Here is a 72,089-nt window from a genome sequence, read left to right on the forward strand (position 1 = left end):
ATTTAGCTAACTCCAAAAACTTATCATCCAAAACATCACATATCCAATGATATCTCACATCAATGTGTTTGGACCTATTATGAAAAGTCGTATTCTTACCAAGATGAATAGTGTTTTAACTATCAACAAATAACACATATTTGTCTTAAACAAAACCAAGTTCCTGCAAAAATTTCTTCAACCATAGTAACGCTTTGCATGCTTCGGTAATTGCAATGAACTCAACCTTTATAGTAGACAATGCCACACACTTTTACAATCTGGACTGCCAAGCCACAACTCCCCCTACAAATTTAATCACGAAGCCCAAAGTGGACTTTCTGGAATCAATGTCTCTAGTTATATTAGAATCAGAGTACCCCACTAGAGTATGCTTATCTCCTCCAAAATAAAGCCTCACAGAAGTAGTACCGCGAAGATAACTTAAAATACATTCTATAGCATTCCAATGCTCACTACCTGAATTTGAAAAAAATCTACTAATTGTACCAATAACATGTGTTATATTTGGTCTTGTACACACAATTGCATACATCAAACTACCCACAACAGACGCATAAGGAACATGTTTCATATCAAACACTTCATCTTCACTTGAAGGACTTTGATTAGAACTCAACTTGAAATGAGTAGCGAGATGAGTTCTTACCGCCTTGGAACTTTCCATTTTGAAACTTTGCAGCACTCTTTCGATATAATATTCTTGTGACATCCAAAGTTTCTTCTCTTTTCTGTCACGCATGATTCTAATGCCAAGAACCTGTTTAGCTACTCTTATGTCTTTCATGGAAAATGACTCTCTCAATTGCTTCTTTAACCTATTAATGTTAGAAATACTTTTCCCTACAATAAGCATATCATCAACATATAATATCAGGATAATGAAGTCATTGTTAGAAAATTTTCTAACAAAGACGCAATGATTTGATGTAGTTTTCTGGTATCCTTGATCACGCATAACAGACTCAAACTTCTCGTACCACTGTCTTGGAGCTTGCTTCAATCCATATAAACTCTTTCTCAATCTACACATATGTGTTCTTTACCTTTAACTTGAAAACCATCAGGTTGTTTCATGTAGATCTCTTCCTCCAAATCACCATGAAGGAAAGTCATTTTCACATTTGTTTGCTCAACCTCTAAATCAAGAGTAGCAATCAAACTCAACACGATTCTAATTGATGACATCTTTACGACATGCGAGAAAATATTGTAACACCCCATTTTTCTAAAAACTATTTATATTAATTAATTATAATTTTATGTGTGTATCTAATTATTATTTATGTGATAATTGAGATGTGTTAGGGCAACAAAAATGAGTGACCTTTAGGTAGAGAGTGTGACGAATAATTAAAGGTTGATAGATTTATTTAAAATTATTTAATTTATTAAATAATGTTTTTGTGTTATTATTTAAATGAAATAATAAAATAAAAGAAAATAATGAGTTTGGGGGTGGAAAGTGTGAATTCTGGAGAATTAAAATAAATAATGTAAGTTAGTAATAAGTTGGGCCGTAGTGGAATATTAGAAAGATAGAAATTATATTTTTAATTTATGAGGAGAGAAGTGAGGTGAAACTTTTGGAATTGGAGAAAAAGAGACAAGAGAAGAGAAAAGTAAGAAAAACCTAAGGAGAGCTCTAGAGAAGAGAAGTCACAACCAAAAGCTTGAATTTTTCTAGAATTATAAGGTAAGGGTGTGAATTTGATTCAATAATAGGGATATGAATGGAAGGGTAGAGGAAAGTTTAATTCTTTTTGGATTGATGAATGTTGATATTTGTTGAATGAAATTTATGTTCTAAAGTGTTCATGTATGTTCACCATTAATGATGATTGAAGTTTTTAGAGATTGATATAGTATATAGATCCATGATTATATGAATATAATTAATATGTGTATACTTATGACTGAATTTAAAACCATAAAATATTTTTGGTGATGATTTCATGGATGTTTTTGGGGTAAGAGAACATGAAAATTGTGCTGGAAATTTCATAAAACAACAACTTTTTGGTAACGCCTTTATGCACGATTTTGATCATAACTTTCAACTCGTAAATCATTTTGGGATGGGGTTTGAAGCGTTTGTATGTGAGGGAAAAGGTTCTTAGTCCTTGTTTTAATGATGTCAAACATTTTAGTAGCTCATACTGTGTACTTTGAATGGTGTCACCACATCATAGAGTGCATTCATTCTTTAACATGCTCAAAGTATCAATTCAATGTGTCTATGCATATAGAATCATATCATATATGTTAATATTGCACTTGATCATTGTTGGTACCTTAGGTCCATAAGAGAATGATTTGGATTGACCAAAATACATCTTAAAAATTCATTTTTGACCATTTAAAATCTTTGAGTCGACTCATTCTTTGGAGCGGTAGACTCATTCATGAATGTCATTTTCTTTGTAACTCACGGGTCTGAACAGGTCGAGCCCTAGTGTGAGCAGGTCGACTCATTCATACATGTCATTTTCTTTGTAACTCACGGGTCTGATCAGATCGAGTCATAGGTCGACTCATTTATGGAGAAAAAAACAAGATGAGTCGACTCATCGCCCTGTTGCGGTCGACTCATAACCTGTTTTATTTGAATTGTGTTGTTGCGGGTCTGAACAGGTCGAGTCCCCAGTGTGAACAGGTCGAGTGGTCGTTCATTTCACTCATTTTTCTACTGTGTATTTTTGCTAAAAGTTATGCTGTGTTTTTCACTTGGTCCATACATCATATATATATATATATATATATATATATATATATATATATATATATATATATATATATATATATATATATATATATATATATATATTGAGTCTCATTTTCATCTCATGAACAAGAAAAGTGAAAGATATACACTTGAAGGTAGCGGAAATATACCCGAACGTATCACACGCTCAAACATACAACAGAGTCGCCATCGAACTTTATTTATCCCCAAGGGGAAGGGAAAACATCGATAAAACCCGGGGGAAAGAGATATACTGGGTAAGGAAGTCGATTATGCAAGGGGAAGGTATTAGCACCCTAAACATCCATGGTACTCCATGGGAACAATTTTGATTGTTCTCGCTCGAATAGGTGTGATATCTAAGATTACTCGCAAAAGAATAAAGGGAAAGGAAGGGAAATAGATAAAGAGCTCGGTAAGGATTGGGGCCCTCATGCCTACGTATCCTCATAATGCAATGAGGAATTCAGAGCTTCGTAGTTCAAGGAACTAGAGGCAAGAGGTGGAAAGAAGTGTTATCAAAGCATGGTCTGAACCAAAGAATACTGTTGTTTGAACTCCAAAAAGGGGTGATGACGTGAACCCAAGAGTAAAACTGGTATGAACCAACAAGTGAGGGGTTAAGACATGGTATCACTGTATTGGAACAACCAAAAAGAAAGGGTTGCCTAAACACGGCTGCAAAGCATGTAAGGAGATGTTTGTCCATGTTACAAGGTCTGACAAGACAAACAAATCGGCTCTTGGTTCACAAAAAAAGGGGTACAAGATGGAGCACAAAGATATAGTGTATTTGTCTCAAAGAATAGGTATATCACATGGAGTGAATGGAGGTAGAGTATGAAGGTATCATGGAAATGAATGGAGTGAAGTAACCAAAGTCACAGAATAGAGTATCTGGTGATAAGTGACTGAAAAGGTTTATTTTGAAACCAAAGGTCAAGGTATATTGGAATCCATAGGAAAAATGGAATTTGTACCATAGAGGGAAAGGTGGCATGAACCACAAGTGAGGGGTCTAAGACATGGTATCACTATATGGTTGGCCGAAAAAGAAGGAATTAAATATCTGGCAATAAGCCAAACAACTCTAGGTACAAAAGCGGACTATTCATTAAGCGTCCTAAAAGGGTGTGTATGGAATTCCAAAGAAATTGTGTATTTTTGATGTCAAAGGGATAATATGTCACTGGGTGAACGATTGATGATCGAAGGTAGATAACGAATTGTGAAAGATATGAATGGTGTCTTAAGGCGAAGGAGAAATAATTAGAAGTATGCTTGCCAAGGATTCGCATCCTCGTGCCTACGTATTCTCATTGTGTAATGAGAAAATCAGAGCAATCGTAGTTCGGAACTACGAAAAGAAAGGAAAGGAATAAAATGGTGTTTGTCCAAGCACCAAGGACTGAAATGATTATAATTGGAATGATTGAGAATTGAATAGAATGGAGAGATACTTGATAGTTACTGGATGATGAGAATCACACTAACTTTCAAGTGGAGGTAGAAGAGTCTTTGTAGTTGTTTCTAACATGATGATGAAGACCTTATCAATCGTTCGATTCGAATTTCACTAAAGTCTATGAATGGAGGTGAATACGATGAGAGTTGGGTCATACGTCCCATACCCAAAGATACTCAGAATGGGGGTAGGAATACTTCAGTCTCACTCCTTCTCCATTACTTAAGGATCGTATCGTACAACTTGATTCATGATCGATAAGTTGTTGATTGTAGTCCTTGCTTTTGTTGTTTTTGCTTTGTGAATATAGACTTGTTAATCATATGGTTAAAATTGTGCTAAAGTTTATGAATAGATGTGAATACGATGAGCATTGGATCATACGTCTCATACCCAAAGATATTCAGAATGGGGGTAGAAATACTCCAGTCCCACTCCTTCTCTATTGCTTAAGGCTCATGTCACACTCTTCTAACTTTTATTTAACAAGAGTTAAAGTTTCCACCTTCGATGTGCTTGAATAATCCGCTACTCGGTATGATTGAGGATGCCTTGATTGAATATCTTGTCTTGAGGCCTTAAGCTCCACAACTTGGACGAAAAGTCTTATTAAGTGACCAAGGGTCTTTTGGTCACTCAATTTAGACCGTGGGATTATACAAGTTCAAAGGATTTAATTAATCAAAACTGTTTTTGATCAATTTAAATCGGAGGGCTTGAAATGATTTGGAATTTTAGGTTAAAACCTAATCTAATGGTTAGAAATTAATCAAGCCAATCTAAAGGTACATGTTAAAGGTCATGGCTTGATTAAAAACTATGTCAAAATCTATTCCTAAGAGAACATGCAATTATATTAAATACATGGGATTATTTAATTAAAAGCTAAGAACGTCAAAAATTAGGATTAATATGCATCAACCATAATCTTCAATTTGTCACCAATGAAATTAAAGGAAAATCTAATAAGACTAAATTTAATTAAAGTCTAAAAATCTATCCTAACATGAGTTATACATTTGATGTGTATTTTAAAATAGGTAACTAATGTATATATTTTCTAAATTATACTACTGATAGTATATATATTCTACTAAACTGACTAATATATTTTTTAACTAAGTAACCTAATAGTACATATCTTCTAAGTTAAGTGACCAATGTTCTAAGTAAACCACTAATGTGTACATTTCCTAAACTAAAGCTATGATGATAGTTTCTAAGCTATGATAATAGTTTCTATTGGATGCATATATTTCCTAAACTAAAGCTATCATAATAGTTTCTAAGCTATGATAATAGTTTCTACTGGATGCATATATTTCCTAAACTAAAGCTATTATCTTATACTTTCTAAGCTAAGTTAAGATATTAATTCTAAAAGCTATTGATATTATCCTATTTAAAAACTGTATGCACCCATCCAACTAAAGCTAATGCATATGCCAAACTAAAGCTAAAGTATTATCAAAACCAAAACTACTGTATATGCTAGAAATAATGAATTACAAAATAGAAGCCTAATGTACTAAAACAGAAAATTAGTGAAAAAACATAAAGGTTACAGTGTGCATCTTGGTACTGTTATGATCTTTATTAGGTCCCTTTTATCCACAAGTCCATGATTGACTTCACTATATCCCACATGTTGGTAATGCCACATTTAGATGTAGAAAGAGTCTTATGGTGGACTAAGGACAATCTATACCCCTCATACTCCCTCAAGGTCAATATCCCTAAAATGAATGGGAATAACTACAATGAATGGGCTCAAACCGTTCGATTGGTATTGGATAGCAAAGGAAAAATTGATTTCTTAACAGGAGCAGTAGTTGAACCGGCAACAGGAGACCCTCGTTACAAATAATGGAAGTCGGAAAACTCCTTGATTATTGCGTGGTTGGTAAGCTCTATGGAAACTGGAATAGGTAAGTCTTACATGTTTTTACCTTCTGCAAAGGATGTTTGGGAAGCTGTTAAGGAAACATACTCTGATATTCAAAACTCCTCTCAAATTTTTGGTTTAAAATCAAAGTTATGGCATGCGAAACAAGGTGACAGGAGTGTAACTGCTTATTACAATGAACTGTTAACACTGTGGCAAGAGTTAGATCTCTGTTATGATGACAAGTGGAGGTGTACAGAAGATAGTGTTTTGTTTCTCAAGAGCCAAGAAAATGATCGAGAATTCATGTTTCTCGCTGGGCTCAATAAAGACCTTGATGAGGTAAGAGGTAGAGTTTTAGGAAAAGTACCATTGCCAACTCTTCGTGAATTTTTTGCAGAAATAAGAAGGGAAGAGGCACGACAAGGAATTATGATGGGTAAGACACAACGAAATTCTGAATCTGAAGACTCAGCTCTGCCTACTAGGAACCTTGACGAGGGAAGAAGGTCAGACAAAGTTCCTTGGTGTGATCACTGCAAGCGCGAATGGCATACACGTGAAACTTGTTGGAAGCTCAAAGACAAACCTCCTAACTGGAAGAAGAAAAGTGGTCGTGCATTTCAGGCTAGTAATTCTGATCAAGGGCAGCAATCTCTTCCGTCTCAGTTCCCATTCACTACGGAGCAACTAGACAGACTGTACAAACTCCTTGAGTCTCCAACCCCTTCTTGCTCTATAGCAACAAAAGGTAATTCTGCATTTCTTAGTGTCAGTCCCAGTCATACTTGGATAGTAGATTCAGGAGCCTCCGATCATATGACAGGTGAATCTACTTTGTTCTCTTCATATAGTCCATGTGCAGGTAATCAAAAAATAAAAATTGCAGATGGCTCTTTTTCAGCCATTGCAGGTAAAGGGTCAGTTGTGTTGTCTCAAATGTTAACTCTTAAAAATGTCCTTCATGTTCCAAATTTATCTTGTAATTTAATATCCGTGAGCAAATTAGCCCAAGATATAAATTGTCAAACTAATTTTTTCCAATCTCACTGTGTCTTTCAGGATTTGAACTCGGGGAAGATGATTGGCAGTGCTAAGGAGAGTGGAAGACTCTACTACCTTGAAATTGGATCTGCATCACAACTATCTTCAAAAACAATAAGTTCCTGCTTTGAGTCTTTTTCCGTTTTGAATAATAAAGATGACAACATTATGGTATGGCATTTAAGATTATGTCATCCTAGTTTTCGTTACTTAAAACACTTGTTTCCTAAGATATTTCACAATAAAAACTTTTCTTCGTTTAAATGTGAAGCATGTGAATTTGCAAAACATCATCGTTCCCAGTTTTCAATACAACCTTATAAACCATCAAAGCCTTTTTCTATTATAGACAGTGATGTTTGGGGCCCTAACCGTACAAGTACACTCTCTCTCAAAAAATGGTTTATCACATTTATAGACGACCATACAAGAGTATGTTGGGTGTACTTGTTAAAGGGAAATCCAGATGTTTGTCAGGCTGTAAAGAATTTTGTTTTAATGGTGCAGAACCAATTTCAAACAAATATCAAAATCTTTAGAAGTGATAATGGCAAAGAATATTTTAACACTATCCTGGGTGGTTTTTTTCTAAAAAATGGGATTGTTCATCAAAGTTCATGTCCTAATACTCCTCAACAAAATGAAGTGGCCAAAAGGAAAAATAGACATTTACTAGAGGTTGCTAGAGCTCTACTTTTTTCAAATAAAGTACCAAATTATTTGTGGGGCGAAGCTGTTTTAACAGCTGCGTATTTAATTAACAGAATGCCCTCCAAAATTCTCAATTTTCAAGCTCCTATTAACTTCTTCAAAGAATGTTTTCCTAGTACTCGTGTTTTAACTGATTTGACTTTAAAAATCTTTGGTTGCACAGCCTTTGTTCATGAACATAAAAATGTTGGAAAACTTGAGCCACGTGCTATAAAATGTGTCTTTGTTGGATACTCCCCAACCCAAAAAGGATATAAATGTTTTGATCCAAAAAATAAGAAAATGTTTGTCACTATGGATGTTACATTCTTTGAAAATAAACCTTTTTTTTATGACACTCATCTTTAAGGGGGGGAGATACACGAAGACTCGTTTCAAATTGAGGACATGAGTTTTTTAAATAACTTATCTTTACCAATATCACAAAATTCTAAGTTTTTTACACCTGCACCAACAGAAAATGGCCGCGATTCTTTATCTGATCCTACTCCTGTCATGAGTAAGGAACCTTGTGAATCCGAGCCTACATTTTCTCTTGTAGAAAATAATGAGAATCCTGAAAACGATGATAATGATGATCTAATTGAAATGCCAAAAAATAATGAGTCACTTCAACAAAACAAATTTGAATTAGGAAACGGGACTTGGAAAGGAAAGGTTTTTGTGAAAAAGCACCATAAAGGAAAGGACAAGTCCACATCTCAACACTGCTAGGAATCTGAACCAGGGAATGATCAATTTCCTAACAAAAGAAAAGGTAAGTCTATCTCTGTTTCTGAGAGTCGTATTTTGTATCCTGATATAGATGATCCTGTTGCCATTAGAAAACCTGTCAGATCTTGCACTAAACATCCCATGTCCAATTTTATATCATATTCAAATTTGTCTTCATCTATGTCTGCCTTCACTTCAAAATTGTCTAGTGTAGAAATTCCAAAAAGTGTACAGGTTGCTCTAGAAATTCCAAAGTGGAGGGAAGTTGTACTTGAGGAGATGAAAGCTCTAGAAAAGAACAAAACTTGGAGTGTTACGCCACTACCAAATGGCAAGAAGACAGTTGGATGCAAATGGGTGTTTACTGTGAAGTATAATTCAGATGGGTCAATTGAAAGGTACATGGCTCGCTTGGTGACTAAAGGCTTTACTCAGACCTATGGTATAGATTACTCAGAGACATTTGCTCCTGTTGCAAAATTGAACACTGTCAGAATTCTTTTGTCTCTTGCTGCTAACCTGGATTGACCTTTGCACCAGTTAGATGTTAAGAATGCCTTTCTTAATGGCGATCTAGAAGAAGAAATATATATGGACATTCCTCCTGGCTTTGAAAACAAATTTGGATCAAATGTATGCAAACTAAATAAGTCTTTGTATGGATTAAAGCAGTCCCCTGGAGCTTGGTTTGAAAAATTCACTCAGTCCATGAAGAAACAAGGGTACATCCAAGGACAGGCTGACCACACCTTGTTCACAAAATTCTCCCACGATGGGAAAGTTGCTGTCCTGATTGTTTATGTTGATGATATTGTCCTTACTGGAGACGATACAGTGGAAATGGCAAGAGTAAAAGAGAAATTGGCAGTAGACTTTGAAATCAAGGATCTGGGATTCATGAGATATTTTCTAGGTATGGAGGTTGCTCAGTCAAAAAATGGTATTGTGGTTTCACAGTTGAAATACATTATAGACTTGTTGAAAGAAACAGGAATGAGTGGATGTCGTCCTGCAGATACCCCTATGGATCCTAATGCGAAACTTTGGGGAGAAGGTAATGTTTCTGTTGATACTGGGAGATATCAGAGATTGGTTGGGAAATTGATTTATTTGTCACACACCCGACCTGATATTGCTTTCTCAGTTAGTGTAGTGAGTTAGTTTATGCATTCTCCTTTCGAGGAACATCTTGAGGCAGTATATAGGATACTGAGATATTTGAAGGGAAATCCTGGAAAAGGATTATTTTTTAAGAAGACTAGTGAAAAAATGTGTCTATCTTCACCGATGCCGATTGGGCAGGTTCAGTCACAGATAGAAGATCAACATCTGGATATTGTACCTATGTTTGGGGTAATCTTGTGACATGGAGGAGCAAGAAACAAGGAGTTGTAGCAAGGAGTAGTGCAGAGGCCGAGTTTAGAGCTATGTCTCAAGGTATTTGTGAAGGATTATGGATCCTTAGAGTCCTAGAAGAACTTAAGATGAAAATTGAGCTTCCATTGAAATTGTACTCTGACAGTAAAGCTGCTATTAGCATAGCTCATAATCCAGTTCAACATGACAGAACCAAGCATATCGAGATTGATCGACACTTCATAAAGAAGAAGTTAGATACGGGAATCATATGTCTACCCTTTGTGACTTCAAGTCAACAAACTGCGGATATCCTGACCAAAAGCTTGGCAAGGCCTACTTTTGAGTATTTGATAGACAAGTTGGCATGATAGATATCTATGCACCAACTTGAGGGGGGTGTTGGAAAATATATTATTTCCGATTTTATTATTGTCTTTAATACTACCTTTATTTTTCTTTATTCTCAATTAAGGATAAAATAAATTGTAATTATTGTATCTTCACTATATAAACCATCTAAGGCTGATGAATAAAAGAAAACAGTTTTTACCAATTTTTTCTAATAATCTTTATTAGGTCCCCTTTATCCACAAGTCCATGATATACTTCAATATACCCCACATGTTGGTAGTGCCACATTTAGATGTAGAAAGAGTCTTATGGTGGACTAAGGACAATCTATACCAAACCAACAATTCAACTCGCCTAAGATCAAAAAGATCAACTCAATGACAATTCAAAATTCAATATGGTAAACGATTATTCAATTCCTCTTCATTTCTTCTTCATCCTCTTTCTTTTATTCCATTGATTTTCTTGTTGTTGTTGATTCTTTTGCCATTTTTCAATGCTTGAATCCCGGAGAACTGTGAGGTGAAGTGTGGTGAGGGTTTATGCTCAAGTTGATTGAAGTTTCAATGTGAAGCTTCAACAACCATGAATTTAAGCTCTAGTGAGGGAAGTTGAAGAGTGGAGAATGGAGAGTGGAAAATTGAGAAAAAGTGAAGAATGAGTAGAATAAAAAAGTGAAGAAGAAGAAGCCCTTTTGTGAGTGAATGATGAATGCTTATATAGAAATAGGTGAGGGATGATTAGAGGTTGAAAATTGATTAGAAATTAGTTGGGGCTGTTTTGGGCATGTCATACCCAAAATTTGCCCATTAATATTTTAAGACATTTTTCAGGGCATTCCAACTCATTTTTATGACACTGATCTTAAAGGAACAAAGGCCCAGCCCACGAATGGCCCAATCCAGAAAATGGCCCAAACTGGCCTGTTCGCTACACGTTCGCTACACACTCGCCTAGCGAACGTTCGCTACACGTTCGCTACACGCACGCCTAGCGAACGTTCGCTACACGTTCGCTACACGCTCGCCTAGCGAAGCTGACAGACAATAGAAAATTTCGGGCTTCATTCTGAGCCCATTAGGTCATCAAAGGAGTATTATAAATACCCCAACTCCAGAACGAAGAGGGGAAGAAAAACCCGAGACGGAGACGGCCGGAAACCCTGACCTAGCAACCCCGGAGAGTAGCCCAGAGAAGTCGGAGTGAAGAAACCCTGACGGCCGCTCATCCGCACCGAAGTTACCGCCGCCCAACTCAACCCGATACCAAAAGTGACTTGCCAATTCAGCATTACCACTCCATTGCAAACAGGTTTGTGTATCATTATTGTTTTATGCTTCCAATTTGTAAATCTCTAAATACATAATGATTGAATTTTTGGATATGTAATTAGACTTTGCATGTGAATTCCAGTACGCCTGGATATCCTGAGTGTTTGACCATATTATTTCTGTAATTGAATGCAATAAGGCATGCAACATGCCGAGATCATACTGTTCTGAAATTCAAAACTCGCAGCCGCTCGCTAGCACATCGCTAAGCGAGCATGTAGCGAGCATTCGCTAGGACCTCGCTAGGCGAGGCAGAGGCGAACGGGACAGCCATTGATATTTGTTATGTCCTATGCGTAACCTGATCTATTCTATGTTAATTATGCACTGTTTTGCCTGACATTCATGCTGCTGTGTTTTCTTTTGCGGTGTAATCCTCGATTGCACCCTGATTGGTATTCTAACCCGTTTGCTGAATTTTGTAAAGGTTCACATATCCCAGGAAAAGAGTGTTGTTTAGGCCTTCCACTTTATTTGTGGGATACCCTTATGAAGATCCACCCTAAATTGCTTAATTAATTTTAATGTATTAATTTTAATGTATTGATTTTAATATGGAGATTCATCCTAATCACCTAATCGACTTTAAAATATGACCTTTAAACATGTGATTTTGGGACCTCTCTTTGCTGTCCTACGGTATTACGGTATAACGGTCATGTCCCGCGAATGCAGGGATACACTTAGCAATGGCCCTTCGATTAAATCATCATAAAATAAATCATAGTCCCTCGGGTGTTGCCTTCGAATATATGATTTCGTCCCTCGATGACCCTTCGATGTAGCCTCCGGTTAAATGATGATCGTCCCTTCGAATGCTAAGGTATCCTTACAACTGTTGCCTTCAATGACCAATCGATGACCCTACGATGACCCTTTCACATCCAGAGGATAAAACTACTTACTTCTCAATAGTAAGGACATTCTTACCCTCATAAGGATAGGAAATGCCCGGAAAGACCTCGGATAGGTATAACTCTTAATTGCTTATTCACAATTTAAAATTACTTTTCACACCTTACACCTTTCAAAACCTCTATTAGAAAATCACCACTTGGCATACATTCGCACGAGAATCATTGCCGAGTTATATTTTTCTAAACTATTTTCAAAACTAAACGAGATAACCACTTTGTATACATTCATTCAAGAATCATTACAAAGTTAAATTCTCCTTTTCAAAACATTTCCTACACATTTCTCAACCACTTTTTCAAACTAGAAAAACATAAATGATTGAGCAATTAAGAGCCCATGGATAACCATGGATACAAAGGGTGCTAACACCTTCCCTTTGTATAATGTACCTCCCGAACCTAAGAATCTAAATTAAGATCTTTCCTGTTCTTTTCCACCTTTCCTTATTGGATAAAAGAAAAGTCGGTGGCGACTCTTGCTGACCGCGACATTGCGATTAAAAAACACAAAAAGTCAGTTCACCGTATGACAGAACTGGCGACTCTGCTGGGGACTTACAAAGAGAGGTCACCTTAAAAATCATTTATGTTTTAAACTGTTCCTTCTTTTGAGGGTATTTTATGCTTGAGTGAAAGATCCTACACCCGGATCTAGTGTACCTTAGGTAAGTAGCAATAGATCATCGCGACTATCCGGCGTATACTGGAATGGTTAAAATGATGGCTACGGTTAATGTGACACTTTGGATGTCCTGATGTTCCTCATGTTTACTTGAGGAAAAATTTGGCATTCGCGTGGTGTCATCAAAGCATTAACCAGACCTTTAGAACCCTAATTGACTCATCCTAGCCATTAGAAAGTAGTGAGATAACTGGCTTCGGTTCCGAATGGGGGTTGGTTGATACTCGATACTACACTCTTTGAGATTGGACTTTAGGGAAGCTTTGGTCAACCACTTGGTGTTGCACTGAAGTGGACTTAAAGAAAGGTCGATGATTTGAGATCCTTCTAGAACCCGATTACTATTCTAGGACAGGTTGAACCAACCAAACTTTAGTGGGGAGGGTACTTACCTATGGAACTCATGCAAGCCTTAAAACTTAGGAATGATGGTTGTGTGACTTGCTTGTGCTTGTTATTTACTTAACGTCATAACATCATAACATCATGGCATTGAACTAACCATTTCGAGGACTTAGGGATTTAACTTTGCTCTATTTTGTAAAAAAAAAAATAAAAAAAAAAAAGTTTCCTTTTTTGGTAGTTTATGCAAAGTTAAATTCCAAAAGTCCTTGAAAACATTTCATACATTGCATAGCATAACATTGCACAACAGGTGTTCTAAAGGGATCAATGTTCTCACGGTTTTCATGCAAACAGAAAAATGGACCTCGAACAAACTGTCAAGGATCTCCATACTCAGAATGCTCAACTCCAGGAGATGGTCTCGAACTTATCCAAGGGGCAGGAAGAACTGAAGGCTCTTTTGCTCGAGAAGAAAAAAGACAAGAAATCTGTGAGGCACATTAACCCGGGAAGAAGGCAGTTTACGAAGATCAATATGACTTTAGCACAAGCACTGCAGGGTATGCTAAAAGCAAATTTAATTACCCTCAGAGATCCTCCTGCAAAACCCAACACTACTTCTCCTAGTTATAATCCCGACGCCAGGTGTGCGTATCACTCCGATAGCCCCGGGCATAATACGAACGATTGTTGGTCGTTGAAGAATAAAATTTAGGATATGATCGACGCCGGAGAATTTGAATTGGATCCGCCTGAGACTCCTGAGGTCATCACTGCTCCTCTGCCTAATCATGACAAAACTCTTAATGCTATAGAGGATGCTGACAGTGATTGCGACCTGGATAGCTGGGTCTACCCAACAATTGGTGACGGACTCAATAATTGGAAGGCTGAAGACACTATCCCAATTTCCTTTAGTCGAGAGTAATTGTTATTGCTATTTTAGTATTTCAAAGCATTGTGTCTATACCCGGGGCATAATAGCTAATTTTTCAAGGGTTTGTCATTTTCATAAGCATATTCATATTCAATAAATCAATGGACTTTTTGCATTCAAATATTGCGCTCTTTATCTTTCCTGTCATTTTCCAAACAAGCTATGTTTTCTTACACACACTCACGTAACGAATTGCAGATCCATACCCACTCTGGATCCTGTTGATAATAGTTCTACTACTGTTCATTATGACTTTGAAAATCCGATCTACCAAGCCGAGGATGGAAGTGTGGAAGATTGTGAAGTACCTGGAGAACTTGCCAGACTGTTACTGCAGGAAGAGAGGACTATACAGCCGCACGAGGAGTCAGTTGAGATTGTAAATCTGGGTACCGAAGTAGACAAGAAAGAAGTCAAAATAGGAGCAGGCTTGGAAAACAGTGTCAAAAGAAGGTTGATTCAGATGTTACATGACTATGTAGAGATTTTTGCTTGGTCTTATGACGACATGCCAGGACTGGATACTGATATAGTAGTACATCGGCTGCCAACGAGGGAAGATTGTCGTCCTGTTAAGCAAAAGGTTCGTCGCATGCGTCCTGAAATGTCTGAGAAAATCAAAGCCGAGGTTATGAAACAATTTGATGCAGGTTTTCTGGCTGTCACTTCTTATCCTCAATGGGTTGCTAATGTGGTACCAGTGCCGAAGAAGGATGGCAAGGTGCGAATGTGTGTAGACTACAGAGATTTGAATAAAGCGAGTCCCAAAGACGACTTCCCACTTCCGCACATTGATGTTCTGGTAGATAACACCGCTCAACACAAGGTATTCTCATTCATGGATGGATTCTCAGGTTATAACCAGATTAAGATGGCGCCTGAGGACATGGAGAAAACTACGTTTGTAACACAATGGGGCACGTTCTGTTATAAAGTAATTCCATTTGGTTTAAAGAATGCAGGGGCAACGTATCAGCGTGCTATGGTGGTTTTGTTCCATGATATGATCCATCATGAAATGGAAGTGTATGTGGATGACATGATAGCCAGATCTCATACTGAGGGAGAGCATCTCGATCATTTATACAAACTGTTCGAGAGGTTGAAGAAATACAAGTTGAGGTTGAACCCGAACAAATGCACCTTTGGAGTAAGATCCGGCAAACTCTTGGGCTTTATTGTCAGTGGTAAAGGGATTGAGCTTGACCCGACCAAGGTGAGAGCTATTCAAGAAATGCCAGTTCCCCGTACAGATAAAGAGGTCAGAGGTTTCTTGGGACGTTTGAATTATATTGCCCGGTTTATCTCCCACTTGACTGCTACCTGCAAACCCCTCTTCAAACTACTGAGGAAAAATCAAGAGATGGTATGGAATGACGAATGCCAAGAAGCTTTTGACAAAATCAAGAAGTATCTCCGAGAACCTCCAATTCGGATACCACCAGTTGAAGAAAGACCTCTCATCATGTATTTGACCGTGTTAGAAAATTCAATGAGGTGTGTGTTGGGGCAACATGACGAGTCTGGTCGAAAAGGGCATGCCATATATTGCCTTAGCAAAAGGTACCGACTGTGAAACAAGATACTCACAGCTCGAGAAAGCTTGTTGTGCTTTGGCTTGGGCTGCTCGCCGACTAAGACAGTATATGTCGAATCATACCACTTTATTGACTTCTAAGATGGATTCTATCAAATATCTATTTGAGAAACCTGCTGTCTCCTGAAAGAGTTATCACTGACAATGGTACTAATTTGAACAACAAGATGATTACTGAACTCTGCACGCAGTTCAGAATAAAACACCATAACTCTTCTCCGTACCGGCCAAAGATGAGCGGCGCCGTGGAGGCTGCTAATAAGAATATCAAGAAGATCATACAAAAGATGACAGTAACGTACAAAGACTGGCATGAGATGTTACCATTTGCTCTTCATGGCTATCGCACTTCAGTGCGCACTTCGACAGGGGCAACTCCGTTCTCTTTAGTCTATGGAATGGAAGCCATCTTACCAGTGGAAGTTCAGATTCCCTCTCTAAGAATCATGAAAGAGGCGGGCTTAGATGAAGATGAACGGATTCAGACTCGACTCGATCAGATAAATTTGATTGAAGAGACTCGCGGCTGTTTGTCATAGGCAGATATATCAGAAGCGCGTGATCCAGGCATTTAACAAAAAGGTCAAGAGACAGGTATATCAAATTGGCGACTTGGTGATCAAGCGTATCATTCTACCACAAGGTGATCCCAGAGGTAAATGGACTCCCACATACGAAGGGCCATTTATGGTTAAGAAGATATTCTCTGGTGGAGCCATGATACTTGCTACAATGGATGGCGAAGATTTCCCGCATCCTGTGAACCCTGACATAGTAAAAAAATACTACGCATAAGAGAGACCCGCTAGGTCGACGTACCTAGGCAAAAGTAAGGGCATCCCGGCGAACCAAAAGGGTTCGGGCAAAAATTAGGGATAAACATATAAAAACATACACCCGGCAAGTCGAAAACCTGAAAAGGCGGCTTGGGCAAAAAAGGATATCCTGATGGACTGAAAACCTGAAAAGGCGGTCCAGGCAAAAATTAGGGATTAAAGCGTAAGACTATGTCCCGTTCTCAGTCAGCTTCAACCAAGTTCCAAGGATTGAACAAGCCACTTCTATCCGACAATAGGAGATGAGATGCTTGAAGACATAATGACAGTAGTGGAATTAGAATCAATAGGTCTTTTCCTGCATAGCTTTTTCTTTGTTTTCTCGGCAATTTCCTCTTACTAGGATTTCTGTCTCCTTGTACACGATTTGCCTGTTTACAGACCCTCTTTCAAAATCAATACAATTTCATTTCCAAAAAGATGCTTTTGTTTTACCTTTTCTGTTTTGTTTGCGTAAACGTCCATTGATTTACTTTGAATTGATTTATGCATTTGAATATGATCAATGTTTACCAAAAATGCATGCCTAGAATGGTAATAGCAATTACTACACGACTTCAGGATCAAGGAGAAGGTCCAACCATGCTTCCCAATGAATCCGTTGCTAATTCGATTCCCCGGCAACGCCAGTTATTCCCCAGAAGAAATTGGCATCACTAGACTGGTCATCTCTTCTACCCCCAGCCAGGCTCTGTTGAATATCTCTGCCATCAGATAAAAGTCAAATACCCCTAGCTAAGGAAGGGTCACCAAAACGAATATCTCCGACCAGAAGACTGAGATTTATTTCCCCAGTAGAGTCCCCTGGAAGAACGTTTCAGACACATAGTGCATTCATTAAATCATTTCACATCACATACCTACATACAATTTTCATTCCGCATCATATACATTACATCATTTCATAACATACACATGTATACAATGTTCTCATTTATTCCAGACGCATAATTCACTCATTACATCATTTCACAGCACATGCATGCATACAACATTTGCATCTCATGCATCATGACATGGCATGAAGCTAACTTTATTTTTCAGGTTAATTATCCTCTTGATACAATCGAAACAAAGATCCATTCAGACGGACAGCTTTATCAATTACATTCAGGATTCAATTACATCTTTCAGATATACTCCATGTCAACATTCATTCTGACATCCTCCTAACGATGGCATCTCTAAGCCCATCCCAGACATTTATCGCAAATACAGCATACACAAATACTATCAGATATAGCCTAGCAGACGGTTCATTCTGATTCAGCCCAACATATAACTCCTTCCACTCAGATACGATCTAACGGACGATCCATTCTGATCTTCAACTACTCCAACACGGTCTAATGTACGACCCAGTTGGACCTTCACTTCTCAGGTACTGCCTAGCATACGGTCCATCCTGATTCATCTCAACATATGACTCCTTCAACTCAGATACGATCTAGCGTACGATCCATTATGACCTTCAATAACTCAAATACAGTCTAATGTACGACCAAGTTAGACCTTCAAGTCCTCAGAGGCCACTCAGATACAGTCTAATGTACGACCAAGTTAGACCTTCAAGTCCTCAGAGGCCACTCAGATACAGTCTAATGTACGACCAAGTTAGACCTTCAAGTCCTCAGAGGCCACTCAAATACAGTCTAATGTACGACCAAGTTAGACCTTCAAGTCCTCAGATTCTGCTCAAATACAGTCTAATGTACGACCAAGTTAGACCTTCAAGTCCTCAAATTCTGCTCAAAAACAGTCTAATGTACGACCAAGTTAGACCTTCAAGTCCTCAGACTCTGCTCAGATACGGTTTAATGTACGACCCAGTTAGACCTTCATCTGCTCAGATGCTGCTCAGATACGGTTTAATGTACGACCCAGTTAGACCTTCATCTACTCAGATGCTACCTCGTGACAGGTACATTTCTGAATTGTAGTCTAGTGTACGACTACCCCTTTTATAAGCAGATTCAGCCTAATGGACGGCTCACTCTGCTCAGATATGGTTTAATGTACGACCCAGTTAGACCTTCATCTCCTCAGATGCTACCTCGTGACAGGTACATTTCTGAATTGTAGTCTAGTGTACGACTACCCCTTTTATAAGCAGATTCAGCCTAATGGACGGCTCACTCTGCTCAGATATGGTTTAATGTACGACCCAGTTAGACCTTCATCTCCTCAGATGCTACCTAGTGTATGGTACAGCTCTGAAGTGTAGTCTAGCATATGACTACCCCCTTTCATCATCAGACACAGCCTAATGGACGGCTCATTCTGCTCAGATACGGTTTAATGTACGACCCAGTTAGACCTTCATCTGCTCAGATGCTACCTAGTGTACGGTATATTTCTGAATTGTAGTCTAGCATATGACTACCCCCTTTTATAATCAGATTCAGCCTAATGGCTGGCTCATTCTGCTCAGATACGGTTTAATGTACGACCCAGTTAGACCTTCATCTGCTCAGATGCTACCTAGTGTACGGTATATTTCTGAAGTGTAGTCTAGCATATGACTATCCCCTTTCATCATCAGACACAGCCTAACGGACGACTCATCCCGCAACTCCAATACGGTCTAGCATAAGACCCATTTGGATCTTCAACTCAGATACGATCTAGCATACGACCTGGTCTGATCTTCTATCCCCAATGAAATCACCCACTTAATGGAGGTGTCGTTCTGCAATTCAGAGACGATCTAGCGTACGAGCCATTCTGATTTTTCATCCTCAGCGAAGTCATCCGCCCAATGAACAACTCACTCTGGTATCCAGATGCGGTCTAGCGTATGATCCATTCTGATCCCTTATCCCCAGCAGCGTGTAACACACTCTGACTCCCCAACGAAGTCGACAGCATACGGGCTAGCGTATGACCCGGTACGACATCCATGTCTTCAGATATCGTCTAATGTACGACGCACTCTGAAGTTCTCATCATCAAATTCCCTGGATGGCATCTTTAAGCCCATCTCCATCAAGACTAGCTCCTGGTTGACGAGCGCAAATTTTTGGGGCATTTTAGTGTTCAATAATCTTCCACCTCCAGACCACGAATGGTGCACATACCATTCTACTCCCTCGGTTCAAGAATATTGAACAGGGGCAACTGTCATACCCCAAAATTTGCCCATTAATATTTTAAGACATTTTTCAGGGCATTCCAACTCATTTTTATGACACTGATCTTAAAGGAACAAAGGTCCAGCCCACGAATGGCCCAATCCAGAAAATGGCCCAAACTGGCCTGTTCGCTACACGTTCGCTACACACTCGCCTAGCGAACGTTCGCTACACGTTCGCTACACGCACGCCTAGCGAACGTTCGCTACACGTTCGCTACACGCTCGCCTAGCGAAGCTGACAGACAACAGAAAATTTCGGGCTTCATTCTGAGCCCATTAGGTCATCAAAGGAGTATTATAAATACCCCAACTCCAGAACGAAGAGGGGAAGAAAAACCCGAGACGGAGACGGCCGGAAACCCTGACCTAGCAACCCCGGAGAGTAGCCCAGAGAAGTCGGAGTGAAGAAACCCTGACGGCCGCTCATCCGCACCGAAGTTACCGCCGCCCAACTCAACCCGATACCAAAAGTGACTTGCCAATTCAGCATTACCACTCCATTGCAAACAGGTTTGTGTATCATTATTGTTTTATGCTTCCAATTTGTAAATCTCTAAATACATAATGATTGAATTTTTGGATATGTAATTAGACTTTGCATGTGAATTCCAGTACGCCTGGATATCCTGAGTGTTTGACCATATTATTTCTGTAATTGAATGCAATAAGGCATGCAGCATGCCGAGATCATACTGTTCTGAAATTCAAAACCCGCAGCCGCTCGCTAGCACATCGCTAAGAGAGCATGTAGCGAGCATTCGCTAGGACCTCGCTAGGCGAGGCAGAGGCGAACGGGACAGCCATTGATATTTGTTATGTCCTATGCGTAACCTGATCTATTCTATGTTAATTATGCACTGTTTTGCCTGACATTCATGCTGCTGTGTTTTCTTTTGCGGTGTAATCCTCGATTGCACCCTGATTGGTATTCTAACCCGTTTGCTGAATTTTGTAAAGGTTCACATATCCCAGGAAAAGAGTGTTGTTTAGGCCTTCCACTTTATTTGTGGGATACCCTTATGAAGATCCACCCTAAATTGCTTAATTAATTTTAATGTATTAATTTTAATGTATTAATTTTAATGTATTGATTTTAATGTGGAGATTCATCCTAATCACCTAATCGACTTTAAAATATGACCTTTAAACATGTGATTTTGGGACCTCTCTTTGCTGCCCTACGGTATTACGGTATAACGGTCATGTCCCGCGAATGCAGGGATACACTTAGCAATGGCCCTTCGATTAAATCATCATAAAATAAATCATAGTCCCTCGGATGTTGCCTTCGAATATATGATTTCGTCCCTCGATGACCCTTCGATGTAGCCTCCGGTTAAATGATGATCGTCCCTTCGAATGCTAAGGTATCCTTACAACTGTTGCCTTCAATGACCAATCGATGACCCTACGATGACCCTTTCACATCCAGAGGATAAAACTACTTACTTCTCAATAGTAAGGACAGTCTTACCCTCATAAGGATAGGAAATGCCCGGAAAGACCTCGGATAGGTATAACTCTTAATTGCTTATTCACAATTTAAAATTACTTTTCACACCTTACACCTTTCAAAACCTCTATTAGAAAATCACCACTTGGCATACATTCGCACGAGAATCATTGCCGAGTTATATTTTTCTAAACTATTTTCAAAACTAAACGAGATAACCACTTTGTATACATTCATTCAAGAATCATTACAAAGTTAAATTCTCCTTTTCAAAACATTTCCTACACATTTCTCAACCACTTTTTCAAACTAGAAAAACATAAATGATTGAGCAATTAAGAGCCCATGGATAACCATGGATACAAAGGGTGCTAACACCTTCCCTTTGTATAATGTACCTCCCGAACCTAAGAATCTAAATTAAGGTCTTTCCTGTTCTTTTCCACCTTTCCTTATTGGATAAAAGAAAAGTCGGTGGCGACTCTTGCTGACCGCGACATTGCGATTAAAAAACACAAAAAGTCAGTTCACCGTATGACAGGGCACTTTGGACAATTGCCCAAAGTAGTTAGAAGTTAGTTTGTGTTAGTTAGTTACAATTGGAATCCTGTTTGGAGTTTCAATAAAAAAATTCAATGAATATTCATATACTAAAATTTGGAATGTCATTGCAATGAAGTGAAATCATGATGTTAGAAATTGTAAAATTGAAATTGTAGAATGAAATGTTGTATGTAAAATGAAGTGATGTTGGAACAATGAAGTGTTGTTGGAAAAGCTGAAATGTTGTTAGAACAATGTTGTAATGCTGAAATGCTGTAATGCTGTAGTGCTGAAATGCTGTAATGAAAAGCTGCAATGCTGAAATGTTGTTATGAAAAGCTGCAATGCTGTTAGAAATTGCTGAAATTGATTTAATGCTGTTAAAAATTGCTGTTGGAAATTGCTTTAAAATGAAATGTTGGTGGAACTGAAATGTAGGGAAACTATCATGCCATTGTTGATTAAGAATAGGAATTATTAGCATGTTATTTTTGGTTGTAAAGTTATGACTTGGCTTGTTTTATTGTGATCATGTCATGAACATAGGTGATAAACCAAGTTAGATTGCTATGGAGTATGGCATTGTTATTGCGATGAGCTTGAGTTGATTTTATGGTTCGCTTGAATTGTAGTTGAAACTTGAATGATGCATATACCATGACTTGAAATGAATGTGGATCTTGAAACATGATTTTCTTGATTTTTATAGGTACTTCCATGAAAAAGGACATGGCTTGGTCTCGAAGGATGATGAAGCAAGGAATGTATAACCATAAAGATGATGAAAGAAGATGGATTGTTAATGCTAGAATCACATGTTATTTTGTACTTGTGCTTGGATTTACATTTGTACTTTGCTTTTGAATGAAATGGAAAGTGTTAGAATTTATAATAGTTGCTACTAACACTTTGGAATTTGGAATTGTAATATGATTTAAGGTTTTAACATTTGAATTGGAATGATTTAGATTTGTGTATGTGAATTGACTTATGAATGAAGTTAGAATGGCATTGTATTAGATGCTTGGAAATTGAATGTGGTTAATGAATTTGTAAAGGGTTAATTGGTTATGGATTAATGGGATTGTTTTAGAAGTTGGATATTTGGTTCATGAATTACTAAATGGATTTGGTTTGGATATTGGTTTGCAAATGGGTTAATTGGGTTATGAATTTTGGTTAATGGACTAGATGGTATTTGGATTAAAAAATGGATGATGAATGGATTAGATTGTAAAATGGATCTTTTGGTTTATTAAGTGAATATGAATGGATTAGAAAATGGATAATTATTAAAATGGGCTAAAAAACGGGTTTGTCCCACTAACGAAAATCAAGTCAAAAGGACATCTAATAATGAAAAAGGGCCAAGGTTAATTTGTAACAAAAACAATACTTTTTAAAATTAACCGGTTACAGAAAAACGATGAAATGGTTATGGATTTCGTGATAAAGGATTCAAAGGTAGACAGTTGACTTTGGTCAACTGGTTGACCAAAAAGTCAACGATTGACCAAGAGTCAACCCGGGTAAAAACGTGTATTTTCTCATGGACAACCGAATATGGATCAGAACATCTTGAACCAAACGACTCATGTTAATGCTACGAATCAAACCAGGTGAATGTCAACCAAACCAAAGGTCATGCACAAGCTCCTTGAGTAGCAAAGCCATGAATTAGGGTTTCAATCCATATGATGTGCAATATCGCAGTCCTCAATCCAGAACCCCATTTTATCAACCGCAAGCCCTGAATCCATGATACCTGTTAGCAGATGTTAATCATGAATGAATGAATGTGAATGAGTATGAATGAGGTTAGATGGATATCGAGTTATAGGGAGACGAAAAAGCGAAAAGGAGGGCAAATTTTGGGGTACTACAACACTAAAATTCCTTTTCATCTTCATTCTTCATTGAATATTTCAACAACTACACATGATAATTTTTGTTGATCATAGTGCACGGTTATGGTGATAACGTCCAAATAGGATTGTGTATCTTGGTTTGGGTAGAGGTTTTTAGTGGGTTTATCTTGAATAAAATCTTAGGGTTTTGTCCTCCAATATTTGGGGGTTTTTGCACAAATCTTTGCTTCATAGATTCAGTCGAGTGAAAGGTTTGAAGAACGGTGGGTTCATTCGAACGAGTAACGGTAACCGGAGGATTGTGAAGAAAGATTTGGGTTCAAGCGTGTTGCGATCGAAATCAGCTGAGCTAGAGTTTTTGAGAACTTAGAGTTCTTGCAATAAGGTAGCTACAATCGGAGGTTTGTTTGGAACGTTTGGAGCACTTGGTTCAACTCGAACCAATGGGAGAGAAGTGAATAGGATCTACAACAACACTTAGGTTTGCTTGGTGGTGATTATTTATTCTCTTGTATAAACTTTGCAATTGATAATAAATATCTCAATTCTAGTTTTAGAACTGGGGGCAGACGTAGCCGAAGCAAGGACGAAAGGGGAACTACCTAAACAAATTTGGTGTTGTTCTCTCTTTCTCTAACTCTCTAATTTCTGCATAAATTGAATCTTGTGTGAAACTAATTGGTAACTTCATATAACTTAATTGTTGTGCATTAAAGTTGTTTGATAAATTATTGCAATCACTTTGGTTGTAACTAAGGAAAATTCTGCACAATCATTTATAGTGAAATTAAGACTTGGTGTAGTGTGCACACCAAGTGTTTGCTAAAATCAACTTCACACAAGTTTATCAATATTTTGCTTGTTTTCTCATTGTTTTAATTCATCATTGGTGGTAGTTATATCAAGGACTTGTGTATTTGATCAACTGATTACGGTTATTGTTGATTAGCTTTATCGTAGTCATTCCATTAGGTTTCACGTGTATCTGATCTTTCTAGTAACATATCGTTTAGACGATCGTGGTCTAGGGAGCTTTCGCAACCTTTAAAAACATTTTTTTAAACGCCAATATTTTTATATACATGATCTATTCACACCCCCCCCCCTTCTAGATCAGTACTATCGTCTAACAAATGGTATCACGAGCACCAATTCATCTAGTGCTTCGCATATAACTTTTTAGAAAATGAATAACGATCCTAAAGGGGCATACAATAGAACGCCTATTTTCACTGGTGAAAACTACAATTATTGGAAATATTATATGTGTATTCATATCAACTTTGTTGATATGAAGGTACGGAAAATTATCCAAGATGGTCCTATGGAAATAACTGTGACCAATGCATATGGCGTTGTTATACCAAAACCTGAAGCACAGTGGAATGAAGAGGATGAGAAAAAGTACAACTATTATTGGAAATCCAGGAATATGATCATCGCCGCCTTATGTGTTGATGAGTATTACAGGGTTTCCCATTGTACTAGTGCTAAAGCTATGTGGGACTCATTGCAAATTGCCCATGAGGGAACCAATGATGTCAAACTAGCTAGAATCAACACTTTGACTCAAGAATTTGACCTTTTTCATATGAAGGATGGTGAAACCATTGCTGATATGCAAAAGTGATTTTCTCATCTAATCAATCGGTTAAATGCTCTTGATAAAACTACCCCTAATGATGTTGTTACTAACAAAATCTTAAGATGTCTTAACAGGGAATGGCAACCAAAGGTCATCGCGATCAAGGAAGCCAATGATCTAAGAACTTTGGACACGACAACATTATTTGGTAAGCTTTAAGAGCATGAGCAAGAGCTCATGAACCTTGAGAAACATGAAAAGAGTCAAAAGAAGGAAAAGAAGGAGAATGCAAAGGACACCGAAAAGAAGTATATCGCTTTAAAGGCTTCAAGTTCCAAGTCATCCACCAACGATACATGTGAGAGTGAATCAAGTGATGATAATAAATATTTGAATAAAGACATGGGGTTATTTGTAAGGAGTTATAATAAATACCTTAGAAAGAATGAAGTTCAACATTCGGATAAAAATCTAGTCAACTATAGAAAATAATCAAAAAAAATCCAAATTAAGAAGAAAGTAAGACAACTAAGTCAAGAAGCTCATGTTACAATTGTGTAAAGGTCAATCACTATAAGCTGGATTGCCCATTGTTGAAAAAATACAAACGTCACAAGAAATCTAGCAAAGCTAGAAGAGCATACATTACATGGGATGGTGATAGTAAGCCCTCAAGCAATGGTAACTCAAGTGATGAAGAAGAAAAGGTCAATCTTTATCTTATGGCTCATCAAAAGAAGAAAAAGAATGTAAGTCATTCTAAATATGATCATGTTGATAAAATGTCTTATTTTGATTTGCAAAAAGTCTTTAGTACTCTACACAATGAGGCCAAGAAAGCTTTTAAACGCTTAGCCTCAAATAAGAAGATTTTCTGGTATTTAGAAAAGAAGGTTTCTGATTCCGAAAAGGAATTAGAAACTCTTAAGAAATCTATGATAGAGGCTACTAAAGGCAAAACTGAAGATGATAGGGGATTTTGGTTTAGATGGTCTGGATGTGAAACTTGTCACATTTGGCAAAGAGAGGTTAGAACTCCTAAAGCTAAATTAGACAAGGCTTTATAACCTAAAGTTACCTTTACTATTGATCACTAACATTTTAGAAGTAACATGAATAATCCTTATCAAAAATACACTTATGTGGTAAAAAATCAAGTTAGCAAAAACAACTCTCATCCAAACTTAAATTGTCTATATTGTTGCAAGAGGGGACACACTATTGCTAAATGCCAATTTAGGGGATTTTTGGTTCCTAAAAGCATTTTCCAATGGTTTCCCAAACGCAACCAAATTTTCACTCAAAAACAAGGACCCAGTGAAAATTGGGTACTGTAAGACCCCAATATTAACCCTAATATCCCTCATGTTATCTCATCTTATGCATTGGCTTTGGGATCATACTTTGGCATCCTCCTTACCCCTCATTCATCGGGTTTGCATTGGGAGAGATCACCAAGCACATTTGATTTTATCATACTTTTTTTTCTTTGTTTACTAACCAAAATACCAAAAATATGTATATATATAACTTTGTTTCTTTTGTAGGTAGTGTGTGCATCCACCAATGACTTATCAAGTTCATATCTAGGGTTTAAGACCCTCAGTGCAAGGATATCAATCAAGATATGATTCACATTGGTTCTAGACATAATATATGGATCCCCATGATCTTCATTTATCATTTTGATCAAGAATTCATCAAGAGTTTGAAGCTTGTTTGCCTTGGAAGCCCTAATTCATCTGGGTATCTTGTGTAACTTTCTCAACAAGTTTCTTCAACATTTGATAAAATATATCTAGGGATACTTCATTCTACATTATATTATACATATATGATCCTCCATGAGTCCAAAATATCAAGAGAATTTCAAATTTGCAAGTTGGTTCAAGGTGGTTGACCAGAGAAAGTCAACTGGTCAAAACTGGGGTTCACTAGACCCTATCTCCTACAAGTTTTGTCATATAAAAGTGATTCCAAGAGAAATGTCACTCCTTATGACATTACAAACAACTTTCATGTTTAAGTCAAGATCTAGTTTTGCTTGGAAATTCATTTTTTATGGTGAAAGATTATATGTCATTTTGTCTGAACCCTAGTTAGGAGGTCAACTTCCAAGGACCATAACTTGCTCAATTTGTATGATATGAAGTCCATTCAAGTTTCATGATCAAATTCAAGATGTCTTCTCCAACTTTTATTCTTAGAAGAAATTCAAGTTCAACTTGCAAAGGCATGTGCCAAGAGGAAACATTATAGGTCATTTTGGGCCATTACCATTGAACAAGTGATTTTCCCCAACTTCTAAAATGTATAACTCCTTCATGACAAATCCAAATAAGGTCAAATTTATGACCAAATTGAATAAGTTTGAAATAGCTACAATGTTTATGAAGGAACTTTTTCCATTTGGAGCCTATAGTAAAAGTTATTCAAGGTGGAAGAAATGAACATATGGCTTGGTACTTAGAAAATTTTCATTTATGTTTGATTTTCCAAACTTCCACCTCAAAATTCATCATGATCCAAGCTTCTAATTGAAAAGTGTTCAACATGAAAGTTGTTCTCCTTGATCTTACCTTTTCGAAAAGTCCAAAATCATCTCATTTGGCCAATAATTGGATGACTTGCGCATGGTTTCTCTTCAAGGCTCCATTTGGATGAATCTCATGTTCACTTTCCAATTTCCATTGCATGATCACATGACACACTTTCAGCATTGCACATGATGAATTTTGGACTTGATTACATCATTTCATGGGTCTATCACACACTCATGCAACCATGCAAGAGTGAATTGCTATTTTTGGAATTTTGATGGAAGGGTGTGAAAACCAATTGCATTGCCTATAAATAAGACCCTTCATGCTCAGAATTATAGACACATTGCCCAAGCTTTGAACCTGCAATTCAAACTCTCACCATTAGAGGACAATCTTGAAGGTTTTCAATTGAAAACCGAGTTTCAATTTCACTTCAGTTTTGAAGTTGAAACTCCAAGAATCCAAGCCCTTCCTTGATCCATTTAACTTCCTGCAAGCATCTGAAGTCAAGCCAAGGCCAATTGGAAGCAAGATCAAGCAATATTCAAGCTCCCTCGAAGGTGATTTTCCAGAATTTTCATCTCTTCGATAAAAAATTAGCTCAATTGCAACTTTGATCCCCTAAATTTACTTTTTTTATTTATTTTGATCTCCTATTTTAAAAATCACGTTTTTTATCCATTTTTAAGTTTTTGTGTTGGATTTTAGTCCTCAAAAAGGATCAAAATCCAACTTTAAAAAATGATCAAAATTATGACTTTTAAAATGAGGATCAAAACCTAAAATAAATAAAAACACTAAAATTACAATTAAATCAAAAAATACTTAAAAATAAGGGAGAGAAACCAAAGAAAAATAAGGGAGAGAAACCACTTTTCACCGAACAGGTGTATCCTATGAAAGTGGCACGAGTTTCAAACCCACGACCACTCTCATTGTCAAAGACGAGAACATGTTATTCTACGATCATAAATAAAGTCCAATCGTCTCTATACAAACTCATCTCTCTTACGCATCTTCATTTCTACTACATGCTCCTTCCTTACCTTACCAAGTTACAACCATGGTTTCCTTCACAGATCCTTCCCTTGAAGACACTGATTTTTCAGAAACCATCAACTTCATAAGCCAAATCCTTATGGAAGAAAACGTTGATCACACACCATTTTATGATCCCTTTAGCTTACAAATCACAGAAAAATCATTCTATGATGCTCTCTTACACCAGAATAAACCTATCTCCCCTAATCATCACCCCTTACATATTCATAATCCTAATGGCAGAACTAGTCTCAGTGATGGACTCATAGATTTGGATTCTGTTTCTCTATTCAAGAGAGGTTTAGAAGAAGCCAACAAGTTTCTTCCTCCTCAGCCTCAACTCTTGATCAGTCTAGATTCATCCAATTTCAATATGATTAGAGAGAAAGAGAATCCATTTGTGTTGAAGGGTAGAAAGAATCATGAGCGCGAAGAAAATCAAGGGAGGAGAAGTAACAAGCAGTCAGCTGTTAGTGTTGCTGATGAGGATGAATTATCAGAAATGTTCGATAAAGTTTTGCTTAATGTCGAACGCGATTGCTTGCAGAATGAGCAACCATCTTCGTCTGATGGAGGAAAGGTTGATTTAAGGAATCTTCTGCTTATGTGTTCACAAGCTATGTATGCAAATGACAATAGAAATGCCAATGGAATTCTGAAGCGGATTAGGCAACATTCTTCGCCGTTTGGAGATGCATCACAAAGGATGGCACATTACTTCGCCAATGGCCTCGAGGCACGTCTTGTAGGGGATGGAGCCGGTGCGCAGACATTCTATTCCGCGCCGAGCGCCAAGAGGATCACTGCTGCTGAGTTTTTGAAAGCATACCAAGTTCATTTTATTAGCCCTCCATTCAAAAAATTTGCATACTTGTTTGCAAATGAAATGATTATGAAAGTTGCTGCAAAGGCGAAAACGCTTCATATTATTGATTTTGGTATCCTTTATGGTTTTCAATGGCCGATTCTTATTAAGTTTTTATCAAATAGAGAAGGTGGACCTCCAAAGCTGAGGATCACGGGGATAGAGTTTCCTTTACCTGGCTTTCGCCCGACAGAAAGAATTGAGGAGACCGGTCGTCGTCTTGCCAACTATTGCAAGCGTTTCAATGTTCCGTTCGAGTACAATGCCATAGCGTCACGGAACTGGGAAACAGTTCGAGTTGAAGATCTTAAAATCAAAACCAACGAGGTAATCGCAGTGAACTGTTTGACGAGGTTTAAAAATTTACTAGATGAGAGTATTGATGCAAACAGTCCTAGAAACGCGGTTCTGAACTTGATCAGGAAGATAAATCCGAACATTTTTACTTTGTCCATTATTAATGGATCATATAATTCACCTTTCTTTGCTACGCGGTTTAGGGAGGCATTGTTTCATTTCTCTGCTGTTTACGATTTGATTGGCACTGTCGTACCAAGGGAAAACGAATGGAGGATGATGATTGAGAGAGAAATCATGGGTAGAGAAGTTATGAATGTTGTAGCATGTGAAGGTTTAGAGAGAGTTGAGAGGCCTGAGACATACAAACAATGGCAGGTTAGGAATACAAAGGCAGGTTTCAAGCGGCTTCCATTGGATTCAGAATTAATGGATAAATTTAGGACTAAGTTGAGAAAATGGTATCATAAAGATTTTGTTTTTGATGAAGACAACAATTGGATGCTTCAAGGTTGGAAAGGTCGCATTTTATATGCTTCAACTTGTTTGGTTCCTGCATAATCAACTTGCTTCATATTAGACTTATCGCGTGAGTGCGACTATAAGAATCAGTGGTAGATCATGTGTAATTAGATTTTTTGTATCAGACAATGTGATTTCTGTTGTAAATTGTGTTTACTATTTGGTTTTATGTTGAATTTGGATTAATACATGATTATAGACTAAAAAAGAAAAACAAGCTTTTGTTATATAAATAAAATAACAAGCTTCTAAGAGATAACAAAATAAGCTAACTATTACAACATACATGGTGATAGAGTAAAAAGCTACAACTGATTTTAAGAGTAACAGTCACAACATAAGTCTAATGTGAAGTAAGTTAATTATGCAGGCACCCAACAAGTTGAAGCATACAAAATGCGACCTTTCCAACCTTGAAGCATCCAATTGTTGTCTTCGTCGAAAACAAAATCTTTATGGTACCATTTCCTCAACTTGGTCCTAAATTTATCCATTAGTTTCGAATCCAACGGAAGCTGCTTGAAACCAGCCCTTGTATTCCTAGCCTGCCATTGTTTGTATGTCTCAGGCCTCTCAACTCTCTCTAAACCTTCACAGGCTACAACATTCATAACCTCCCTTCCCACACTTTCCTTCTCCATCATCATCCTGTATCTGTTTTCCCGCGGTATTACAGTGTCGTAGTTATCAAAAATAGCAGAAAAATGAAACAGTGCTTCCCTAAAACGTGTGGCAAAGAAAGGCGAATTGTATGATCCATTAACAACGGACTGAGCAAAAATTACAGGATTTATCTTCCGGATCAAATGAAGAACCGCATCTCTAGGACTGTTCGCTTCAATAGTCTCGTCCAGTAGATTCTTAAACCTCATCAAAGAGTTCACAACAACTACCTCATCGCTCTTGATTTTAAGATCTTCAACTCGAATTGTTTCCCAGTTCCGCGATGCTATGGCATTAAACTCAAAGGGAACGTTGAAACGCTTGCAATAGTTGGAAAGACGACGACCAGTTTCTTCAATTCTTTCCATTGGACGAAAGCCGGGTAAAGGGAACTCTATCCCGGTGATCTTCAGTTTTGGAGGCCCGCCTTCTGTGTCTGATAAAAACTTAATAAGTATTGGCCACTGAAAACCATAAAGGATACCAAAATCAATTATATGAAGGGTTTCAGCATTTGCAGCAGCTTTCATAATCGCTTTAATTGCAAAGAAGTATGCAAACTTTTTGAATGGGCTAGTGGATAGATGAACTTGATATGCTTTCAAAAACTCAGCAGTGCTAATACTCTTGGAGCTCGCCGAGAAAAAGAATGTTTGTGCCTTATTACCATTACCGACAAGGCGTGCCTCAAGGCCATTGGCAAAGTAATGAGCCAGCCTCTGTGGTGCATCCCCAATGGGTGATGAATGTTGCCTAATCTGCTTCAGAAGTTCATAAGCATTTCTGTTGTCATTGGCATACACAGATTGTGAACACAGAAGCAGAAGATTCCTTAAATCGATGGTCTCATTCTTCTTGCTTTGTTTCTTAGTACGAGCTTTTCCTGCATTCGATGGAGGTGACTGCTCCGTTTTTACTTGTCCATTCTGTAAGCTATCATTTTCATTGCAAAGTGGCAAATGCTCCACACTAAGCAAAACTTTATCGAACATCTCTGATAATTCATCTTCGTCAACAACACTAACTGCTGATTGCTTGTTACTTCTCCTATCTTCTTCTTCTTGTTCTTCTTTACCATCACTTTCTTCGCGCTCGTGATTCTTTCTACCCTTCAACACAAACGGATTCTCTTTCTCTCCAACCATATTGAAATTGGATGATTCTAGACCGGTCACGAGCTTAGGCTGCGGAGGAAGAAACTTGTTGGCTTCTTCTAAACCTTTCCTGAATAGGGAAACTGAATCTGCATCACTGAAAATGTTTTGCGCCAACAGATTGCTAATAGAAGAATCCAAATCTCTGAGTCCATCACTAGCACTAGTAGTATGAGGTCGAGAGTAAGTTTGAGAAATAGCCGGGGAATTAAACCGAAAAACATTATTACTAAGATCCGAAACAGGAGTTTCGGGGGAAAGGGGGTTTGACTCTCGAAAATCATCAATGCTGCTATTACTATTACTATTACTATTGCTATTGCTATTGCTATTGCTGGTGCTTCCATCAGAGCTATGAATATCTAAAGGGTGTTGATTGGGGGAAAGAGGTGTGTTTTCGTGCAAGAGAGCATCATTGAATAACTTCTCAGTAATTTGCAAAAGCGGGTCGTAAAACGGTCTCTTGTCAACATCCTCTTCCATAAGGATTTGGCTTATGAACTTAAGTGTATCTGAAAAATCAGTGTCTTCAAGGGAAGGATCGGTCACAGAAGCAATAGAAGAACCTTGTATAGGAATGATGTTGGGTGAAAAATCAAGTGAATCAGCATCAAGGAAGCTATCATATTGGTTTGGATCAGCATCAAGAAAGTTATCATATTGATTTGGATGAGACTCAGAGACCACTATGCTTCCTTCTTCATCAAATTGGTAGTAGCCCTTTGTGAAATTGCTAGCTTCAGGAAAGTTTGGATCCATCTTTTCTTTTCTGTTTGTTCAGAAACAGTTACCATCTTATTGAGGAAAAGATAATGAAAAACAAAGCATGAACATATAAAATAATATGATAAGGTTTGAATTGAACTGACCTGAACTGTTGCTTGATTCAAGAGAATGGTTGGATAAAGTTTGGAGATACAACATAGAGATGCTCAATCTTATAGAGAAGCAGCTTCTTTGACTAAACCACATATAGTCTCTCTTTTGACTAAAGTATAAAATAGTAGGTATAAATATAGGAATCTTCGAAGAAATTGAATATTGGCACTGTTGACAAATGAAAAAACAGGTGGACATAGTAATAGTATAATAGTATAATACATAGGAAAAGTACAGTCTATATCATGTGAATTTGGACGTGATGGATACAATTTCTATGGTTGGTGTTGCTTGTTTGGCAAGCTCAAACTTTCTTCTTCTTCACGTATTCAAGAGTGAGTCAAGTCTCCAATATTTGTTAGAATTATCTGAAGGAGGAAGCATCTAGATACCTAAAATCCAATGCTTTGGGACACTCATTTCTAAATTGACTTTTCAAATCTATAACATATTTAGGGTTAGATTCTCTCAGTATTATGAATTAATGTTCAAAAGAGAGAAGATGAAAAAAGATGATGAAAAATAAAATTCGATGGTTTGAGCATAGAGATAGAGAGAATAACGATCAATTTTGTGGGAAGAGAAGATAGACGTCATATGATTCAAAGATTAATATTCCTTCAAAAATTATAATTTCATCCAAATTGATTAAGTATAGTAAATTAGATCAGTTTTTTGGTTTTATCAATGTATAATTAAGTAATATGAAAGATATAAAGGACTAAATAACATATTTTATCTCCAAAGATACAAGGTCAAAAAGCTATCTCCAACCTCTTCAACCTTCAAAGTTATAATGCCAAAAACAATTTTATCAAATATTATAGGATTTTTTGAAGAGTCATGTTAGCACGTGTCATAAGGAAGAAGAGCACAAGTTAAGAAAGTCTAAAATAGAAAATTTATGTTAAAAAAAATCTAAACTTAAAAAAAGTCAATGCAAAATTTTCTAAAGAAACTTTTTACATCTATTTGTGTACCTTAAGATGTAAGTTACCATTATCCTTTATTAAGTTCTGAAAACAAGTCCTCCAAAACAACCATCTCTAAAACATAACCTTCTAATCAAAGTAACAACCAACTAACAGACAATGTATCAAGCAACAAAAAGAAATTACTTCAAACTATCACAGATGAAGAAAATATAAACAGAAAAGTTTTCAAGTTTACTTTGGACCTCTAGATACCACTAGTTACAAAATGAAAATTTTCAAAGAGTCAAATACATATTAGGCTGGTAATATAGAGTTGGTGATATAAATCAGATATTTAATTATAATTCACCAAAATGAAAGTTTTGCAAAAACAAGAAATGAAATTTGGTGAATTCATGAGATAGGAATGCCAACAATAAAGACGCACAAAAACTGGTAGAAATTATGGATGACACTTCCTGTGAACAAAAAAGGAAAGGAATAGAAGGAAGAAGTGTAACTGATATCCAACAATAACTGTCTCACCCAACAATAATTACAAGAATCCATTTGCAATGATAGTAAAAAGCTAGGAATAACACACACAAAAAAATAGGAATATTGACTTCAGTTGAAATTGATTTTGGGTTGGAATTGATTTTACATCAATCACCTAACCACCATTTAGAAAAGAAAACTCGTGTTTGACCCTATTCAACGAGTGACAACCCGTTGCAACGCGTATTCAAACATACTTAGTAGAAAATATATCATGGTAGCTCAATTTTGACCCTACATGTCACCAAGGATGATTATGCTGCTTATGAGTGACTGCCCAACACAGGAAAAGTTCAATATGCATCTAAATACGACATTCAGATAGCATTAGTTTATATAATACAACACACTCAACCAAATAAAAATGCTGTTGGAACTACAACTGACCAGCTCTATACCATTCCATTGGCAGGGGTCAGTCAGTTCTAGAATATGTCAACCATATAACTATTAAGAAGTCAAAGTTATGCCTGCCAGATTCTTGCTTCATACTCAAGAAATGTTTTTCCTAAACTCCCCGAGAAGATCATTGTCAAGGCCTATGCAGGTATCCAACAGGAGGAAGCGTAAACTATTCGGCCCTTCCAACCTTGCAGCATGCAGTTTCCATCTTCAACAAGCATGAAATCACTATGGTACACATCTTTCAACTTGCATCTTAACTTGTTAATGAGATGTTTATCCAAAGGCAGTTGCCTAAATCCAGCCCTTATGTTCCGAACCTGCCATTGCTTGTAAGTCTCTGGCCTCTCAACCCTCTCAGAACCTTCACAAGCTATAGTATTCATTACCTCCCTCCCACAGAACTCTTTCTCATACATCAACCTCGTTGGATCTTCACGAGCAACATTGATGTCAAGCACATCAAACATTGTAGAGTAATGGAAAAGAGCCTCCTTGAACCGTGTCACGAAGAATGGAGCATTATAGCTCCCATTGACAGTAGTATGTATAAAGATATTGGGTTTTGAATTCCTAATTAATTTTAAAACAGCATCCCTAGGACTATTCAGCACAACTGTCTCATCAAGTAGATTTTTAAACCGACATATACAATTCGCAACAAGAAGTTCATTTTTCTGTATCTTCAAGTCCTCCACTTTGATGGTTTCCCATTTTTGTGCAATAGCATTGAACTCAAATGGAACATTAAAACGTTCACAATACCTTGCCAGGCGGAGCCCTGTCTCCTGAACTCTCTCTGCAGGCCTGAAGCCAGGTTGAGGGAGCTCTATCCCAGTCAAGCGCAGCTTAGGAGGCCCACCAGGCCGTTTTGATAGACGATAAATAAGGGCAGGCCACTGGAAGCCATAACGGATGCCAAAATCTACAACGTGAAGAGTTTCTACATCCTTGGCTAGATTCAAAATTGTATGGTTTGCAAAAATGATTGCAAGCTTCTTGAATGGACAGGCTGAAATAAACATTTGGTAAGCTTTCACCATGTCAGCGGAAGAGTTTCTTTTGGAGTATAAAGCAGTATAAATCTGAGTGCCCGTGCCAGACAAGCGAGCCTCGAGGGCATTCGCAAAGCAATGAGCCATCCTCTGAGATCCATCACCAAGTGGAGAAGAGTGTTGCCTTATCTGCTTTAATAACTCCTTAGCAGTGGCACGATCATCAGAAGAAACAGATTGTGCACACATAATCAACATTGTTCTCAGATCCACAAGACCTTTCTTGTTACCTCGTTTCTTACCACTGCCCTTTCCACCACCAAAATTGTTCGCTTCTTCTTTCTGCTGCAAACTCATGTCTAGTCCATTAGGCTTCACTTCCTTACTATCACACGTAGGAGCTCCCTCCTTCCCGCACCCTGTGCCCAGCAGCACCTTATCAAATAGCTCTGATAACTCAGTGTCATCAATGTAAACAGCTGACTGCTTATTGCTTCTCTCATCTTGTAAATCCGTTTCATCTCCCCGCTCGTGATTTTTCCTCCCCCTCGCCTCAGCAGAAAAATGTTCCCCTTCATTACTCTCCGTCTTAACAACTACCTCCTGAGGAGCCTTCCTAAAAGAAGGGATAAAAGGGTTGTTCTTGTCCAGGTCAATAACCAATGGATTCCCTTTAGGAAGAAACTTATTAGCTTCCTCCACACCCCTCTCAAATTGCAGTACAGACTCACTCTTACTTAGCAAATTTGAATCAGGAAATCCATCCTTAGAACTAACTAAAAACCCATTATTCACTAAACCGAAATTGCTACTACTAGTCCCATTCATTGAACTAGCTTGAAAAACAAAATCAGAAGGAAAAGTGGTTCGCAATATCGAAGGCTTGTACTCCGAAACATCAAAATTACTCCAATACGATTCATACTCAACAGAACTACTTCCACTAGTACTAGTAGTGGTACCACAATTGCTATAGCTACTGAAATTACTGTTAAGACTATCCTCAGGACTCTCGGAAGCATAAGAAGAAGGGTATGTCTCACCAATGACTTCATAGAACGACTTCTCAGCAGCTTGTAAAGCCAATGGATCATGAAACATACATGGTTTCTTCTCCATGTCTTCTTCCATGAGCATTTGGTTTATGTAACGCAGAACAGTAGCAGAGAAATCAGTCTCATCCAAGGGTGAATCTTCTTCCGCGGCAGTTATGGCGGAAATTGAAGTGTTGTTTGGATCAGGTGGTGGAAGAAGAAAAAGATCATCTATAAATCCAAAGGTGTGGTCGTCTGAATCGATTGAATTGGGAATTTGGTTGAATTTGAAACCGTTGTTGGTGTGATTGGAGTTGAAACGAGGATCCATATCTGAAGAAATCAATCATGAAGAAACCCTAGGGTTGAGTGATTTGGGGGTGATTTTGAGGGAATAAGAATAAAAAATGAAGATTGGAAAAAGAAAAGAGTTAAGGAAAATGAAAAGTAATAATGATTGATGTAGAATAGAAAAGTGAGATATTCTAAATATGATTCCGTTATCTAATGGAATTAGTGGTAAGAGCATTAACAAGAAAGAGTCAGTGAGTCATGGTCAGAACGGTGACAGATCATAGAATCTTGTGACCCTCGTCAACTTCAACTTCAACTTGCTTCACCGCCCGATCCATTTTTAACTTAATTTAAATTTTCCATTTAATTCCTTAATTAAAAAACGTTACACGGTAGTCCCTAAACTAATATTCGGTTACCTAAATTGGTGATAGTTTTCTAAAAAAATGCTATGTTTTACCTAGCTGGACATTTAAAGTCTGACATAGAGTTTTGTTATTTTAAATTGATTTAAAATTTTGAAATAAAAAAAGAAGGTGAAAGGCATTAGGGAAAAGTTTTAGGATTCATTTTCACCGAGAGAACGCCATTTTCAGTGAGAGAACATAAGAGAAACGAAAAGCTTGTGCTCTCTTTTCGTTGAAGACAAAACCGATATTGTTCACAACCTTCATTGAAGACGAAACTAATACTTTTCAGAACCTTCATTGAGGACGAAATAAAGATGTTTGAAGAAGAAACCATAAGGTACAAATACTCAACTGTAAGTTACTATAAATGTAAATAAAATTCCTTAGTCATTTTCCTTACTGCTTCTTCTATCTTATGTATATTGAATAAGTCATGGAGAAGAGGTTTTTGGTGATTGTGCATCATGGTGATGAGTTTTCTAAGGAGTTTTTTAAGTTTACCAAATTAGATTATAAAGGGTTAGAGGAAATTTGGGATGTTGGTCTTGATTATTGGAGTTATTTTGAAATTTTGGACAAGTTAAAAGACTTAGGTTATCTAGTTGTAGCTAACATTTGGTATTATGATGACATGGATGTTAATGACATTGTGCTGTTGGAAAATGACAAGGGAACTAGAAGGATGAAAACAATTGCAGTTATGACTAGGGCATGTCATTTATATGTTATTCATTCTCTTTCACAACCTGACGTTGTTGAGGAACCTATACTTTCACTAGAATACGATAACACTAAATTAGGTAAGAATAATATAGAGGGGACCATTGTGTTTAAAGATATTGTGGATGAAGGAGTGTAATATCCCGTATACCCTTTAGTGCTCTAAATATTGTCATTTGAGACAAATAGAGTAGTCACTGGACTAGGAAGATATTAATCCTTATTAAAAGATACTGACTATTATTAATTAGTACAAGAGAAGATATTTTGGTAACATTAATAATTGGTACTAGATGGTAAAATAGCAATTGAGATCTTTTCTCTCTTGATATTATGTGTGTGTGTGTGTGCGTATGCGTGTGTGTGTGCATGTGTGTGTGTGTGTGTGTGTTTGTGTTTGTGTGTGCATGTGTGTGCATGTGCGTGTGTGTATACGCGTGCGTGCGTGTGCACGTGTGTGTGTGTGTGTGTGTGTGTGTGTGTGTGTGTGTGTATACATGTGTGTATGTGTGTGTGTATGGATAAGAAGAAGAGAAAACCAAAAAATGAGAAAAGAGAGAAAGGAAAAGGGAAAGAGAAAGAAAAGCGGAGAAAGAAGGGAAGGAAGAAAAAAGAAGAAGAAACTCAATAAAGAAGAAGAGGAAAGTTCACGGAATCATCATCATTATCAACCCCATCTCAATTTCTTCATCATCTTCTTGGATTAAGGTGAGTTCCTAGCTAGATTAGCCTTGGGTGGGAGAAATTTATGTATGGGAAGTTAGGGCTTTGAGTTGTTGTTGTTGTTTGATCGTGACATGATGATGTTGTCTCTATGTTGTTGTGGTCTTTGATTCCATGGTTGTATATGTGTATTGTTCTTGAGTTATACTTCATAATCCCTTGATTCATGCGGGTTCATGTTTTGGAATGTTGAGTTGCCCAAGGATCAGTTGAAAGAGATTTGTGTCAAACATAGAATAAGCATTACAGATCAGCGAAAGTTCTAGTGGGATTGATTAAATGAGGTTCGTGTTGAGATAAAGATAAAGTAATTTGGATTCAAGGAATTCTAGTAGAATGGCTCTATAACTGGAGTTAAGAGAATTACCATAAGAAGATAAGCAAATGCAGAGTTTGAGAAGAGTGTAAACCTTGCAATACAACTGTTGTAATGAGATGCATTTCAGATAAAGGCACAATGGTATCATTGCGGTTTCATTAAGGTCAAGATTTTATTGAGGCTAAGATTGGAGTGTGTAGTTGATGATTGTTCACATACAAAGATTCCTAGAGTATGAAGTGGAGTGGATAAAGTTATACCTTGGTATTAAGAAGTGTGTAATAGTATCATTATGGTCACAAGTTTGTATAATTGATTACCTTGTTTTGGGATGGTGGTGGAGTATCACACTCTTTATTTCAAGCAATGAGTCTTGTGTCCTGAGAAGTTTGAGTTTGTGGTAAGTAACGGAAGACAAGTCAAGCTTGAGTACGGAACTGAGTGTGGATCGTGAAACAGACTATGTCTTATGAACTTGTAAGTAGGCGACAAGGATTGTCAGTTGCAAGTCATCTAGATAAGTAACCTCTGTGTGATTAAGCGTGTAATGAATGTTGGTTTGGAAGGGGATCCTAGTCAATAAGCATGTAGTAATGTCAAAGTTCATCTTGAGTCCATATTATTTGGTTGGAAAGAGTATGAGTGTCTTATTGGAAGTTAGGTTGTTGTTCATCTTTCTAAGTAGTGTTTAGATTGGTTGATCATGGAGTATGATGTTCATACCTTGCTGGGACTAAGTATATACCAAATCTCATTGGTGTGCTATTATGGATGTACGGGATTGAGATTGGAGTTGCAAGTTATTATAAGTCAAGTTGATAGTTTTGAAATTGGAATTTTGGAGGTGTATCGCATAGTTGATCATCTGTAGATATGCTTAAGAAGTTAGACGTCTGGGGAACCAACCTAGTGAACCATACTCAGTGTGAGTAAGTCTTGGGTGTATCACTATTAATACTAATGAGAACCATAAGGAGTGATTCTGGAAGAGACTTTCTAAGTGGTGATCTCTGAGAGATCAGTTCAATATCTTGCATATGTGTTAGTAAGGAGTAAAGTGGTTAGTCATAGTATGACATTAGATAGTTCGCTCAGATGCATGACATCGGATGTAGACCCCCATGAGAGTGGTACTTTATGTATACAATGATACTTTACCATATTTCCAAGATTCATAAGTCATCCTTCCATGCGAGAGTGGGAATAAGATATTCCTGAAGTTAGGATGTAACTCAGATTGTATATCAGTAAGAACACGAGCTAGAATTGTGGGAGATGGAGCATGACATTTGAGATGAATGATTATGGATATGGAGTGCAATTTTATCTCCATATGTGAGACCGTGTTGTGTGACTCTGTGAGTAGTATGGAAACTCAAAGTTACATACTAGTTTAGTTAGAGTTCCCTAAAAGCGTTGTATTGTCGATGACTTGAAATTTCTTGCTGGTGTTATTTCTCCAGTTGGTTGAAATCTCGTGTCAGCATAACCCGCAAGTGAGCCAGAAGTCCTTAAAGAACTTATAATGGATTTTGGAAATAAGGACCAGGTATATTCAGACTAAATTGGATTAATCGGAGCCATCACAAGATGATTCTGAATGTTGTACATTCTTATGATTACATTCGTGTGACTCCTGCATGTCTACCTCTTGACATGTAGTGGTTCTATAAGAAAAGTGTTCTACCTGTGGATGTGGTAAGGTTCTAAAACTGTTTTGAGATAATAGGTACTTAGAGGAATCTCCTATAAGGACTCATGAGCTAGTCAGTAGAAAGTGATGAAAAGAAGGGCACATTATAGTTTCACGGAGGATAAAAAAGATAACTACTCTATGAATGAAAGTAAGACAATCTCATGCAAATTATGTAATCTTATTGGAATAGTGCGAGAGGAGTGAAACATCAGGTGTAGACGCTCTTAGTATATAGTACCGGGTCAAGTGAAGTTGATAAGGTCAAGTGTTGAAGGATTTACAAGAGAAGAGTCGTCAGTATTGTGTGTACGCAAGGAATCAGTAAATTATCTCACAAAGTTCTAAGAGCATTGACTCTCTAACTAGAAGAAGGTGTTGTGGTTTTGTGTAACTCGACGCAAAACAAGTAAGTCGTGCATTCCGGAGGGATCTGTGACCAAACGATTCATAGAGGTCTGTCAGATTAATAAAGTGGGGAAAAGGTTAGATGTTAATTGAAAATTGGAAATAAGAGTATGATTAAGTTAAGGAGTTCTAGGAATTTATGAAAGAAGTAAATTTGTCAATGAAGACAAGTTGGAAGGTTGAGTATATCAGAGGATTGAGTTGAAGAAAAGTTAAGTGTTGACCTAAGACGATGATGTAAGGAGTGTTTCTTTATTTGAGTGGAAGAAATTTGGGGGAGAATTTCAATTTAAGGGGGGAGAATGTAATATCCAGTTACCCTTAAGTGTTCTAAATGTTGTCAGTTGGGACAAATAGAGTAATTAGTGGACTCAAAAGAGATTAATCCTTATTAAAAGAGACTGACCATTATTAATTAATACAAGAGGAGACATTTTGGTAACATTAATAATTAGTCAATTGGTACTAGAAGATAAAATATCAATTGAGATATTTTCGCTCCTTATATATATATATATATATATATATATATATATATATATATATATATATATATATATATATGTGTGTGTGTGTGTGTGTGTGTGTGTGTGTGTGTGTGTGTGTGTGTGTGTGTGTGTGCGTGTGTGCATGTGTGTGTGTGTGTGTGTGTGTGTGTGTGTGTGCGTGCGTGCGTGTGTGCATGTGTGTGTGTGTGTATGTGTGTTGTGGATAAAAAGAAAGAAAATAAAATGATAAGAAGAAGAGAAAACAAGAAAATGAGAAAAGAGAGAAAGGGAAAGAGAAGGAGAGAGAAAAAGGGAGAAAGAATGGAAGGAAGAAAGAAGAATAAGAAACTCAAGGAAGAAGAAGAGGAAAGTTCATGGAATCATAATCATTAACCTCATCTCAATTTCTTCATCATCTTATTTGATTGAGGTGAGTTACTAGTTAGATTAGCCTTGTGTGGGAGAAATTTATGTGTGGGAAGTTAGGGTTTTGAGTTGTTGTTGTTTTTTATCATGACATGATGATGTTATCTCTATGCTATTGTTGTTGTCTTTGATACCATGGTTGTATATGTGTGTTGTTATTGAGTTATATTTCATAATCCCTTGATTTGTGTGGGTTCATGTTTTTGAATGATTTTCCATGATTGTTGTTGGAAGGTGATGAGTTTGGAAGAGAGATTGGTGAAGGAGAAGGTGAACCAATCGATTGGTTATGGGCTTCTCTGTCAGACCAATCGATTGGTTAGACATATTTTTAGTGGATAACTGATTTTTACACTAGCAACAATCGGTTGGTTGCAGACCCCAATCGATTGGTTCATTGGCTTTTTGTGAAAAATTGAAATAGAGGATTCAAATAGTCGATTGGTCTTGAGTCCTTCTATCAACCAATTGATTGGTCTTGGTAAAATAGTGAAAAATGTTTTACAGAAACTCCATGCAATCTATTGGCTCCCAACTCAATCGATTGGTTCATCCTTGTTTTGCCTAAAACCACTTGTTCCATGTTTCTAAACCACCTTGTATGCACGATAACTTGTATCATGATGTGTATACATTAGATTAACATTAATCGGTCAAATTATATGTGTTTAGGTGTGTGTCATACCCTGATTTTGGTCCTGGAAAATTTTCCATCAATCATTCATTTTCTTTCCTCCTCGTGACCATTTCATCTGGTCATGAATCTATCCACCTACACGGATTGTTTAGACATTGCCACTACTTGCCATTCCATGACTATTAGATTTTTACCTCTCTATTTGGCTTTAGATGTTTGATATTGTAACACCTCAAAATTTGCCCTCCTCTCTTGGGACTAGCTAATCATATTGCATATCATTTTTAGGTCATTAGGCATTGCATATTGCATATCATGTGGTTACATTATGCAAGCCATCTTCCCAAGTCTTAATCAGGAGATAGGAAGTCAAGTGCAAGCCTAGGGTTTATTGACTGATCATGGGCCATCTAAGGATTGGGCTGTGAATTAGGGTGTTATGATTCTCAATGGATGTTGGTCTTCATCTTGATTGCAATGATACATCATCATCATCATGGTTGGATGTCATCAGGAGATTGAAGAAGATTCCTTGAGATTAGGGTTTTGACCACTGGTCAACCCTAATCAGTTGTATTGGGCCAATCAGGGCTGGATCAGGAGATGAGGTTTCTGATGGTTATGGGGTTCATTTTGTGATTATATTGTGCTTATTGAGGCTAGGGTTTCACCCTTGAGCCATTTCAGTGGAAGATTGGGGTTCAATTTGATCTATGCATTGCCAAATTCATCTATCAGATGAAAAGTCAACTGTGGTCAACCGTACATGATCTGATGGATGTGGAGGTGGAAATGAGTTGGAGACACTTCATACATGTTGGAACAAGTGTTAAATGACATCTCAAAGCTTAAAAATGAAGAAAATCAAGTCAGGACAAAAACTGCCAAAAATAGAAAGTGACTTGTAATTGAAGTTTCCAAAAATGGAAAGTTTTGGACCTCAAGGCCACGTGTCCAAGGAAGCTTCAAATGCAAATTTGTTCAACATGAAAGTTGTAGATCTTGTTCTCACCTTTCCAAAAAGTCCAAGAACTTGAAAATCCAATGTATGGTTGGAAAGTTATGGCTCAGTGAAATTCAAAAATGACCCGTAATCAGGAGGCCATAATTTCCACATACTTTGTCCAAATTGCAAGTTCTTTATATGCACAAACTCCATTTAACATGTACTTTCATGGTGCATAATTGGATTTTCCCAAAAATGGCCAAGGCAAAAAGTCACTTTTCAACTGGACAGCTGAATTGGACCAGGGGCAAAATTGTCCAACTTTCAAAATAATTGGAATTTTGAGATGAGACTTTTTGCTACACCTCATAAATGGAATTTGGAATGTGTTGGAATCATCATTTCATGCATAGGCTTTGTAAATTGAGATTTGGCTTGAAAAATGCAATGGTTAAAATTGGATATTTTGCTACCACATAGTGAAATTGAGAAATAAGCATCCAATGAGAATGGGACCAGTGGCAATGGATCACACATGTTATTTAGAGTTTGCATGAGCTGTCAACAGGTGTCATTGAGCTGGCATGGTGAAATTCCATTTTTACCCTCTCTTGTAAACTAACCATTTTCACTTAACACTCCAATTTGGTTAATTGATGGATTAAGCATGGATTAAGGTCACATATATAAGCTTAATCATCTTCTAAACACAACAGAAAATCATTCACCAAAAATTCAGATCAAAAACTATTCCAATTCTCTCAATTTCACCAAGAACACAAAATCTTCAATTTCAAAATTCTTCATCAAATCTTAACCAAACTTTGAAATTCCTTTCGCATTCAACTTCTATCATCATCTTCTCAAACTGTTTGTGGTATTTGGAGTGGAAGAGGCATTGAATCGCGACTGCATCTTCAAGAGTCATCAATGGTGAAAGTTGATTTGGAGCAATAGGAGCAAGATCAAGTGAATCCAAGCTTTGCCTCGCCTTTCCTCATGTTCGTGCTGCGTCTGTTTCACATCAAGACAGCTTGAAAGTTCCGATTTCCACACTGCCATAGCAGGTATCATCCAAATTCGATCATCATGATTTGCTTGTTGATCATATGCGTTTGAAAGATCGTTTCACGTAGAGCACGATGATAGTTGTAGTTTAGCAATTGGTTAACCATAGGCTGAGAAATCTGGAATCGAAATTTTGATGATAAACCCTAACTCGTTCGATCTGAAAGTTTTAGGAATTGTTAGGATAAATCGAGTTCATATTCGTGATCTACAGGTTCATACGGTTCTAACGGATATGAGATTGTTCGTTTTGGTGCTGATTTGTGGATTTCGTGTTCTTGAGCGTTTTTGAAATTTCTGGAAAATCTGGAACGGGAGAGATGAAGAACAAGGCGTTTGATCCTGAAACGCGTTTGAATTTTCAAAATACCTGTTTACCGCCCCCGCCATCAATATTACCAAAATGCCATTAGTAATTCTTAATTAATTCAAATAAATTATAAAAAATACTTTAGCACCTTAAATAATTCATAGAAAATAGTAAAAAAATCAGAAAAATATGGAGTTTTTTTCTATGACTTCCTTGTTGACTTTAGGACTTTTTTGACCTATTGGTCAAAGTTGTGCTTGGTAGAAATTCCATTTGGCATAGGCTTGTTTCACATGTATCCATTTTTGCTACACTTTGCCAATTGATTCATGAAATTCTCATAATGTAAAATAAATTCTTGAAAATTTTTGTGATGATTGTTGACTGGATGCTGTTTATTTCCATGTAAATTTCATGAGTTTTTGATACCTGATCATTGAGTTAAAAATTTTGGAACTTAGGTGTGACAATTTGTGTCACACCTCTTGATGTCAACTTGCTGGATTTAATTGAGTGGTCTATACTTGTTAGAATGAAATGAAATTTTGCATGATGGTTTATTGGTATGTTAAGATGCTGTATGAATTTTTGTGGAATTTTACATTGCATTTTCAATTTGATTGTGATTTCTCATTTCTGTTGGTCAATTGTGCAAGCTTGTTTGACATAGGTTGGTAGATTGAATGAGAAATGCTCATATGGTATTGGATTGTCATGAAATTTGATATGTTTGTAATAGACACATAATGAGACATCCCTGTTTTGGTCTCATCCATTTCTTTTTTGTTTTCATTGAGTTATGAATTTTTGAAGTGGAAGCATGTGTTGATGTTGTGATTTGGAGCCTATAATTGTGTCTGTTTTTGTTGATTTTCATTGACATGGTTCCATTTGCCCAATTAAGCTCAAATTTGGTGTGCCATACCTGGATTAGCCCCTGTTTAGGTGTAATTTATTTGAGAATTTGTGAAGTTGTTTTGATGTGGATTTGAATGCAATAGTTCTGTTTGTATGCTTGGTGCTTCATTTGAACTAGTTTGCCTTATTTTGTGCATAACATGAGCATAATGAATGATATAAACATGAGACCAAGGATGTTTGCTCTTGTTTGACTTTAATTTGAGATTGGTTTGTGAATGCCTTGCTGTTTAAGGATTTTTTCTTGTTTTGGACCCTAGGCTTGGCCTAGTGGTCTAGTTGCTAATGTTTGCTTGATTTTTCAGGATCAAAGGCATAATGCACATGGAGAATGATCCAAATCTATTTTAATTGATGTTGTTGATGTTGGTACACTAACATAACATTGTTTTGTAGGTTTTGAAGCTTGGGCTTAAGCTTTGAGCTTGCTTTGTTGTGCATTGCTTTGTATAGTTTGATTGATTGAACACTTGCTGTTTGGTTTTGTCTGTCTGAGTACTAACTGTGTTTGATTGTTTCCAGGTACTTTAGTTGCTCAGTTCCTTGTGAACTTTTGCTTTGCGTTGCTTAAGCAACTTGCATAGAGGTAAAATCTCTTGACTTCATGTAGTCTGGAGACCCGGCTGTTACCGGGCCGGGCAAATAAATGTCTGAAGTCCTCCTTAAGAGGCGATGATTGTGTTTGTTTAATTTTGTGCCTAAGCAGGTGAAAGTCCTTTAAATAAGGCAATTGGTGGAAGGTAGGGGTATGCAGCCTACCCCCCACTATTCAGTTGAGTCTTCTCCTTGCTCCCGTTACATGGTTGTAGCATTGAGATCCTAGCCCAAGATCCGTGCAGTGCACATTGTGTCAGAGTCTTCGAGTATAGAAGGGTTCCCCCATTCTGGACCCATGCTCATTTGTCAGAAGCTCTCCCTGGTTAGGGATATGAGCTGTGAGGTCTGATCCTCACTTCACCTTTTCACCTGCTTCACCTTAGCCTCGTAATGGCAAGGTTAAGAGCAAAACCAGCCTGTACAGACGACTCGCTTCGGCAGTCAAACCTATTGTGTGAGCCGCTTGTTTGGTTATAGTGCGTGCTGTGTGGATATCTGTTTGAGATGCTTGTTCTCATTTGATGTATGCTTGAATTATGTTGTATGCTTGTGTGCTTGCTTCTTTCCTGGATAGGAATAGTTTGCTTATGCAAGTAGGATAGAAAACCGGACTTAGGGTGACTTTGCATGACAACATCTAGGCTCGAGTCGTAGTCTCCCTAGTGTCGTGTCTCCCCCTGGTTTCTGGTTAGCAATTCAGTCCCTTTCAGGGGAACTACATCGCCCTGATCCTCGTGCCAGACGAGGTATGTAGGCAGGAGACCGTGCGAGGTCTCTCCGGGCAACCTTTTTCTTTTTTGCGTGTGTTTACTTGTTATCTGATTGCGTGTTTTGGCTCGGATGCCGAAGTAAGTCCAGTAAGCGGCTGTCGGGCTCCACGTTTGCCGTTTTGTGCGTGCTTGGGTTCGGATGCCGACGTAAGCCCAGTAAGTGGCTGTCGGGCTCCACGTTTGCCGTTTTGCGCGTGTTTTGGTTCGGATGCCGACGTAATTCCATCCAGTGGTTGTCGGGCTCCATGTTTGCCACCCTTGTTTGTTTGCGTGTTTTGTATTGTTTGGCGTGCATAAGCCGAACTACAGTGGCTCTGATTCTTGTTCCAGACAAGATATGTAGGCATAAGGTGCGATACCTTATCGAGCCCGTTTCTCCTAACCCCACCCGCGTTCCCCGTGTGTGTGTGTGATGTTTAGCAACCTATTCTTTATTTTAGAACGTGGATCCCTAGGAGTACCTAGGACGTGAGGGGTGCTAATACCTTCCCCTCGCGTAACCGACTCCCGAACCTTTTCTCTCTGGTCGCGAGACCATGTCTTTCCAGGTTTTTCTGAGCGTTTCCTTTCCCTATCTTGGGATAAATAACGCGCAGTGGCGGCTCTGTGTGTTTTTATTTTTAGGCTCGCCGGTTGATTTTTCGCAGGATGCGACAGATATATTTTAATATAATCAGTTGGAATGTCATGACTTTCATTCTCATGTTTAAATTTAATCCATGTTTTGTCTCTCTCATAGAACTTCATTTTCCCTTTCGATCTTAATTCAAAGAGATTCCATCTATGTTCCATCTCATATTTCTATATATCATGTTCAAATTTGCATTCACATTTTTTCATTCACATTAGAAAAGCTTCCATTCACCCATACACATACTCATTCATATTTTAATTACTTCATTCATTTTTACCACATCCACTCACTCACAACCATCGTTCCCATGACAAGTGGATTAACTCATAACCTTTAAACATCACCACTTGAATACATGAAGTCCACAAGATACAAGGAAAGGTTTCTTTTGACCTGCTATGAGAGACGTTAACTTTTCCATTCACAACAATGTCATATTCTTTACAAATCATAAGTTTGTCCAAAGCATACTCAATTTACAAGAAAAAAAATAGTTAACACCCAAATTCAAATGTGATAAAAATAATGGTCAGAGATTTTGCAGCAGCCACGTTCTAGAGGTCGTATTGAGTTTGCAAGCATAAACAGAGTTCTTTATTTTTCATGACGGAATTCAAAGCAGTGCTACAAGTGCCATAAATGGAAAAACTGCTACACCTATTACAAACCTTCTGTGAGAAAATGCAATTGTATATACAAGATGCAGACTTTGTAAATGGAGAAAGCACAGAAGTATTATTGTTACAAGGGATTATCCGTTCTTGAAAAAAAATGATATTGCAAAGTACGGTATTCTTGTGAAATTGATGAAAAAGATGGCACAACTGTGGCAAAATGGCATTGCTATTCCCATACGTCTATTGTTGTGTCGTTCCATCGTTGTTGATGCATCTTATGGGAGTGATAGATCAGCTTCTAGTTGTTGAATCCGTCCATATTACCGACACGTCCAAAACAGCATGGAAAAGCGTTATAGTTGCTTCACCAAGTTCCTACAACAGATTATGCAATGCTAGTAACCTCAGCTGAAATTCAACCCGGCATGACGTACGTCCTGCAAGTATCAACAACAGATGAAATTAACACAACCAATTATTCCACCAAATCAGATAATGCCACAGCTCGTCGTAACAGGGATAATCATGAAAAATTGGAAGAGGGTGCTGGAAACTGCCCTGTCTGTCGCAAACCTTTTCTTTCCAAGAGATTAGTACAATTCAATGAAAACAAAATGCTATGTGTTGCTGGACATGCTAGGCATTATTTGTATTTGGAGGGGATTTTCCTGTTGTAAGGAAACTGAAGTTTGATGTCGTTGTTGCGTCTCTGTTGCTACTGCCTTGAATAACCTGCAGGAATCAAAATCAATTACTATGATAATGGATCGCCTCATAATTGACTTCTCATATAGTCCTATTGTTTTTACAATTTGAACTGTCTGATTTCTATACCGTCTCTTCTTCAACAACTCACTAATAATTTGGAGTCTGGATTCGCACCATTTTCTACATATAAGACAGATAAACATAATTGATAGATTAGTGAGACTCATGAGTCATTAATCTCTTATTACGTTAATCTCTTTTATAGATGGATAGAGAATGGAAAATTGGAAAATGAGATGAATCTGGATTTGATAATTCACTGTTTTCAAGTTGGGTTTCTATGTACCCTTTTTATTATTTTTCCATTTTTGGACAAAGACAAAAAATAATAAGTGGAAAATTTTGTGGAGACTCACAGTGAAAGCCGGATGGTGTTGTTACATTTACAAGGTTTGCTGAGAAGCATCGCCGTTTTGCGAATGCTTTCATTCGACAGAATCCTGGCCTATTGGAGAAATCTCTGTCCATGATGCTTAAGACACTCAACTGATCGCGAGGTTGTTCTCATGATGTTAATGGCATACCTTACCTATATACTAGCTGAATCATGGTGTCTGAGTGGCATTCTCACTGTATTCTTCTATGGAATTGTAATATCTCATTATGCATAACATAATGTGACTGAGAGCTCAAGGTGGGAAGAGTAATGTATTCTTTGCAAAAACCTTGGATGATCGATTTATCATCAAACAAGTTACCAAAACAGAACTTGGATTATTCATTAAATTTGGTCCTGAATACTTCAAGTACCTTTCTGAATCCATAGGAACAGGAAGTCCAACATGCCAGGCAAAGATTCTTGGCATATACCAGGTTATTTCAAAATATCTGCTATGATGCTAAAGATGTATTTGACGGATTTGAATTCCAACATAAGAGAAAACAAGTTGTTCAAGCATCTAACAGCACTCGGACAAAGCATTGTTGATACATCCTATGTTGTTACCTGCAAAGCATAACCAGAAATTCAAAACCATGTTCAAGAATAAATTACATGTTGAATGAAATCATGCTTTAAGTAGTTATGCAAGATAAACCTGGAAGCTTCATCACACAATCGATTCCACACAAAAAAAGCGATGGAAAATACCTCCGATTCTGAGAACCCAAAACCTCAAGGAATTCTCATTCACGACGGAAAATACGTTCAGTACAACATCTTAGGCAACGTTTTTGAAGTCTACTCCAAGTACATACACTCTGCAAATGTTTTGCATCGAGATCTAAAACCAAGCAATTTACTTCTCAATGCAAACTGTGACCTCAAAATATATGACTTTGGGCTTGCCAGAACAACCTCTGAGACAGACTTCATGACAGAATATGTTATGAATCGTTGGTACAGAACCCCTGAATTACTACTGAACTGTTCAAAATATGCTGTTGCTATTGATGCATGGTCAGTTGGTTGCATTTTGATGGAGATAATTAGAAGGGAGCCTCTATTTCCTGGTAAAGATTATGTTCAGCAGTTGGCGCTCATAACAGATGGTGACTGTTGGTGATTGATGGTGACTCAGATGGTGAATTTTTGTTCCGTGGATCCGAGTCATATTTATAAGTCGGATTTATGGCCGTTTATTTTTGAGACGCCGGAGTGCTGTCCGTGGTATTCATTAGTGGGGATCCGTTTATTTCAGGATTCCCCGGGCCGAGATATTTATCAGTGGGGATTCGTTTATTTCGGATTCCCTGGGCCGATTCAGAGGGTGATGGTGTGTCTGCTCAGAGACCAGTGATGATGATGATGATGTATCTATATTCCGTTTATTTCGGAACCCGTGGGTCTGATTGGTGGTTATTTGTTCCTCAGATGGTTAGGATCAGTTCAGAGATCAGGATTCAGAGCAACAGATGATCAGATGACTTGGAGGATGGCCCAGTGCATTGCATACATCTGCATCATTCTCATTTTGCATTCATCTGCACCCAAACTACGTCTAGCCATATGGGGAGTACTATGGATTGAGATTCTGGTTGAGAGACATCATGAATTTCAGAATGTGGATGTTAAAATGTTATCTGTCTCGATGAAACCAGAATCCAGGACAGAATCTTCCTCATGTGGATGGACATTGCATTCATGCATAATAACTTGTTTTCTGTTTTGCAGGTGTCAGCTTCTAACCTGTTTGATTGACACAGGAATGATGAATCCGTCCAACGCCGACATTCTCGAGCTGAAAGAGAGGATGGGAGAGCTGATCAGTGTCATGCAAGAGTTCGCCTTGGGGCAGAAAGTAATTGCCGAAAAGGTGAGGAGGATTGAAGACTGGCTGAAGATGGGGAACATGCAAGGAAACGCTTCGTCGTCTGGACCGAAGAAATCTTTTGGTAATGACCAGCACAAGGATGAGGGTGAATCGAGTGTTGTGTACGCCCAGAGAGGACACGGTAGGGGTCGTTACTACCAGCACACCGCTGCGGTAACTATTCCTGCTGACAATCAGCCTGCACAACAGCAACAGCAGCGTCAGCCATTTCAGCGGAGGTCTCCGAGGGTAGGATATCCAGTCAGGAGGAGGATGAGTGATCGGCATTTTGACAGGCCGCCTGTGACATACTCTTTCCTATTGAAGAAGTTGAAAGATATGGGGCTGGTACAGTTGAGGACTTTGGCGCCTATGAGACCTGATCAAAGGCCGGCTAATTTTGATGAAAATGTCAAATGTGAATTCCATTCGGGTGCTCCCGGGCACGGTGTAGAGGACTGCAAAGCTTTTAAGCACGTAGTCCAAGACCTGGTGGATTCAAAAGCAATCAACTTCGCTCCATCTCCCAACGTTAATGCCAATCCCATGCCGGCACATGGTCAGGCGATGGTGAGTGCAATTGTTGAAGATTCGGATCACGCCTGTGCAGTAGGTGGAGAGACTGACAATGACTGCAAGTTCAGTGGTTGGGTAAAGCCGTGCGTACCAGGAGGCTGGAAGGCTTAACAGATCATCACGGTCACTCTACTTGAAGAGTAATGATTTCTGTTTTGATTTTATCTGCATGAAAGCCATACGTTTTGCCCGAAACGTAATGGTTCATTGTAAGGGCCACCTCATGTTTAAATTTGCATTTTCTGCATCATTAATAAATGGATGTTTTTCAGTCAAAAAGCGGTATTCCCTGTTTTTCATTTATTTTTGCAGTTTAAAAACAAATAAAAATGGCAATGTTTGTTTTCATTTTTCTTTTTGATTTGTCTCGTTCCGAATTCAAAAATAATTCTCCGGATCTTGTTGATAACGATTCGGTTACACCTCATATGACTTCGACAAACCGAGCAATCATGTCGAAGAAGAAGGCGAAGAAGATTGTGATCTGCTGGAATTAGCCAGGATGTTAAACAAGAGGAGAAGGTGATTCGGCCGCATGAGGAGCGGGTTGAGGTTGTTACTCCAAGCACCGCCGAGGTCAGGAAGGAAATAGGAAAATGAGGCCGCTTCAGAGGCGAGTCGAGAGCAGAATGGTAGCCCTGTTGAAAGAGCAGGTGGATACCTTCGCCTGGTCATGTCAGGATATGCCAGGGTCGGATACCAATGTCGTTGTGCACAGGCTACCATGGAAAGGAGACTGTCCTCCAGAGAAGCAAACGCTAGTGCCTGTATCAGAGAGCCATGGTGACTTTGTTTCATGATATGATTTATCATGAAATTGAATGCTATGCTATGACATGATAGCAAAGTCCTAAACAGGAGAGGGGCATCTGGCAGACCGGGGCAAGTCGGTTGACGGGTTGAGACTATTCAAGCTGAGGTTGAATTCAGATAAGCGCACTATCAGAGTGCGGTCCGGTAAGATGATTGGGGTTCATTGTAAGGGAGGAATCGAGGTTGATCCTGCTTAAAAAAAAAAGAAAAAAAAAAAAAAAAAAAAAAAAGAACAATAAGAGAAACGCCTGAACCGAGAAAGAAAAAGAGAGGTTCGTGGTTTCATAGATAGATTGAACTACCTGTCATGGTTCACATCTCACCTAACAGCCACGTGTGAACCCATATTCCAGATGTTGAAAAAAAAATCAAACGGTCAGGTGAAATAATGATTGCCAAGGGGCATTGAAAAATAAAAGAATAAGTTGCAGGAGCCTCTGATTCTGATGTCTCCTGTGGAGAGAGATTGTCAATCTGGTACTTGACGGCCTTCGAGGGGTCTACGAGGTGTATTGGGTCAGCATGACGCGTCTTGTCGAAAAGAGCATGCAATTTACCTTAGCAAAAAGTTTGTCGACTGTGAAACAATACATTCACTGTTCGAGAAAACTTGTTGTACTTTGGCATAGGCTGCTTGCCGACTGAGACAGTTTATGCTGGTTCATACCACTTTGTGGATTTCCGAGAGGGGTCCGATCGAGTATGGGTTTGAGAATCCAGCATTGACCGGACGGGTTGCGAGAAAGGCGAAAGAATGTTGACTGATTTGGGATACTCTCAGAAAGCAATCAAGGGGTGTATTGTCTGATTACATCGCTCCGCAACCTATTGATGATTATCAACCGATGAAGTTTGAATTCCCTGATGAGGACATCTCGAGGTGCTCTAATCGAAAGATTGAGAGTAACCGATCCCGGAGGAGGGGCCTAACCCTGAATCCGAACGGATTCTGATGTCTGATGGGGAGGTTAAGGTGAATAAGATTTTGTTGCCCGGATGACGTTTGAATGCACCGATGGTGTGATTGAGTAGGAAGTTTGTATCCTGGGTATTGATCTCCAGTGTGCGTACATCTACTGGGGCAACTCCTTTCTCATTGGTATATGGAATGGAGGCTGTATTACCTGTTGAGGTTCAGATTCCCTCTTTGAGAGTCCTGATGGATGTGAAATTGCAAGAGGCTGAATGGGTAAGGACCCGGTACGAAGAGTTGAGCCTGATAGAGGAAAAGAGGCTAGCAGCCATCTGTCATGGGCAATTATACCAGCAAAGGATGAAGCGTGCTTTTGACAGAAAGGTGCGACCTCGGGTATATCACGTAGGTGATATGGTGCTGAAAAGGATCCTTCCTCCTCAAAACGATCGTAGGGGCAAATGGACACCGAATTATGAAGGTCCATTCGTGGTCAAGAAGGTTTTCTCTGGCGGAGCCTTGTTGTTAACGACTATGGATGGCGGAGATTTTCCATCCCCTGTGAATGCGGACGCAGTTAAAAAATACTTCGTGTAATTGACCCGCTGGACGAAAAGAACAAAATAGTCCAGGCAAAAATGGGCATCCCGGCGAACCAAAAACAGAAAGGAAGGTTCGGGCAAAAGTTAGGGATAAAAAGAAAAAATGTACACCCGGCAAGTCGAAAACCTGAAAGGGCGACTTGGGCAAAAAAGGGTATCCCGGTGGACTGAAAACCCGAAAGGGCGGTCCAGGCAAAAGAGGGATTGAAACGAACAACTGCGTCTAGCATGATCGTTTGCGCTATGGTTAAAGCATCATGGATAATACCCGGTAGGGATCAATCAGAATCGTCTTGTTCAGAAGGCAGAAAGCATGGAGAGTCTGAGGACATATGGGGTGTAACCGAGTTGGAACTCGATGAGATCGCGGTTTCACATTGCCACTAGGATAGATTTTTCCTTTTGTGCAATTACCTCTTTTCAGGAATTGCTTCCTTTGTATTGCTCATTTGAGCCACACACTTTTCCAATCAATAAAATGCACATTTAGTCAAATAATTTTGTTTTTGTTTTTCATAACCGCTTTGATTGCAAAAACATCCAGATATTTTTGATAAAGAATCTTTGCATTTTAAAACATACAGGTTTCCTTCCAATGCATGTTTATAAGATTGAAAGCTTGAAATCTTATTTGGAAGGTTGAGTGACCCAAGTGTTGAAATCTTGACACGCCTGGGGCACGGTTTTATCTGACGGTCTGTTTTGCAGGAACTGTTAGGTATTCGTCACTCACTTGCAGGTTGTGATATGGAAGCTTTGTAACAGATCCCTAGAGAGTTTGACCAGAAACGAATGGAACGGTAAAAGAGACGTCGAGACGTCCGACGACCTTTGAAATTAATCGAGAAGACTCTTCAAAGTCGAAAGATTGAAATTTCTGTATAACTCCCAGGAGTACATCTCTCGTCGAGCACGAAGCGATTGGGAGTACAAGATGATGGAGCAGAAAAGGTCCAGACGAGTCTGGGAATTCTCAAAAGTGGAAAGCCGATACGAGATTGGGAGGTGGATACCGTGGTTCGACGAGTCGACGGGTGTTCTGTGCCAACTTTTCTCATTTCTCAGCTAGGTCCCCAAGCAGAAGTAGAGGACCAACTCCCCAGCAGATCCAAGGTCTGTGACCTCTCCAGCCGAATCAGGATGGTTATCCCGGCAGGTGTAAAACGGTATTTCCTCAGCAGCCAGGCCTGAGGGTAGCAGTTCCCCGAGTGGATCGGGTTTAAAGAAATATATCTCCAGCAGTTCCCCGAGTGGAGCGGGTCTTTTTCAAAGAAATATATCTCTAGCAGTTCCCCGAGTGGAGCGGGTTTCAATGAAATATATCTCCAGCAGTGTTCATCCTACTAGTGGATTGAACAAAGTCCCGTAGCGGACGGATTTTTGCATCACCAGCTGAGTTGATTCTACCTATGGATTGCATGGGTTATCCCCAGCGGAGTAGCATTCGTTTTCCCGAAGCGGAGTCAGGATTGATATCCCCAGCAAATCAAAGACTGTTGTATCCCCACAGAGCGTTGGTGGTGCTTATCCCCAACAGTTTCCCGAGCGGATTGGGTGCAAAGAAGGTTCTTCCCCAGCAAGGGTTACCTTGTCCCAGCAGCAGTTCTTATTCCCCAGCAGGGTGGAGTCGGAGCAGTGACGAGTTCCTCAACAGAGTGTCTCGAGCTCCTCAGAAGAGTCCCTTGCGGGGGATACTTTTTATGCATTCATCATGTAGAGTAAGCATAGCATGTTGCATAGAAAAATAATAAATCGCGTAGCATTTCCATAATTATGGAGCATTACGCAGAAAAAGATCATGCATCATTGTTGCAAGCATAAGCTAGTCTCAGACCGTGGTTATTGTTTGAGAAGTGGTTGTGTCAGACAGTGAAGGTGTTACTCCGAAGAGTTTAGCCTCATGATTGGATCAGAGATGTACCCCAGTAGTGCGATATTGGAGGAAATGTTTCCGTCGGGCCGAGATGGGAATGAAGATTGGAGGATGTTACGCGATCAGCGCGATTCGAGCCGTGGTTACCGCTTGAGGATTGGTTTTGCCGGATAGTGAAGACGACACTCCGAGGAGTTCAGCATTGTGAGCAACGGTATTTCCCAGTCATCAGTAAGTGTCTGGTCGAGCTTTCTTTGGTGTCAGTAAACATCATCATTCGATGTCCAGTAAACGTCGAGTTATTTCCCAGTCATTGTTTAATGTCTGGTCGATCATTGTTTAGTGTCAGTAAACATCATCGTTCGATGTCCAGTAAACGTCGAGTTATTTCCCAGTCATTGTTTAATGTCTGGTCGGTCATTGTTTGATGTCCTGTCAACATCCTTGTTTGATGTCCTGTCAACATCCTTGTTTGATGTCCCGTCAACATCATTGTTCGATGTCCTGTCAACATCATTGTTCGATGTCCTGTCAACATCCTTGTTGATGTCCTGTCAACATCCTTGTTTGATGTCCTGTCAACATCCTTGTTTGATGTCCTGTCAACATCATTGTTTGATGTCCTGTCAACATCCTTGTTTGATGTCCTGTCAACATCCTTGTTTGATGTCCTGTCAACATCATTGTTTGATGTCCTGTCAACATCCTTGTTTGATGTCCTGTCAACATCCTTGTTTGATGTCCTGTCAACATCATTGTTCAATGTCCTGTCAACATCATTGTTTGATGTCCTGTCAACATCATTGTTCGATGTCCTGTCAACATCCTCGTTTGATGTCCTGTCAACATCCTTGTTTGATGTCCTGTCAACATCCTTGTTTGATGTCTTGTCAACATCATTGTTTGATGTCCTGTCAGCATCCTTGTTTGATGTCCTGTCAACATCCTTGTTTGATGTCCTGTCAACATCCTTGTTCGATGTCCTGTCAACATCATTGTTCGATGTCCTGTCAACATCATTGTTCGATGTCCTGTAAACATCATTGTTCGATGTCCTGTCAACATCATTGTTCGATGTCCAGTAAACGTCGAGTTTTCTCCCAGTCATCAGTTAGTGTCTGGTTGAAAGTGTTACTCTGAGGAGTGTGGTACCATGACGTCAGATCAGCAGTGTTCCCCAGTAGTGCGATATTGGAGGAAATGTTTCCGTCGGACAGAGATGGAAATGATATCAGAAGACGTTACGCGAGCAGCGCGATTCCGGGGTTCAAATGGAGAAAAGGAGATGTTGCGACATTTTCTGGAGATCGGGGTTCAATCAGAGAAGAGTATATGCTGAGGCATTTTCCGGGGTTCAAATGGAGAAAAGGAGATACTGAGGTATTTTCTGGGGTTCAAATGAAGATTGGAGTTGAAGATTATATCCAGGATGAGGTCCGCAGGATTATCTTCTGTTCATGTGTCACCTTAGGCTTTGGCGGATGCCAGTGGAGGTCGTTATAGGTGTCTTCTGAGGAAGAGATACACATGCTACCTTCCGTTGTGAAGGGTTACTCTCTGACATGTCGCCCTCAGAGTGGTTTGGTGTTAGTTCCGTCGTTGCCAGCGGAATTATCACGAGAGATTGGAGAAAAGGAGGTGCTGAGGCATTTTCTGGGGTTCAAATGGAGAAAAGGAAATGTGGATACATTTTCTGGAGACGGGGTTCAAATGGAGAAAAGGAAATGTAGATACATTTTCTGGAGACGGGGTTCAAATGGAGAAAAGGAAATGTGGATACATTTTCTGGAGAACGGGGTTCATTCTGGCGATTGAGAGTTATCGTCAGGCGACTGGGGTTCAAACTGGAGATCGGGGTTCATTATGTTGGCAAAAAGGAGTGTTGAGGCATTTTCTGGGGTTCAAATGCAGAGGTCCGAGGATCGTTTGCACAGAGAAAATTTCGGGGTTCAAGAAAATAAGAAAAAGAAGCAGAGAAACGTTCGGGGTTCAAGAAAATGAAAAAGAGATAAGAAAATTTCGGGGTCCAAGAAAAGCAGAGAAAAAAGGGAGAGGATGATAATCCCGAGTGGATGTGTGGTGTTCAGACCGTGGTTATCCCTGTGTTACCATTTATTTTGGTATCCAGGTCGACGTTTTTCGAGTTTGTTTCTTCGCCGATTCTGACAGGCGCTGTTAATTATATCCCATCAGAGTGCAAATTGTTCGTCTGTTTCTTGGTATTCAATCACTCTTCACCCTGATCATCCGAAAGCCGAGGCTATTTCGTATAGACAGGTTCACAGTGGATTGAATAGGGGCAGCTGTAACACCTCAAAATTTGCCCTCCTCTCTTGGGACTAGCTAATCATATTGCATATCATTTTTAGGTCATTAGGCATTGCATATTGCATATCATGTGGTTACATTATGCAAGCCATCTTCCCAAGTCTTAATCAGGAGATAGGAAGTCAAGTGCAAGCCTAGGGTTTATTGACTGATCATGGGCCATCTGAGGATTGGGCTGTGAATTAGGGTGTTATGATTCTCAATGGATGTTGGTCTTCATCTTGATTGCAATGATACATCATCATCATCATGGTTGGATGTCATCAGGAGATTGAAGAAGATTCCTTGAGATTAGGGTTTTGACCACTGGTCAACCCTAATCAGTTGTATTGGGCCAATCAGGGCTGGATCAGGAGATGAGGTTTCTGATGGTTATGGGGTTCATTTTGTGATTATATTGTGCTTATTGAGGCTAGGGTTTCACCCTTGAGCCATTTCAGTGGAAGATTGGGGTTCAATTTGATCTATGCATTGCCAAATTCATCTATCAGATGAAAAGTCAACTGTGGTCAACCGTACATGATCTGATGGATGTGGAGGTGGAAATGAGTTGGAGACACTTCATACATGTTGGAACAAGTGTTAAATGACATCTCAAAGCTTAAAAATGAAGAAAATCAAGTCAGGACAAAAACTGCCAAAAATAGAAAGTGACTTGTAATTGAAGTTTCCAAAAATGGAAAGTTTTGGACCTCAAGGCCACGTGTCCAAGGAAGCTTCAAATGCAAATTTGTTCAACATGAAAGTTGTAGATCTTGTTCTCACCTTTCCAAAAAGTCCAAGAACTTGAAAATCCAATGTATGGTTGGAAAGTTATGGCTCAGTGAAATTCAAAAATGACCCGTAATCAGGAGGCCATAATTTCCACATACTTTGTCCAAATTGCAAGTTCTTTATATGCACAAACTCCATTTAACATGTACTTTCATGGTGCATAATTGGATTTTCCCAAAAATGGCCAAGGCAAAAAGTCACTTTTCAACTGGACAGCTGAATTGGACCAGGGGCAAAATTGTCCAACTTTCAAAATAATTGGAATTTTGAGATGAGACTTTTTGCTACACCTCATAAATGGAATTTGGAATGTGTTGGAATCATCATTTCATGCATAGGCTTTGTAAATTGAGATTTGGCTTGAAAAATGCAATGGTTAAAATTGGATATTTTGCTACCACATAGTGAAATTGAGAAATAAGCATCCAATGAGAATGGGACCAGTGGCAATGGATCACACATGTTATTTAGAGTTTGCATGAGCTGTCAACAGGTGTCATTGAGCTGGCATGGTGAAATTCCATTTTTACCCTCTCTTGTAAACTAACCATTTTCACTTAACACTCCAATTTGGTTAATTGATGGATTAAGCATGGATTAAGGTCACATATATAAGCTTAATCATCTTCTAAACACAACAGAAAATCATTCACCAAAAATTCAGATCAAAAACTATTCCAATTCTCTCAATTTCACCAAGAACACAAAATCTTCAATTTCAAAATTCTTCATCAAATCTTAACCAAACTTTGAAATTCCTTTCGCATTCAACTTCTATCATCATCTTCTCAAACTGTTTGTGGTATTTGGAGTGGAAGAGGCATTGAATCGCGACTGCATCTTCAAGAGTCATCAATGGTGAAAGTTGATTTGGAGCAATAGGAGCAAGATCAAGTGAATCCAAGCTTTGCCTCGCCTTTCCTCATGTTCGTGCTGCGTCTGTTTCACATCAAGACAGCTTGAAAGTTCCGATTTCCACACTGCCATAGCAGGTATCATCCAAATTCGATCATCATGATTTGCTTGTTGATCATATGCGTTTGAAAGATCGTTTCACGTAGAGCACGATGATAGTTGTAGTTTAGCAATTGGTTAACCATAGGCTGAGAAATCTGGAATCGAAATTTTGATGATAAACCCTAACTCGTTCGATCTGAAAGTTTTAGGAATTGTTAGGATAAATCGAGTTCATATTCGTGATCTACAGGTTCATACGGTTCTAACGGATATGAGATTGTTCGTTTTGGTGCTGATTTGTGGATTTCGTGTTCTTGAGCGTTTTTGAAATTTCTGGAAAATCTGGAACGGGAGAGATGAAGAACAAGGCGTTTGATCCTGAAACGCGTTTGAATTTTCAAAATACCTGTTTACCGCCCCCGCCATCAATATTACCAAAATGCCATTAGTAATTCTTAATTAATTCAAATAAATTATAAAAAATACTTTAGCACCTTAAATAATTCATAGAAAATAGTAAAAAAATCAGAAAAATATGGAGTTTTTTTCTATGACTTCCTTGTTGACTTTAGGACTTTTTTGACCTATTGGTCAAAGTTGTGCTTGGTAGAAATTCCATTTGGCATAGGCTTGTTTCACATGTATCCATTTTTGCTACACTTTGCCAATTGATTCATGAAATTCTCATAATGTAAAATAAATTCTTGAAAATTTTTGTGATGATTGTTGACTGGATGCTGTTTATTTCCATGTAAATTTCATGAGTTTTTGATACCTGATCATTGAGTTATGAATTTTGGAACTTAGGTGTGACAATTTGTGTCACACCTCTTGATGTCAACTTGCTGGATTTAATTGAGTGGTCTATACTTGTTAGAATGAAATGAAATTTTGCATGATGGTTTATTGGTATGTTAAGATGCTGTATGAATTTTTGTGGAATTTTACATTGCATTTTCAATTTGATTGTGATTTTTCATTTCTGTTGGGTAATTGTGCAAGCTTGTTTGACATAGGTTGGTAGATTGAATGAGAAATGCTCATATGGTATTGGATTGTCATGAAATTTGATATGTTTGTAATAGACACATAATGAGACATCCCTGTTTTGGTCTCATCCATTTCTTTTTTGTTTTCATTGAGTTATGAATTTTTGAAGTGGAAGCATGTGTTGATGTTGTGATTTGGAGCCTATAATTGTGTCTGTTTTTGTTGATTTTCATTGACATGGTTCCATTTGCCCAATTAAGCTCAAATTTGGTGTGCCATACCTGGATTAGCCCCTGTTTAGGTGTAATTTATTTGAGAATTTGTGAAGTTGTTTTGATGTGGATTTGAATGCAATAGTTCTGTTTGTATGCTTGGTGCTTCATTTGAACTAGTTTGCCTTATTTTGTGCATAACATGAGCATAATGAATGATATAAACATGAGACCAAGGATGTTTGCTCTTGTTTGACTTTAATTTGAGATTGGTTTGTGAATGCCTTGCTGTTTAAGGATTTTTTCTTGTTTTGGACCCTAGGCTTGGCCTAGTGGTCTAGTTGCTAATGTTTGCTTGATTTTTCAGGATCAAAGGCATAATGCACATGGAGAATGATCCAAATCTATTTTAATTGATGTTGTTGATGTTGGTACACTAACATAACATTGTTTTGTAGGTTTTGAAGCTTGGGCTTAAGCTTTGAGCTTGCTTTGTTGTGCATTGCTTTGTATAGTTTGATTGATTGAACACTTGCTGTTTGGTTTTGTCTGTCTGAGTACTAACTGTGTTTGATTGTTTCCAGGTACTTTAGTTGCTCAGTTCCTTGTGAACTTTTGCTTTGCGTTGCTTAAGCAACTTGCATAGAGGTAAAATCTCTTGACTTCATGTAGTCTGGAGACCCGGCTGTTACCGGGCCGGGCAAATAAATGTCTGAAGTCCTCCTTAAGAGGCGATGATTGTGTTTGTTTAATTTTGTGCCTAAGCAGGTGAAAGTCCTTTAAATAAGGCAATTGGTGGAAGGTAGGGGTATGCAGCCTACCCCCCACTATTCAGTTGAGTCTTCTCCTTGCTCCCGTTACATGGTTGTAGCATTGAGATCCTAGCCCAAGATCCGTGCAGTGCACATTGTGTCAGAGTCTTCGAGTATAGAAGGGTTCCCCCATTCTGGACCCATGCTCATTTGTCAGAAGCTCTCCCTGGTTAGGGATATGAGCTGTGAGGTCTGATCCTCACTTCACCTTTTCATCTGCTTCACCTTAGCCTCGTAATGGCAAGGTTAAGAGCAAAACCAGCCTGTACAGACGACTCGCTTCGGCAGTCAAACCTATTGTGTGAGCCGCTTGTTTGGTTATAGTGCGTGCTGTGTGGATATCTGTTTGAGATGCTTGTTCTCATTTGATGTATGCTTGAATTATGTTGTATGCTTGTGTGCTTGCTTCTTTCCTGGATAGGAATAGTTTGCTTATGCAAGTAGGATAGAAAACCGGACTTATGGTGACTTTGCATGACAACATCTAGGCTCGAGTCGTAGTCTCCCTAGTGTCGTGTCTCCCCCTGGTTTCTGGTTAGCAATTCAGTCCCTTTCAGGGGAACTACATCGCCCTGATCCTCGTGCCAGACGAGGTATGTAGGCAGGAGACCGTGCGAGGTCTCTCCGGGCAACCTTTTTCTTTTTTGCGTGTGTTTACTTGTTATCTGATTGCGTGTTTTGGCTCGGATGCCGACGTAAGTCCAGTAAGCGGCTGTCGGGCTCCACGTTTGCCGTTTTGTGCGTGCTTGGGTTCGGATGCCGACGTAAGCCCAGTAAGTGGCTGTCGGGCTCCACGTTTGCCGTTTTGCGCGTGTTTTGGTTCGGATGCCGACGTAATTCCATCCAGTGGTTGTCGGGCTCCATGTTTGCCACCCTTGTTTGTTTGCGTGTTTTGTATTGTTTGGCGTGCGTAAGCCGAACTACAGTGGCTCTGATTCTTGTTCCAGACAAGATATGTAGGCATAAGGTGCGATACCTTATCGAGCCCGTTTCTCCTAACCCCACCTGCGTTCCCCGTGTGTGTGTGTGATGTTTAGCAACCTATTCTTTATTTTAGAACGTGGATCCCTAGGAGTACCTAGGACGTGAAGGGTGCTAATACCTTCCCCTCGCGTAACCGACTCCCGAACCTTTTCTCTCTGGTCGCGAGACCATGTCTTTCCAGGTTTTTCTGAGCGTTTCCTTTCCCTATCTTGGGATAAATAACGCGCAGTGGCGGCTCTGTGTGTTTTTATTTTTAGGCTCGCCGGTTGATTTTTCGCAGGATGCGACAGATATATTTTAATATAATCAGTTGGAATGTCATGACTTTCATTCTCATGTTTAAATTTAATCCATGTTTTGTCTCTCTCATAGAACTTCATTTTCCCTTTCGATCTTAATTCAAAGAGATTCCATCTATGTTCCATCTCATATTTCTATATATCATGTTCAAATTTGCATTCACATTTTTTCATTCACATTAGAAAAGCTTCCATTCACCCATACACATACTCATTCATATTTTAATTACTTCATTCATTTTTACCACATCCACTCACTCACAACCATCGTTCCCATGACAAGTGGATTAACTCATAACCTTTAAACATCACCACTTGAATACATGAAGTCCACAAGATACAAGGAAAGGTTTCTTTTGACCTGCTATGAGAGACGTTAACTTTTCCATTCACAACAATGTCATATTCTTTACAAATCATAAGTTTGTCCAAAGCATACTCAATTTACAAGAAAAAAAATAGTTAACACCCAAATTCAAATGTGATAAAAATAATGGTCAGAGATTTTGCAGCAGCCACGTTCTAGAGGTCGTATTGAGTTTGCAAGCATAAACAGAGTTCTTTATTTTTCATGACGGAATTCAAAGCAGTGCTACAAGTGCCATAAATGGAAAAACTGCTACACCTATTACAAACCTTCTGTGAGAAAATGCAATTGTATATACAAGATGCAGACTTTGTAAATGGAGAAAGCACAGAAGTATTATTGTTACAAGGGATTATCCGTTCTTGAAAAAAAATGATATTGCAAAGTACGGTATTCTTGTGAAATTGATGAAAAAGATGGCACAACTGTGGCAAAATGGCATTGCTATTCCCATACGTCTATTGTTGTGTCGTTCCATCGTTGTTGATGCATCTTATGGGAGTGATAGATCAGCTTCTAGTTGTTGAATCCGTCCATATTACCGACACGTCCAAAACAGCATGGAAAAGCGTTATAGTTGCTTCACCAAGTTCCTACAACAGATTATGCAATGCTAGTAACCTCAGCTGAAATTCAACCCGGCATGACGTACGTCCTGCAAGTATCAACAACAGATGAAATTAACACAACCAATTATTCCACCAAATCAGATAATGCCACAGCTCGTCGTAACAGGGATAATCATGAAAAATTGGAAGAGGGTGCTGGAAACTGCCCTGTCTGTCGCAAACCTTTTCTTTCCAAGAGATTAGTACAATTCAATGAAAACAAAATGCTATGTGTTGCTGGACATGCTAGGCATTATTTGTATTTGGAGGGGATTTTCCTGTTGTAAGGAAACTGAAGTTTGATGTCGTTGTTGCGTCTCTGTTGCTACTGCCTTGAATAACCTGCAGGAATCAAAATCAATTACTATGATAATGGATCGCCTCATAATTGACTTCTCATATAGTCCTATTGTTTTTACAATTTGAACTGTCTGATTTCTATACCGTCTCTTCTTCAACAACTCACTAATAATTTGGAGTCTGGATTCGCACCATTTTCTACATATAAGACAGATAAACATAATTGATAGATTAGTGAGACTCATGAGTCATTAATCTCTTATTACGTTAATCTCTTTTATAGATGGATAGAGAATGGAAAATTGGAAAATGAGATGAATCTGGATTTGATAATTCACTGTTTTCAAGTTGGGTTTCTATGTACCCTTTTTATTATTTTTCCATTTTTGGACAAAGACAAAAAATAATAAGTGGAAAATTTTGTGGAGACTCACAGTGAAAGCCGGATGGTGTTGTTACATTTACAAGGTTTGCTGAGAAGCATCGCCGTTTTGCGAATGCTTTCATTCGACAGAATCCTGGCCTATTGGAGAAATCTCTGTCCATGATGCTTAAGACACTCAACTGATCGCGAGGTTGTTCTCATGATGTTAATGGCATACCTTACCTATATACTAGCTGAATCATGGTGTCTGAGTGGCATTCTCACTGTATTCTTCTATGGAATTGTAATATCTCATTATGCATAACATAATGTGACTGAGAGCTCAAGGTGGGAAGAGTAATGTATTCTTTGCAAAAACCTTGGATGATCGATTTATCATCAAACAAGTTACCAAAACAGAACTTGGATTATTCATTAAATTTGGTCCTGAATACTTCAAGTACCTTTCTGAATCCATAGGAACAGGAAGTCCAACATGCCAGGCAAAGATTCTTGGCATATACCAGGTTATTTCAAAATATCTGCTATGATGCTAAAGATGTATTTGACGGATTTGAATTCCAACATAAGAGAAAACAAGTTGTTCAAGCATCTAACAGCACTCGGACAAAGCATTGTTGATACATCCTATGTTGTTACCTGCAAAGCATAACCAGAAATTCAAAACCATGTTCAAGAATAAATTACATGTTGAATGAAATCATGCTTTAAGTAGTTATGCAAGATAAACCTGGAAGCTTCATCACACAATCGATTCCACACAAAAAAAGCGATGGAAAATACCTCCGATTCTGAGAACCCAAAACCTCAAGGAATTCTCATTCACGACGGAAAATACGTTCAGTACAACATCTTAGGCAACGTTTTTGAAGTCTACTCCAAGTACATACACTCTGCAAATGTTTTGCATCGAGATCTAAAACCAAGCAATTTACTTCTCAATGCAAACTGTGACCTTAAAATATATGACTTTGGGCTTGCCAGAACAACCTCTGAGACAGACTTCATGACAGAATATGTTATGAATCGTTGGTACAGAACCCCTGAATTACTACTGAACTGTTCAGAATATGCTGTTGCTATTGATGCATGGTCAGTTGGTTGCATTTTGATGGAGATAATTAGAAGGGAGCCTCTATTTCCTGGTAAAGATTATGTTCAGCAGTTGGCGCTCATAACTGAGTTGTTAGGTTCACCAAATGAAGAAGATCTTGGATTCCTCATAAGTGATAATGCAAAGAAATATGTTAAGCAGCTTCCGTATGTAGAAGAGCAGCCCTGATCTGTCCCCACTGGCAATTGATCTTGCTGAGAAGCTGTTGGTTTTCGATCCCTCTAAACGCATAACCGTTGATAGAAGCAAGATAACAAAAATTCGGTACGGCTTGATCTTGAGCTTGTGCAGAAGTGGAGTTGATGCAATTGTGCAGAATACAACAACAATACAAAATCAGTATGGATTTCGAAGAAAAAAAGAAGAAGCAAGTCATATTTTCGTCTAAGTGGGTTCACAGTGGTGAAACCTTTCTCACCGGCGGTAAAATTTCACAAACAACCCAAAAGAGGAATTAAGACAAATTCAAGAGGAAAATACGTGGTTCATATTACCTTTTCCATATCAAACGTCAAATGAGGCAGACAAAGTTGAAGCACCTTAAAGCACTTCCAAGAGCGTTCCCTTTTTGATCTCCATGGCCAGCTCAAAAACTCTAACGGGATAAGTATAAAAGGGGGTGGATACTGTAGAAAAAAAAGAAGGAGGTGAGATAGCGACGACGAAAAAACCCTAAAATTTTCGACGGCTACGGTAGCGATAAAACCCTAATATTTTTCACCGAAAAAAGGGAGCCTCCATCCTCCACTAGATCGCCCCCACAGAACCCCCAAAGACCGATGAACCACCACAACTGCATCTGAAGAGACACTCTGCCACCACTACCGTTGACACACCTATCAGGTATCTTTTAAAATGTTTGCTTCATTGATTTTCGATTGGTTTGTTTGTGAAGTGAGAGTAGAGTATTGAGAGAGAGTATGGTGCGAGAGGTTGAGACGATGAGTGAGGTCGAGAGATTGAGATAAGCATTTAGAGAGAGGGTTTTGAAAGTGATGAACGAAAGACGTTGTCACTTGTTCCACTTCTCTTCAGATTCTTTCATTTATTTTAAGAATTTTTGAAGAGTATCGAAGCGTCTGCATTTAGGGAGAGATTGAGAGAGGGAAGGGCGTTCTTTGATGGAGGTGAACGAATTTGTGTTGGGTTGTTTCACGTTCCCAGTTCTTCCTCTTTTATTTATTTTAAAAGCAATTAAAACCTATTTAGAACTTAATGACCGTTGGCTTTTCCTTGCAACCTTTCATTAACATATTGTGTGCTGGTATTAATGATGATTAAAGTGTTGTTATTCCCACCCAACAGCCAGGCGGCTAGGGTTGATCTTTGGGATTCTCTCACCATTTTTTTGTGGGCTTTAGTTAGCCCAACAGACCATCTCGTTCTAGTTTTTTATTTATTTTAATTTATCTTTATCTGTTCTTGTTTATATATTTAAGTTGTTGTTAAGGTAACAAATGAACATAAGTGGCTGAGTGGAGAGGAAGCAATTTCACTTTCTTTAGTGGGATGGGTTTGATACTTGGGAATGGCATATCTTCATATTTTCATTTTTGTGCTTGCTGTTTTATTTAAATCTTTCATAACTTCTTACTATTTACCTTACCATTTTTGTACCTTGTTATCTAGTCCTTTTTTATGCTTGTTGATTTTATTCTCTCCGATTTAACTTTTTTTAATGTGTTGTAAATAATTTATTTATTTATTTATTTATTTCATCCGGTTTACTTTTGGACATATTCTCCACGAACTCATGCGCCATATCAATTTAATGGACCAACACCTCAAACATTCACATTAATCCTTCTATTTAAACGTATTTTTCAATAAAATATGAAGAAAAAGATTATCCTGGATGGAATATCCAGTTATAATCCCGAATATGGGGCTCAAGCTGTAAGAGCTTGTAAGCTATAAATATTCGTCTTCTCTCCAAAACGCCTGTAAATATCTCAAACCATCTTCTTAATAAAACTTGAAGAAAAAGATTATCCTGGATGGAATATCCAGTTATAATCCCGAATATGGGGCTCAAGCTGTAAGAGCTTGTAAGCTATAAATATTCGTCTTCTCTCCAAAACGCCTGTAAATATCTCAAACCATCTTCTTATTAAAACTTGAAGAAAAAGATTATCCTGGATGGAATATCCAGTTATAATCCTGAATATGGGGCTCAAGCTGTAAGAGCTTGCAAGCCATAAATATTCGTCTTCCCTCCAAAATATTTGTAAATATTCAAACGTCTTTTCTCAATAAAATTGAAAGAAAGGGATTACCTGGGTGGAATATCCAGATGTAGTCTCGAGTATTAGACACAAGTTGTAAGAGCTTGCAAGTCACAAGTACTCGTCTTTCAAACTTCAAAATACTTAATTCCTATCTTAACCTCTTTCAATAAGGATGGAAATGGAACATCGTGTATACCGTGCACTCCTGAGATTAAGATTCAAGGTGGGTGTCTTGCCTATCTTAGCTCTCGCCATCGTCTAAAATTGTCAATGCGGTTTCTTCAACCCCTTTCTCAATCAAACCTCAAAATACTTAATTCTTATTAAACATTTTTTCAAATAAGATGGAAATGGAACGTGGTGGATACCGCACACTCCTGAGACTAGGATTCGAGATGGATATCTCGCTCATCCAAGCTCTCGCCATTACTCAAAATAAACCCAACCAATCAAACTCTTTCTCGCCGCTGTGCAATTAATCAAAAAACCTTTTTCATAAACGAATTACATGTTATCTTAAGTTGATACAAAACAATGTTTCGGCCACGATTGTTGAGTCGAGATAAGTGACGTTTTTCCGAATGTTGATTTGTAAATCCATTCGATGTGTGGTATACGTCGCTCCTCATCTGTTTTGGGTAAAACAATGTTTTCGTCGATTAATACAATATAGCTTTCGCTAAAATCGACCAACAAACAAACATTTTTCTACCCAGAACTACGTAAGCCTTGATTTCTCTGTTGAGATACGTAGGAGCAGGATTTGTAAATCTTGCCAGGCCCACTAATAAAAACTTAGGTTTAGTCCTTCGTTAAAAAATCCAAAAATATTCTCCTCTCATCCTTTCTTTCTTTCCCACTTAATAACTTAAAGCCTAACATTTCAACTAACACTAATTCACACAACTAACCTAATGGTTCCCGTTGAGTACAACGGACATGAGGGGTGTTAATACCTTCCCCTTGCGTAATCGACTCCCGAACCCTGATTTGGTTGCGACGACCATAATCATTGTCGTTCTTTCTTGGGTTTTATCGATATTTCCCCTTTCCTTTTTAGGAATAAATAAAGTTTGGTGGCGACTCTGTTCAGTCCATCATTGTGAGCGTGCGATCGCACTTCGCTTGAATTAGGTTAAATGATTGGTTAATGAGTTTCATCACTCGTATTGATGAATGAACAAATGCGTTAGGAAGCTAACGTATAGAACTATAATATAGAGAGAAGTCTCTATGAGTTATACCACTATGTTTTCCATTTTGAGTTCGGTTAACCCCACCATATGATGATCGGACGGATGTTTGCTACGTGACATGAAAGTGGAATAAGATAGATTAAGACGGATTGTGTGATAGCTTTGCTTATGTTTTGTAGCATGTATATTATCATGTATGCTTTATGTATGTTATGAATCACATTATGATGTATGTCATGGATTATATTCTGAATTGATGTTTGTGTTGTTGTGTAATAATATGAATAAAATCCTATGATGATGAGTGAGCAAACCTAGGAGTATAACTAGGTATATGAATTAGAAAGATAAATTAAGTTATGAAATGACTTAAGTGGTGATGCTTGGACGCAATGGTACCTCGGTGTGTATCGTGGATAAGTATTCTCTTGATTATGAATCAATATACTTTATATGGAACATGTGTGGAATAACCTGTGAATGGGTGAAGATGATCACCCAGTACTTAATGAGAATATATGTGAACGGGTGGATGTGATCACCTGGTATTTGATGAACATCATGAGAATTGGTGAATGTATCACCTAGTGATTGATGAGAGCAATCACAGTCGTGTAACCTAATCATATATTCGGATATGATTTATGCACATACCATTTGACAGGCTTACGTAAAACAGCAAATGGGGGTGTGGCACCAATGGTTCGTGCCTCAATTGGTTTTGAGTCCCAACCATGATGGACATGGGGGAAAGGTGGACATCTAATTTGGTTAGAGTCTCATACGGTGAAATATACTCCAAGTGGGTTTGAGTCCCATACGAGTGACGGTCGCTTGAACTGGATTTGAGTCCCATAGAAGGCCTAATTTCCATCGTGAAATTCGAATCATACGAGCATGTGTGAACCGAGCTTGGCCTAGACATAGGTTCATTCAGCGATTGATGTTTCTTGAATCCGAATAGTGATTATTTGAGTTATGAGAACTCAAGTGACATGTTTCCATACATTGCAAATATCCCTTAGATAATTAAGTCTTAGTTACATGGTGTGAGTGATACACAAGTAACGACAGATGAAGACTTGAGTTAGAAATCGATTAGAAACCTTGTAGAGCCGAGTGGACCCATATGATAGGGTAACTCGCTAAGATTATTATCTCATCCCATTATCATTGTTGTTTTTAGGTATTATTTGCATGTTGAACCCAAGAGGTTGCAAGATGATGTTTCAAAGGATTTTAGCTATTATGATCTTCCGCTGTGGATTATGTGCAATGAAGATATTATACATAGATATTAGGTTTTTTATTTTCGGCAGTATTGTATAACATGTGCCATAAATGTATTTTAGTTTAGACATGTGTATATAATTATGCCGTTAGACACTTAA

At 38.4% G+C, this 72,089-nt stretch overlaps 4 protein-coding genes and 1 pseudogene across 4 annotated transcripts; 3 read left to right on the forward strand and 2 right to left on the reverse strand.

The window, feature by feature from the left end:
- The first annotated feature begins 28,938 nt into the window (after window positions 1–28,938).
- On the forward strand, window positions 28,939–30,960 carry LOC127107794 (scarecrow-like protein 31). Its single transcript, XM_051045112.1, has one exon. The coding sequence runs from the start codon at window positions 29,109–29,111 to the stop codon at window positions 30,807–30,809; it is 1,701 nt and encodes a 566-aa protein (XP_050901069.1). The 5' UTR covers window positions 28,939–29,108; the 3' UTR covers window positions 30,810–30,960.
- An 11-nt stretch (window positions 30,961–30,971) lies between these two features.
- Window positions 30,972–33,687, reverse strand: LOC127107793 (scarecrow-like protein 33). Its single transcript, XM_051045111.1, has 2 exons — window positions 33,457–33,687; window positions 30,972–33,356 (listed from the first exon to the last, which is right to left on the reverse strand). Exon 2 carries the CDS (start codon window positions 33,344–33,346, stop codon window positions 31,133–31,135), a length of 2,214 nt encoding a protein of 737 aa, XP_050901068.1. The 5' UTR covers window positions 33,347–33,356; window positions 33,457–33,687; the 3' UTR covers window positions 30,972–31,132.
- Window positions 33,688–35,179: 1,492 nt separating this feature from the next.
- Window positions 35,180–37,951, reverse strand: LOC127107792 (scarecrow-like protein 14). The gene has a single exon (XM_051045110.1). It carries the CDS (start codon window positions 37,698–37,700, stop codon window positions 35,478–35,480), a length of 2,223 nt encoding a protein of 740 aa, XP_050901067.1. The 5' UTR covers window positions 37,701–37,951; the 3' UTR covers window positions 35,180–35,477.
- Window positions 37,952–51,194: 13,243 nt separating this feature from the next.
- Window positions 51,195–51,620, forward strand: LOC127104443 (mitogen-activated protein kinase homolog NTF6-like). Its single transcript, XM_051041625.1, has one exon. It carries the CDS (start codon window positions 51,195–51,197, stop codon window positions 51,618–51,620), a length of 426 nt encoding a protein of 141 aa, XP_050897582.1.
- Window positions 51,621–66,932: 15,312 nt separating this feature from the next.
- LOC127104444 (mitogen-activated protein kinase homolog NTF6-like) lies at window positions 66,933–67,662 on the forward strand (annotated as a pseudogene).
- The last annotated feature ends 4,427 nt before the right edge of the window (window positions 67,663–72,089 follow it).

Source organism: Lathyrus oleraceus, chromosome 7 (assembly GCF_024323335.1).
Source record: "Lathyrus oleraceus cultivar Zhongwan6 chromosome 7, CAAS_Psat_ZW6_1.0, whole genome shotgun sequence".
Classification (NCBI taxonomy): Eukaryota; Viridiplantae; Streptophyta; class Magnoliopsida; order Fabales; family Fabaceae; genus Lathyrus; species Lathyrus oleraceus.

Excerpts from the sequence above, each read along its gene's own strand:
- LOC127107792 (XM_051045110.1), bottom strand. The coding sequence starts at position 37,700 with ATGGATCCTCGTTTCAACTCCAATCACACCAACAACGGTTTCAAATTC.
- LOC127107793 (XM_051045111.1), bottom strand. The coding sequence starts at position 33,346 with ATGGATCCAAACTTTCCTGAAGCTAGCAATTTCACAAAGGGCTACTAC.
- LOC127107794 (XM_051045112.1), top strand. The coding sequence starts at position 29,109 with ATGGTTTCCTTCACAGATCCTTCCCTTGAAGACACTGATTTTTCAGAA.
- LOC127104443 (XM_051041625.1), top strand. The coding sequence starts at position 51,195 with ATGGAAAATACCTCCGATTCTGAGAACCCAAAACCTCAAGGAATTCTC.